This window comes from Pogoniulus pusillus, chromosome 6 (assembly GCF_015220805.1).
Source record: "Pogoniulus pusillus isolate bPogPus1 chromosome 6, bPogPus1.pri, whole genome shotgun sequence".
NCBI classification, from domain to species: domain Eukaryota; kingdom Metazoa; phylum Chordata; class Aves; order Piciformes; family Lybiidae; genus Pogoniulus; species Pogoniulus pusillus.
Genome location: NC_087269.1, coordinates 18,096,947 through 18,168,614, shown reverse-complemented (window position 1 = coordinate 18,168,614; position 71,668 = coordinate 18,096,947). Strand labels below are relative to the sequence as shown.

Here is a 71,668-nt window from a genome sequence, read left to right as displayed (position 1 = left end):
ATGTTAGGAGGAAGTTCTTCCCAGAGAGAGTGATTGGCATTGGAATGGGCTGCTCAGGGAGGTGGTGGAGGCACCATCCCTGGAGGTGCTCAAGAAAAGACTGGCTGAGGCACTTAATGCCATGGTCTAGTTGACTGGATAGGGCTGGGTGCTAGGTTGGACTGGATGATCTTGGAGGTCCCTCCCAAACTGGTTGATTCTATGATCCTATATGTGCTTTTGAACTTACAACCTGATCCTGCATATTTTGGGGAATCAGTTATCTCTGTGCTATAGAGAGGCCTGGCAGAAGATCCACACCCATCTTTTCTCCTCTCTTTGTGGAGCCTTATATAGCCATAGTGCCTAATAATCTGCTCATCTGCATTGCCCCTGTAGTGTTGTAAAGCACCTGTTTTAGCCCAGGTGTTGCAGAATCCTGATTGCTGCAGAAAACGTGGTCAAGGACCTCACATAGATCAGTGTGACCAAAGGCAATACCACAGGGACTCCAGTTGATTCAATGTGAATTATGCCAGAGACCTTTAGTGATCATTTCAGCTCTCAATAAATACCCTCAGGGCCACAAGGCACAAGCCTACCCATTAGCACAATTAGTCAAGGACAACCCACTCCATCAGCATAAACCATGCCTTGTTTTTCTCACTAGTGAGGTGTTCATTATCTATCCTTCCTGAGACAAGGTAGCCAGCAGCTGGTGGGAACCAAGGTCAGCATCTGTCTGTTATTATCCTTCTTCACTCCCTTCCCACATCCTTCTTCATTTTGCAGTCCCACACTGTACTCCCACGTGTAAGACCCCCCACTAGGGTTGGCGATAGCTGGTGACAATCTAGCACAGAAATAAGGGTCTAGGACACCAGTGGCTGCAAGAGTTTCCACAGCTTGCACTCCACCTGGCAAATTTATCATCTGAATTATTTGCTGTTTGGTGTGGTCTCAGCAAAGTTCTAACACAGAACTGGTGATAAGGGCATTGATTAGGTTTGGAGGAAAGAGTCAGACTACCACAATCCTGTTTCAATTTAATCTTAGTGTTTCTTTGCTGTCTTTATATCACTCTTTCTGATACTTTTGTTTAACAGAAAAGGGAATCTTGAAAGGAGATAGATAGGTTTTAACTCAGACTTCTAAGAAAGGAATCAAAAGAGGAAAAATCAAAAGCATCAATGCATTTGGCAATGCCAAATCGAGTAAAATGGAAAATAAGTTACTGAGAGGAGCAAGGCTTGACACACACTTTCATATTGGTTAACATGAATGGTTTCCATAACCATATAGCTGTGACACAGATAGTTTTAATGCTTTCTTGTAGGAAGAGCACAAGCAGCCTCAGTTCTGAGCTTACAGAGAAGTCGTTGCATGATCAAGACCCAGATACAGGATTAGGAGCCCTTATGTCTGCTCTTGTATGTGACTTCCCTTACTCGGCCAGAACACTCTCATTCCACTCATATCTTTCCCTACTTGGGATTCAGATGGTCTCTTCTGTTTACATTAAAACCCCAGCACTCTCATTATGGCATGCCTTCAAAATATTGTTAGCCTTAAGGAACTATTTGCAGAATGTAGCGTTTTTATGCTAAATGAATAACGAAATGTAATTCTGGAAAACTGAAACATCCATAAAAATACTCTTTATTTGCAGCTGCAAATACTGTCCAGGGTATTACACAAAACATACTCAGGAGGTAAGGAAAGACTACCCACTTGGCCTTATAAAGCACTGAGAAGACAGCATGTCACTGCTGTAAAATACTTCTAGATAAAATATGCTAAGCATTGCATTCCTTAACTCACAAACTGAGAGTTTCTTGCTCTCATGGTGACCCTTTACTGATTCATCTTGCACAACATATCACTTAACTAGTAGGCTTTTTTTTAAAGGTAGACCAGAAGTAGAAGATACCAACATACAGGGTCACTGTGCTGGCAGGGCTGTAAAGAAAGTCTGCAGACTTGCACTGTCCTGCAGAACAGTCTGCTCTGTGGCTTAGTTCAGTGACAGCTCACTCTCAGGCTCATAGCTACCCCCTAACCACACAGATTTAAAAAGAAAGTAGAGCTGGTTAGATTTGGGGAGAAATGTTTTTGATTTTAGTTTACTTTGCTAATTGCTGTAATTCATAACAACCATTAACTAATCACACAATTAGCTGCCGGTTCCTTTTATGATATTGGTATCCAGTGCTGTTTTGCTCCTCTTTTAAGAGATGCTGCAACATAACCCCGTGGTGAACTCGTTATATAAATCCATTTTTCCCCCTGTTCCATCAGTAGATTTTAATTCTGCAGTTAGACTGACATTGGTACGGCATGTCTCTGCAATACCTGATCACCCATCTGTCTCCAGCTCCTTCAGAGCAAGTAAAAAGCTAGAGACACAGGAGAACTGGCAGTGATTAAAAAGGCAGAACAACTGGAGAATAAGATTTAATTGCTAGTGCCTCAAATATGCCAGGATAATACTATGCACACTGACTCATCAGAATAAACTGATTTCTAAGTACAGGGCTGTGTTTTGTGAGAATTGAGAGAAGAAAATTTGACAGGGTAGACAAATGTGAAATTGCTCACAGCACTTAGGTGCTGTCTCTGCCCTTCCACAATGCTTTAATTTGCACTCTGCAAGTATAATAGAATAGCACATTTTAGGCTACTACAGAAAGCCTTTAGGATAACTATTTCATTATTACCTCTGATTGTGAAGCTCAGACCTCATGACTCAGGTGTGATGACTTCTAGTGTGATATTGCTAATAAAGTGTTCTGCTGAATCACCTTCTACTCCTTCACCACTGTCTTTCCTAAAGATGAAGTGTAATTACTGCAGACGCACAGTAGCACATAAAGCCTGTTCAGGACATAAGGTGAGAATAACTCTGGTGTAAGTCTTGAAATTGCCTGGGATGAATAAATGTAAAGAACCAAGAAAATGTAAGGAGGCAAGTATGATGGCAGAGTAATTGTGTTGCTTTGACCAACAAAACTGAGGGACTGAGAAAAATCTTGACTATTTGCAACCTGTTGGGAGGAGGGTAGAAAATTCAGCTGGAAATCAAAAATGGCTCTTTCTACTCCAGAAGCAGTCTTTGCTCTAAGAATGTATTTGTTCATCATGTTTGAAATATTATGTGGGCTTGGAAAAGATGAAAATGGGTGAAATGGTTTAGATCAGACAAACCTTTGTACCTGCATCCTCTACTCCAGTCTCGCTAAACAAAATTTGGGTTTTATTTGTAGCTCTAGCCTTTGCTGAATGAAAGGAGTAAACCCCCTGTGAAAATAGCAAGGGATAAAAATACATGTGTGTCTCAGTTATGTTTCCAAATTAGTGAAATTAGCTGGAGGTTCTCAGCACTCATCTCCCTATCACTGGTCCATCTGTCAAATGTAAGTGTAAAGTAGATGTTTAAGACAAAGCAGATGCTGGTGGTGCAACTATCTCAGTGTTGGCTAAGAGCGCAGTGGAATATTTCCCTCAGCAGTGCTGAGCAGCAGCCCAGCCCGCACTGACCCAGCAACCCCCTTGACCCTGTGTCTGGAGCTGGCTGGGCTCTGTTTGGCAGCCAGCGTGGGAAGCGAGGAGCTAGGAGCAAGCATTAACAACCGGATGGTGGAAAATATCCAGTGACTCCAGTCCATGTTCTGTCCTTTTTCACTTTTGTGCTGCATGCCAGTTTGAGAGGCAGTCACATCCCAAATTTATTGAAAGATGGAGACACTTAATTTGCACCATTATGTGAAGGGAAACCCAATCTGTCCTGGAAACGATGTGCGCTCCTAGCATTGAAAAGGAATGCCCTTTGGAGAACAAAAGATGCTGGAGCATAATGGGCCAAAGTCACTCCAGCAGGCACTAGTTCAAGAGGAATTGCTCTACAGACACTTCTCCCTTACCAACAATGTCAGATCAGGTCTGTCTCGCAGTGAAAAAAAACCAGCAAAATCTTAGTAACATCAAGAATTCTTTGTGAGGGGACAGAATTTAAAATCAATTGGAAAAAAAACCCCATGGTACAAACCACGATGCAGATTTGTCTCTATAAAGGCAGGCAAATAAACACTCACACAAAACACTGCAGGGGCTCCCATGCTGGGGATGTGCACACGCTTGTGACTCAGAGCAGGAAGGGAAAGAAGTTGCTCTGGCAGAAATTGAAACTATAGATTAAAATACAGCCCACCCCTGTCTCCAAATTATTTTAACCTGTGGCAAAAGTCCCCATGGCACCTAAACCACAGGTTATGTGCCTATATTTTACACTGCTCTACTTACCAGAAGAACAGTACAAAAATAAATGTAGAATACTAGGAACTTATCCCGGTCCCTAGTCATGCCAGAGTGATGACAAGCCTGAGAAGATGCTTCCAGAAATGTTTTGAGGGGCCATTTTTGTAAATCCTGCTCCAATAATTATGCCTACAGGGTTTAAAAAACCCACTCAGTAAACAAGAAAAATTGGAAAATATGTGGAACATTGTCTGGAAAATGCCTGTAGACCACTTCAGAAAGCAAATGCTAGAGCTGTTAATAATGTTCCATTAAGAGGAGAGAAAATGCATCTCCCATTCTCTTCATTGTTTTAATGAAAGATTTTTAGTTTTGTACATCAAAAATTTTTAGTTTTGTACATTTTCACCTTGTACAGTGAAAATCTGATTTTCTTACTGTCTTCTGTCCAACCACTCTAGCAGTGGTCCAATCGCAGATACCAATGAAGCTATAACCCAGTTCTTCTCCAAAGGACTACAGGCAAAAACACTCTCCTCTTGTCTCTTGAAATGACACTTCAACAGGTTTCTGTGCCAGACCCTATACTCCAGTGGGCATTTGAAAGAGCTTTTATCCACAGCTTCTCCCTCTTGTCACCCAGGTGCCGTAGCTCCAGAGGAACTTTAGCTTCCCTTCCTCTGGGCTGCCCCGTGATGGCCTCTCTTCTGACTCCTCTCTCACTGCAGCTGCATCCCTTGGGTCTTCCTGGCTTTACATTCAGGCCAAGCTCTGTTTTCCCTGTTTCTAAAAATAGAAAACAGCAAATACAGTTTATGTTTTTAATTCCATGCATCAGCAATGCCAGACATTAAGTTTCAGAACTGAAAATGCTTTGAAAAGGCTCCCAGAAGGGATAAGCAAACACCAGAGGGGCTAATATAATCTGTACAGAAAAAGAAGGGGAGCAGTATTGTGCATTTGGAATTCACTCTGCTCTGCTCTTGCTGCCCTAACATAATTAACTATAAATAATGTCACTGACTTACTGTTCCTTGTAAAAATGTTGCTGCTGTATGTTCAGCAGTGGCTGAGGAAGGTATTAGTACACCCCTGCAAACCATATGTCCTGAGTGGTAAAATCTTGGCTTCTCTAAGGAGCTTTTAGCCCAGGGAAGGTGACTGTTATAAAAGGACTGCACAGGCCTCTCTTTCCCCATCACTACCATGCTGACAGAAAGTCATTCTTTACCATATTGCCACAAGAGACAAGAAAGACTGCATCTGCCAAGGTGACTGGCTTTACAGCCACCCAGAACTTAGCTCAAGTGTATGTCCAGAGCCAACAGGAGTAAGATGTGAGCTCTAATAACTAGCTAGCAAGATCTGATCTCAGAAACAGGCTGCATCTCTCTTCTTTTCCTCTCTCTGAATAATGAATGGAGCACGAGGAGAAACTCAGCACAGCTCCACTGTCAGTTAGCTGCTTAAGGTAATAACACCTTAACCTGCACCTGTGCAGAATTTACACTTGTAGCATTTGTATGACATTTTATACCTAAGAAGTAGCATATTTTTCTTTGGATAGAAGGAAATACAATGTAATTTATGTAAGTGGTCTTGAGAGAAAGAACATAATGTCAGACACTTGCAGTCCTTTGAAAATATCCTAATACTGTATTTTCCTAACCACTAGACAGAGTGAGTATGAGAGTCAAGTTCTCCAGTATTCAGCTACTCATGGATTTTGAAATTGAGGAGCAGTGTTCACTCATACTTATCACAGACTACAATGCTCCATCGTTCCAGCTGACTAAAATACCTTTTACTCACCCTCTTACTCTAACAAGGTCCACACGGCACTTGGCACAGGCCCAGGTATTTCTTCAGCAGTGCCTTGACATTATGCTTTTACATGAGCCTGTGTAAAAAGTTGAGCAACCAGTGTCAGTATAACTAGGATGCTGAGATAGGAGCCTGTGAAACACCCCTTTGGTTTTCCTCCAGCATGGTAAAGATTTGATTTGGAGGGGAATGAATGTCATTCAGTTACTTAGCAAATAACTACCATGTGTGCCATATAATCAACATCTGCTACTCCTATTTTGTCAGCTGCTGCTAATGCAGCACTCAACACTATCCCATCACTGCTAACATTACTTCAGCAGTAACACCTATTCATAAAGCATCATTTCTGTCTCCTACTGGACATAAGAACCTCTGAGTGGTCTTCTCTCAATAGCTGGTGTCTCCTTTCCACCAACAGACTGTTCCTGTATACTGGGATTATATGCTGGCCTTCCTGAACAGAGATGATGGCAGACACTTGAAAGTGATATTGCCTAGCAATACTGTACAGACACTCAAGTCTTCTAGAAGATTATGCAAGGTAAGAAAAGGAGGATCTTACACTTTATAGAAAGAGGGGGGGGAAAAAAGAAGTTCCAGGACTTGGAAGTTAGTATTTTATTTCCTTACTTCCCAATACAGAGTATTGATTTTGCTGATGCAGCTGCTGATATGGTCGTTTCAGACACAGAGGTCATGTGCTGATCTTTACTGTGTAACTTTGAGGGCAGAAGACAGGGTGGAAGTCTTGCAATGGAATAAAAAATTAGAGCAGAAAATATCAGGAGCACACCATCCATTTGCTAGATGAAGAGTTTGAAGGGTATAAGTGTTTGATATACTTTTGTTACTTGAGCACAATATTACCTCTAACTGTACCTATCCAAGTCTGTAGCTCCTGTATGTTAATGCAGTCTATCAGTGTGTGGCCTGAGCCTTTTACAGATAGAGGAGAGGGGAATAGCAATGGCTATGGCTGCACATCTAAGTTTATGGAGGCATCTGTTTTGTTGGGGTCACTGGATGTGCTGTGGTGCTCAGAGTCAAGTGAAAAAAGACCTGTGCTGTACCATAACACATTCTATCAGACTAATCTGACAGACCTGCAGCATGTAATTAGCTGTAAATAGAGAAACAGAGCTAGGGGAGCTGGTAGTTTATTTTGGGTGGGGTTTTTTTGGTGTGTTGTGGTTTTATGTTTGAGGATTTGGGGTTTTTTAAATATAAATTCTACTTAACTGTTGAGCTGAAGTAAGGCAGCTGGAAGCTTTCAGAACCTATCCATTTTCTGCTCAGATGCTGGAGGGAGATTGTGAGTGGGAAGACAGGAGACAAAAGCAAAGCCTTGCAAGGAAAAACCTTTAAAAAACCCAAAGGACAAAACAGAAAAGCACATACACACAAACCCACCACACCCTGAGCTTTCCTGATTTCAGTTAAGGATACTTCCTGCATGCTACACATTTCTCTGTTAAAACGGTATTTTCTCAAAGGAGTATCCATAAAACACATTCTTTAAATGAACAAAAAAAACCAATAAAAAGATACTTACTTTGCACATTACAATTTTAAAGGCTTGACTTCACGGTTAACTACAGTTGTGTGTGTAATTAGAGAAACAGGGAACTCTTTAGGGTAGGAGTTGTGCTGTATGAGGTTTTTTGTTTTGTTTTACCATTTCTGCAGGAGAAAGGAGCTGCTGTATCAGTCTCCCTGCTGCCTACTCAGGTGTACAGCAGTAGCCACTTTCATGTTTTCCCTAAAAGGAGAGTGCAAGATAATGCAAATTCAAAAGCATACAGCATACTAAGATGACCTGAAGTATGAATAGATAGAAGAGGTTTTTTTCCCCAGTAACTCATTTGAAGCAAATTATCTTAATTTTATCCTTCCCCATTTACTTCTTTTACAGTATAGTAAACTGTAAACCCATTTCACCTCTTGTAGAATTTCAGTTTCTGATATGCTGTGTTTGATTGCTTTTTCAGTACTAGCTCCTTTCCAACACACTTTATCCTTTCCACCAGAATCAATTCTGATTGCCAACTTACTGTAACCATAATCTTATTGACAGACACTTCTGTCAGAAAGCTCAGATTCTAGCTGTTGGCCAGTCTTATTTTTACCTCATATTAAAAAAAAAACCCTAAAGATAGAATGCAGGCACTTGATTCAGTGTATTGCAGTGCCTAAAGCATCTCACAAAATTTTCAGCAACTGATCAGACCCACAGTGCCATGTTCACGTTTTGCTTCAGCAGACCTAACCCTGGTATTTTCTGCCTTACTGCCTGAAAGATGCACTTACCGAGATCAACAGTAGGCCACCTGCAGTGAACACTTCAAAAACAAAAGTAATTTTGCCTTTTCTGCATGAACCCTATTAAGCTTTCATCCATTTTGTCACGGATGCAGAAAAGACTTTTCTTCACTTGGAAGAAATCAAGGCTGACCAATTTAATGACTAGTCCAGAAAGGAGGTAGAAGCAGCTTGTAATACAGGGAGGAGGAGAAGGAGGAAGGTGAATCTTTTCAATGAAGAAAATGTCATCCTTGGAATCAATCATCAGTGAAGCAGTCCCTGATTCAATCTGCCTGGCTGTTACAAGCTTCACAGACAGTCTATCGACCGCTATAGAAATGACGTGTACATTCATGGGGCCTTATTGTATGAGACAGATGAAGTCAGCCAAATAATGAAAGATGGATACTGAGCTGTGTTAAGTTTTCACTGGTGAGGTTGAGGACCACACTGCAAGGCTTTTATCACAGCTAGCCAAGAGTGATATTTCTGCCTTAAGGAAAATCCAGAGGTCTAAGAGGTTCCTTCCCAAACAGGGATGAAAAGCCAAAGTATCCATTTTTAAATGTATATTACATGGCCTGGAGAAAAGATGTGGAGAGAGGAGGGAAAGCTGCTCTCAGAATTTACTGGATATAGCAAAAAAAAAAAAAAAAAAAAACCAACCCATAGCTTCCTCTCCTTGCCTATGCAGAATGAAACAAGAAATTAGGCTAATATCTCAGGGGCCTCTGTTAAGATTAAAAAAAAAAAAAAAAAGGAACAGACAAAGAACAGAATAATGAAAAACCTATGGAACTCCCATCACTGGAGGGCTGTAAGAACAGGTTAAGCAAATGCCAGATGAGAATGGCTGAAGTACAAGTGATCCTTGAAACAAGAAAAAATTCAGAGTGGCTTTACTTTCTTTTATTTTGGCCTCATTGATTACATTTCTTGATTAGATTTCACTTTAAAGCTCGGAAGTATCAGAGATGTTGTTTTATGTATATATAAATACTGTAACATCTAGCATAGTACCATTCATTTACCAGATTGGCCACATAAATTGTGGTAATTTATTTATATATGTGTGATTACAGAAAAAGACATTCACTAATTGCCTGTGAAAATTCTAATTACATTCTCCTGAAATGTGCAGATGCTGATTTTCCAAGGTGACAGATCTTTGTTAATAGGAAACACCAGTACATTTCAATTTCATTTTGCATGGTAAGACTAAGCCATACTTCACAAAAGTGAGTAGAGTTGTTAGGAACCCAACTTGAAACACATTTGCAGAATAAAATCTCTAAGTATTGTACCACCCATAACTAGACATTAGACACCTTAGACCCACAGAGCTGTAGGTATGAATCCAGCCATCCATTCTGTCACCTTAGTGGTGGAAATCTGCAAAGCAGCTGGAAAAGTGACTTCTTAAGGGCGTGGGATGATGTCACAAGTTTGCAGATGGTTTCAAGGACTGCATCTGCTTCATACTTTCAGGTTTTTTAATAGGTATTTGAATCCCCTAAGAGTTTTCCAAGAGTGACATTGGTTTTCTCTGTGGCTGATAAGTACATTTGTAAGACCTTTTTTGTTGTTGTCTTTGCAGTGAATCGTAGAACGGTTTAGGTTAAAAAGGACCTCAAAGATCATCCAGTTCCAATCCCCTGGCATAGGCAGGGACACCTCCCACTAGAACAGGTCGCTCAAGGCCTCATCTAACCTGGCCTTGAACACCTCCCTGGGCAACCTGTTCCTGTGTCTCACCACCTCCCCTGTAAAGAACCTTTTCCTAACATCTAGTTTGAATCTTGCCTCTGATGGTTTAAACCCATTACTCCTCATCCTGTCATTACAAGACCTTGTAAATAGTGCCTCCCCAGCCTTCCTGTAGACTCCCTTCAGATACTGGAAGGCTATTGTAAGGTCTCCTCAAAGTCTTCTCTTCTCCAGGCTGAAGAGCCCCAACTTGTGTAGCCTGTCCTCATATCAGAGGTGCTCCAGCCCTCTGATCATCCTTGTAGCCCTCCTCTGGACTCGCTCCAACAGTTCAATGTCCTTCCTCTGTTTAGGGCTCCTGAGCTGTACGCAGCACTCCAGGTGGGCTTTGATGAGAGCAGAGTGAAAGGGGAGAATCCCCTCCCTTGACCTGCCAGCCACATTTCTTTTAATGCAGCTCAGCACACAGTTGCTGTCTGGGCTGCCAGTGCACACTGCCAGCTCCTCTTGAGCTTTTTATCGACACAGACCCCCAGGACCTTTTCCTCAGGGCTGCTCTCCAGCCATTTGCTACTCAGCCTGTATTTGTGCTTGGGATTGCGCTGACCCAGGTGCAGGACCTTACATCTGGCCTTGTTGAATGTCATGAGGTTGGCCTGGGCCCACCTCTCCAGCCTGTCCAGGTCCCTCTGGATGGCATCCCTGCCCTCTAGCAAGTTGACTGTGCCACACAGCTTGGTGCCATCTGTAAACTTGCTGAGGGTGCACTCAATTCCTCTATCCATGTTGCTGACAAACAGCACGGATCCCAGCATTGACCCCTGAGGGATGCCACTTGTCACTGACCTCCAGGTGGACATTGTGCCATTGATCAACATTCTCTGCATGTGACACTTTCAGTGTTTGTAATGCCTTCCTTGAGGAACCTGTTACCTTTCTGATGGATAGCAGCTAAAGTGCTAAGCACAACCTCTGTTTTAAATAAGGAGTGGAACGGTGTTGTGTTGGTAAGGAGTGGATAAAGGATAAATCCTTTGCTTTCTTCACTGAAGGAGGACTTTGCAGTTGCCAAGTGACACTCCAGTACCTCGTTGCCTTAAGATCTTGCAAGGCATCTTTACAAAGAAGCTGGCTTAAATCCAAAGCTTGGTGAAGAGAACTTACTTTCTGCTATTGTAAAGCCTCAGGAGGACAGGCAAGCATTTTCAGTTGTGATGGCTGGTCACAAAACTTGGCTGGAAGATAAGAAATATTACTTTTCCCAGAAGCGTTCTGCTCCACACAGTAGCCTTGCATTTGATTTGGCAAAGCAAAGTCCCACTTCGAAGCAGAAGAGCCTTCAAAGCAGTTTAGCTGCAAATCTCTCTTCAGCTCATGTTTTCCTAGAGCAGGCAGCCAATGGTACAATATATACCATAAAAGCTCCTGTGCAATAAGACAGTGTGTAATACTTAGTACATACCGAGTTTGAAATTAACAGAGAGTGCTGGGGAAAGGAAGGCTTTGTGTCCAGTTCAAACTTGGTCATATGGAAGCTCTAAATTCCTTCCCCAGATGAAAAGCATGCTGTTAGTGCCATGTCATCTTTTGGGAATCACTGCTTTCATAATTTAAAACCTGATGTCTTGCTAGGAACCCCTTTGACTTCATATCCAATGGACTGACCTAAACTACACTTTGTCATTCAAAGGATTAAGAAATCTTACATAAAGTATCTAGTGTGCAGCTGGTTCTGGCTAGGCTGTTTTTACTCTGTAGTAGTCTAAATATCTATGTAGGAGAAGCACAGTGTACCAAAACTCTGGGCCTTTTTCACCCTAGGGAAACACTATTTTCTCCATTTCAAGTAACTGCAAGGGTAGGTTTATGCTGCAGTGCAGCAAGACATGGCTCAGAGACACTTTATTTTGCAGGGATCTGTTTGATATTGATCATATGGGTTCCTGGGTATAACAGGGGAAAACTCCACCTCCTCAAACAGCAGTATAGCTGCAGGAGGCAGTGTAACAGGTGAATGCCAGCCAGGAGATAATTAAGTGCTGCAATCTAGATGCACCCATGCACAAATTGCATGCTACAGCTCAGCAGGGAAGTCTGGCCATCAGATTGATACATGCCAGACAGACTTGCTCACAACATAGCAGGATCCCTGATGGAATCTGTCAAGCCAAAATATTCCACTTAAATCTGGTGACATACACAGTGGGGTTTTTTTTAATAACACAACTCGTAAGGCAACTGCTTTCAAGGATCTTTCAATGAATGAGAAGCTTGAACTTCATCTTCTTGCTAATGCCAGCTGCTGAGCTGAGATACCATACTATAGCAAGTATCAGCAACATCCCATAGCACAAAACAAACTGGTTGTATTGCAAGTGAAGTTGTTTAAAGAGGCTGAGAAGAGATTGAGCTGACATACTAATAACCAGATGTATCAAAATACAATTTATTCTTAAAATAGCTACTTTACACATAACAGCAAGAGCTTTGTAGGTAAAAAGTGCAGTTAGTGGAGGAGGCTGATTTTACTTCTGTATTTATCATCTTACTGCATTGCAAGCAGTTTCACATTCAGGATATCATACTTCTTAACAATGGACAAAACTTGTGATTTACATTTTGATGTTAACACAGTTTCTGTTCAGCTAAAATGCGTGCCAGTATTCACTCCTGTTGCATATGTATTGGTCAATTTCTCACACAAGTCTTACATGAAGGACAGATCACCCTTACAGTCTGACAGATCAGAAAGCTACATTGTAAGCATACAGATAAAAAATATATGTTAGTTTACTGAAGTCTTTAAAAAGGCAACTTCAGAAAATGAGGTAAAATAAAATGGAGCAGTTTTCTATTTATGTGCAAGCCTATACTCCACCTAGAAAAAACTAGTAGCAACCCTGCTCTTTTAAAGAAATTAGCTTTCACAAAGTGCAGCTAATTTACTGTCTTCAATATGAAGGACCTTTCCTATGACACACCCTTGTTAAGTCATCACTAACTTTGCAATAGGGAGCAGGATACTCAGCCATCAGATGCTGCAAAATTAGATCAGATGTTGAGTCAAACCATCTAAATGGTGCTACAGACTAAGAAGTCTACTAATTACTCTGTCTGTTCTGTCACCTAAACTTATATTATGCCATGTAAGGTGGTTTTAATTATTTAAAAGGCACATTCTTCTTTTAACACTAGAAGGTAACCATCCAGCTGCTATGTGAGTAGGATGGAGTCAAGTTTGGATTTCTTCTCAAACGCGAGACACTTACTCAAAGTCAGAGAGAACAGAGATGCCTTCCCAATGCAGCAGTTACTTCTAATGCTATGCATCATTTTCTACAGTCTTTTTATCCCATGGAACTTTCTATAGGATTTAGAAAATCAGCTTTGCAAAGAAGAAACTAGAAGCACATCCTACTTCTCTCCCTTCTCCCAATTTTCCATTGTCTCTTTCAAGTTTCTTAACCCGTACCGAAGCCACAAATCTCAGCCATTCATTTCTACCTTCTTCTGCTGTAAGCTCACAGAGGGTCATTGCCAGCCTCTGTCCTGACAGCACCACCTCATCTCTACTGCACTCCTAGAAGGTGCAGTACTAATTGTGATGTTCTATTCATGTAAAATTCCTGTGCACACACACATACTCTCACACATGCAGTTACTGCAGCTTGCTAAGAAATCATTGACTTCCATAATTCTTCAAGAGTCTCTCTTCCAGTGACTTAGGAGAGTCTACAGCAGAAGAAAAGCAGTGTATACTTAACATACAGACATCCTATTTCTATAGTAGGTGGCATAAGCATGAGGTTTATCTTGGTGTTTCTTTCTTTTCAAGGATAAGTTTTAGCTAAGAACTTCTGTAACATAGTTCAGCAAGTCCCACAGACTAGTGAATCTGGATTTGTTCAGGCAGTCAACAAAACTTGCTAGGTGGTTTCACCACATAGCATGCGAGCCAGAAAACTAACAATGTTCTGCTGCCGAACGCAAGAATGCTTCCTCGCTAGTACTGATCACCAATATGGTGAGGAATTTTCAATCTGACCCAAACTCTGCCACTGAGGAAAGAGACCACTGGACAGCCTTGGACTGCCTAGCTGATCAGGCTCTTTGTCTTGTCCTCTCCTTGAAGTCTGAAGATCTACATATTCTTTCTTGGCAGATGGTATTTGAACACCATCAGGCTTCCACTCTGCATGAAGAATCTTGTAATTCTGACCCTCGTTATTGTCCCAGAAAGTTTGTTCTCCACTCTGGTAAGAAATGCAAAACTCTATTTTCTCTTCAGAGGAAATGGCAGGAGGCAAGTCAATAGCAAATGAGAAGGTATCATTTTCAGAATCACTGTAAACATTGTTCATATAGATACAGTCAATATCTGTGTAGGTCTTCCATGTATCAAAGGTAATTCGAACCTGAACCTTTTTTTCAAACCTCACATTTTTCACTTTGACAGTGCCTGCCAGCACCTTCTCTTGCAGGGTGCAGTTCTCCAAGCAGACCAAGTTCTTCTGCAGACGGTTCCTGAAGTCCAGGTAGTCAGCTGAGGGCCGAGGAAAATCCAGAATCAAGTTTTTTTCTTCATGTAGCTTTAAGCCTGATGTTATATCTTCGAGGCCTAAGAGGTCAAACTCAAGATCCCGCCTAGGATGCTCCTGGAACTCAGAGAAAGTGTGTATTGCCGTCAGGGACAGCCCCTTTGAGTCTGCAAACACAACTCGCTTCTTGGCTCGGGCTGACGAGTGGCTCCAGTCACTCTTCTGAGCCTCAGAGTCACGTTTCACGTGAAGACACGGTCTGAGAGGTTTGAATCTGTTCACAAAGTTGTTTCTTTTACAGTCCTCGAGGGGACTGAGAAAACTCTTCAGTGGTGGAGAATGGGCTAAGCAAATTCTCATGGCCATATCCACAGGCATGATAGAGCTTGGCAAGGGTCTTGGGTCCAAGATCTGGATCATTCTGAAAGAAACAGAAAGACAGGATATTATTATTTGCTGCACTGGGTGAGAAGCTTCTTAAGAATGCATATTTGCTTCACCCACTGTCATGATTATCCCTGGCCTCATCTTTCCATGGCTTTAAAATAATGCAACCTAAATTAAAATTGACAGGTCAAGCTAAGGAATGGAGTGAGAACACTCAGTCATTTCTTGAACTCAAATGTGGTCTCGTTTGCTTTTCCCAGTAACCAGTGAAACAGAGTAAGGTACAGTAGAAGTGCTCACATAGTTTAGCTTCCTTTTAGACAGTCTGAGCCAGGTCCTAAAATTCCAGCAAGCTGGATCAGCTGCTTCATTTCTGAGCAGAGAGAGAACTGTATTTAAGCAAGTCACCTTCCCTATCAGTGCATCAAACAGGATGCTATGTACTTGATGCAGAGCCTTCACACTAGGACTCTGAACAGCCATCAGTGCATTTGTTAGGTACTCTGGTTTTGATTAATTGTGATGAATAAAAATGCTAATGCACCTGTGGAAATATCTTCTAATGAGCTATTAACCCAGATCTAAGGAATAGAGCTCTTTTGTACTGCTACCTCTTGACTGCTGAGTGAATAAGTGGGGGGAAAGGGATGAGAGACACACTATTTTAACTCATGATGCTTAAAAAGTCTCTTTACAATCTGCATAGCCTGCTGCAAGTATTCAGTAAGAATAGTGCAGCTTTATTTGTAAAGACTTATAACCCTCTCAGATGATGAAAATCACAATAATAGATAAGAATATGGCCCATTCAATGCCAGTTGGCTTGAGCATTTGTAAAACTTGATGCTTCAACTGCAGCACATCTCTTCTGAAGGCACATTCCATGCTGGAAATGTGGATTTTTGTTGAGTCACAGGAAGCCACAGCATTTGCTTTGTCACTTAAATAAATGGCTTTCTCCTTCCCAGAATACTCACTGGTATTCCAGAGCCCTGCCAAAAAAAAAAGCAGACTCTGAACTGGCCACTTAATTATTCTTTTTTTTTTTTCCAGTGTGGCAGTATTTGCCATAATAAGTAGGACAAGGAGAGCACCAGCATCAAATCAATCAAGATTTGCTTTGCTTTAATAGGAAAAGAACTCAGGCTTCAAAGATACTCTTCAGCTTTCATCATCAGCTACTGGAGCAACTGCTTCTATGCTTTTCAAGCATAAAAAAAAGAAAGGAATTGAAGAAAAAAAATCCAATCTAACAAAAACCGACCCACCGGGAGGGAAAAAAAAAAACAACCCAAATAAAAACCCCAACCCAAAACCCAACAAAACACACCGACCACCACCTAAAAAGGCCAGGATGCTCAAAGAGGTGCAAAAATGAACTGCCAGCAAAGCCGAGGTGCGTTCAGCAATATTAACAGGCACCGCGCAAGCATAAGGACTCTTTCACCAGCCCCATCACAGCGGAGGAGGGGAGGAAAGCGGTGCAGGTTTGGAGGTTTTACTCCCCCGCAGCCGGGCGGCTGGGCCAGGCACGCCTGGCAAACGGCAAGGGAAGCTCTCAGGGGGCAGGCGCGGCTGCTGCTTACCTGGTGCACTGCATAAGGAGCACAGCCGCCTCCGCTCTCAGGACTCCACCGCGCCGTCGCCGCTGCCTTTTATGGGGCCTTTCCCGCGGCGGGCCGCCAAGGGGCGGCCCCGGCCCCGGCCCTGGCCCTGGCCCCGCGGGAGGGGCCGCCCGGCTTGGCTGGGCGCGGCGGGGCTCTGCGTGCCGGCAGCCCGCGGCAGCGGGGGTGGGGGGGGTCAAGGCTGCCGAGCGTACCGGGGCGGCCGGCCCGGCTGCGGAGCTTGCGCTCTTCCGAGCAGCGGCAGCCGCGCGTCCCGATTTTTCCCCGTTTTTACTTTTCTAGTTTTATTGTTTTTCTTTTCTTTCTTTCCCCCATCCGCACCTTTTTTTTTCCCTTTTCTTTGACTTTTTTTTTTTTTTTCCCTACCCTACTCTACTGCCTCGTTATGGCCACGGGCACTTAGTCTTCCTGTTCTCAGAGGTTTTCATGTCCAACAGCAAGTGTTTCAAAGGTAGCCATGCAGACCCCTCCCCGGCAGCAGTGGATCTGCCTGACCTGGCCCGGTGGGAGCAGCGATCTGCAGCACTGCAGGAGCCTGCTCGGAAACTGCCCTTACCCCCTTTGGAAAGGCAGGCGTCAAGGCCCCAGCAAGGCAGCTGGAAGGCAGGCAGGAGTTTCAAAATGGTCTTGGACAAGCACCTGCCTTTTCAAATAGCAGGAAAGCAAAAGCAGATTTGCTACATTGAATTTCTGTGTGGAAGGGATAGTGTTCAGATATGTTAAGGTTTGACAGAAATCTGTCATCTTGGAATATAACTGCCCTTGTCCCCAGTGAAAAAGTGCTTTTGGACATTTAATTTGAATAGTGCTGGTGGCTTGTCACCTCCCATGCATGGTGATCTATGCATCATCTGAGAACTTGACAGACTGTGCTGTAGTTCCCATGCTGAACCCGTTGCCTGCTTTTAAGCAAAGGGACAAAGATCGGTGGAACACAGTCACTGCAGTGTCAGCCATAGTGGTGCTGTATTACTGCTTTCATCCTGCATCCCAGAGAGCCCCACCAAGTTGACAAGCACTTGCAGATGCTAGCGGGTAGACAGCCCACGGGTTGTACTGTGCTGTCCTCTGCAGGCTATGAGTTGCCCAAAGAAAGGCCATCTCTGAGCTATTGCTCTTCAAAGACTACGTACCAGATGCTAACTGGCTCTCTGCGTTTTCTCAGGATTAAGACTGTCACTGTCAACATCTACTCTTTCCCAAGGCCAACAGATTACTCACAGTCCCCCTATAAGATGTGATTTGCAGTCTGTGAACCGTAATTTTGTGAGTTCACAGTTTTTATCAGTAGATAAGACTGTGCACAGAGGGACAGCAGGGAGTGCCATCATCTCTGTGAAGCCTTACAGGGATAAACAAGTAATACAGAACTTCTTTGGCTCACAAAAATTATTTTTCTGTTTGTGAAGGAAAAAAAAAATATATATTAAATGCTTCACTGCTATGTGTGAGTGTTTATTAGGAGATAACATGTGACCATGACCAGTGGTGACAAAGACACTTCCATTTTGGATTCAAGCATAGAAGCAGAGATAAAAAGCAGTCATGAAAGGGCTAGAGAAGGAAGACCTCTGCTGAGTGACCGGTGGCACATGGAGCAGTATGCTGTCTCTGCATGTATAATGAGAGTATTGATAGGACAGTAGTCTTTGTTTCTTCCCTTGGATCCCTGGTGACTGAAGTTCCTGCCTTTCGTGCCAGTATGTAACACTAAGTGTCACACAGCTGAAGCCTGAAGCACTAACTGGCAGTGCAGGCAAAGTTTTGGAAAATACCACTCTGTTCCCTGACGCCAGTTATTCAAGGTGACCTTCCCTGGTCCTCTGCTTCTCCAGTCATACCCTGACACATCCTCTTCCTCTCCCTTCCTTTCTCCATCTTTCTTATCGCTTGGTGACTGCCAGCTCCCTCTCAAAGGTAGATTATATTTTTTCTTTGTTTGCTAAGAAAAGTGCTAGAAAACAGTATCTGTGCTCTGGAAACCTTGCAAGTTGCAAGAGGTTTATCTCTCCTTAAGGAAGAGTTACAAATACTTTCAGCCTCAGCCACTTGCCTCACAGAAGTAAGCAAGACCCAATATCCCTTGCAGGCATAAGGGAGGACTGGGCACATGGCTGGCACTTACCAAGTGTCTGTGTTACAAAAAATAGTTGAATAACTCTGGGGAAGTTTTATTTGCCAGCTACTTGGATCTTTGTGTATGCAGCTTCCCCCACAGCAGCACTAAGGTGGGCTGCTGCATTATTGGGGACCATATGCAGTAGCTGAGGCTACTGCATCACAATATCTTTGTGCAGGCATTAAATAAGACCTGGGAAATTATTTTGGTTTGTGCTTGAAGCCTGTGTAAAGGGAGTCACCTCAAGGCTGTGCTACATCTATTTCTGCTACTGTGTAGTATTTCGTTGCATTGTTTGGCACTGTAATAGATTTTGTTCCTGTTGTGCTATAATATCTGATGTACCCAACTTTGAAAACATTATGAAATATTATCTAAGGTGATATGCTTAGGAAAAAGCAGTAGTGAGATACAGAACCTTTTGTGGGCAGATCATTGCCCAAGTTAGTAAATATGGACTGAATACAGCAGTTTTGTGCCTACTTAGTAACTTGGAGCATGTTCATGGCCACAGATTGATGATCCAGTTTCCAGTTGCCAAGACAAGCAGTGAGTGTGGTACAGAGCCAGAGTAACTCTTTCCTCACCTGAAGAGATGTCTCTGCATGGAAGCAAACCAACAGGGTTATCCAAGGTAGCACACCAGTTTGCACTGTCAGTGATGGTTCCCTAGCTGTGCTTTTTATAGAGGGAGTCAGGTTTCCAGTTATTTTGGTTTGGCAGCTTTCCTGTCATCAGCAGCTTAAAATGTAGATCTATCTGGCTGGTTTACCTTTCAAGTAGGGCTGCTAAAATGGGACTACCAGAGGGGGGGAAAAAATCATTGTCTTACCATGCATTTGACAGCAATTTGTGGCATATCAGCTTTCTTGACATTTGTAGATACACATAGAAGCAATGGCAGAAGTATATTCCTGGGAGAGGCATGGTTGATTATGAAATCAAGCACCATTATAACTTCTGCAACAAGGAAATCCAAGACTAGTTCTTTGGTTGTTTTTTTTTCTGAAAACCTTGCACTTTAAAAGTAAGAAACTAAATGCAACAAGCTAACTATAGTGTAGTTGCCATAGTGTCAGTAAACTTTAAATTTATGAGGGTTTTTTTTACCAGTTAGCAAACTAAATAATCCAGAGGCAACAGGAAGGCACAGGCTCACTTTGCAAGGAGTTCTCTGAGGTTGCTCAGTGTCAAGTAGGCAAATGGGTTCACACTGTTCTCTTTAAGGACAAATAGCTCTCCTGTGAATGCTCTCCGCTGTCCTCCCCCACAACTCCAGGAGGGAAGAAAAGAGATGCATTGCAGCTGAGGATATAGGAAAAGTTCAATGGCCTTTAGTACTTAACTGAAATCTTTTGAAGCAAAGATAACCACGCATTTCTTCACAGTAAAGTCATGACCACACTGATATGAAAAAGAGTTCATACAGAAGGAAGTATAATTCTCTATTTAATTTATATAGTAACACATCCCTTCAAAAAATGGTTACTATTTGCAGGGTGGGAGGGCAATACTAGCTCAATGTAATTATAGTATGTAATTTGGCAGGGAAGTTTTTTATTGGATTTGAGGTTTGAGATTTAAATCAATTTCTAGACCAAAGCCAAATGCTAGCATTACTAGAAAACAGAAAAGATCCACCTTCTTTTCACTGGCATGTACTTGGTTCCTGCAGCATCACTCAACAACTGTGAATGAAGCAGAGAGGTACTGGCAGGAGAGCTAGGTCTGGTTCTTCTCAGGTCAATAGCAAAACTTCTTGCCAGTACTGAGACTCAGAACTTTGTAAAGTTGAATTCAAAGGCATTTAGCTAAGAAATTTTTTTTTTAGTGTCTTATCTCATTAAGACTGACTAATGGCAGAGATGTCAATGGTAGATGAGCAATCACGTTGGAAATGCATAGTGCAAGAGACATGCATTGCTTTCTGAAACAACTGACATAGAAGCAGCAAGAATATGTATCTCAGGTTATTCTAATGTTTTGTGTAATGTGACTGTGTTAAATTCAGGATATTTTGAGCAAGATGCCCTCAAAATACCTTTTATGCAAAATGCAGCCTTTAAAAAATACAGTGGCTTTGTTTGTATGTAGTTTGCTGCAGATGAAATTAAGATAATGCTATGTTACTTATAAATTGTTGCTACTCAGGGTAAAAAGGAAAAGAAAAACTGGAAGAAGAAAGAACATGAATGCAGCTTATTCTTGGAATAAGCTTCCAATGAAGGATTCACAAGAGTGCAGAAAACAAAACACATTTATTTGATAAGAGTATAAATCTGGCTTATGAATACAGATGTTCGAAAGGAATGCAGTGTTTCAGTAGTTTTTGAAACTACATTTCTCTCTTTTTTTTTTTATGTGTTGGGGTGTTGGGGTTTTTTTAACCACATACCCAAGAAGTTTGAACCTTGAGATTCTGTGGCCAAACATTTCATAAATATAATCATGTTTCTATGTATAAATAATCACTGTTTATTCTCTATTCTTTTTCCTGGGCCCAGGTGGAGGAATTACCTCCACTAATCAGTAGTCTTTTCCAAAGAAAACAATAACTGAAATAGTGCTTTGCAGAACTGAGTTTATCTGTAATCCTGTGTGACCAAGCAAATGTTGGTTGAGTAGACACTTGTCAGCTATGTGGGAAGTTTTGTCATTCTTTGCAGTCTTTCAAGCAAAATGTGATTTCTGTATCCACGTGTGAACAATTTCTTGCAGTCTTGCAGAAGCCACATGCTTTTTCCGTGTAATTACCACTCCCATGAGACTTATGTTGAATTAAAACCTTTGTCCCAAGTGATCATTGCTACATCTGACAGGGGCTCAACTAATATCTGCAATATTGTGATGGTTTGGGTGTTCCACACCCCCCCCACGCACACACTTTAGAAAAATCACCCAGTCTAGAATCAGCCAGCTCTGGAAATATGAATTAAGCTTATATTTACAGCTAGCACAATATGCAAGCAGATATTTACAGTATATACAGAAATATACAAGGTAAAAAGGAATACAGAAACACAACTCCCCTCCCAGAAACCTGAGTCCCCAGGAGGAGCTCTCAACCACCCCTTCGCCTTCCCCCTGACCCTCTCAACCTTACTCCAATCCCAAGGAAGAATGGAGGTTTGGCCAGAGGGGTTAGGAAGCAAAGTGGATTAGTCAAAAAAATGGAGGCTGAGGTTAGAGAGTAAGATGCAGCCCAGAGCTCTCCAGCAGCAGAAGAGAAGACTCCCTTATCTATGTTTGGATTTTTATTTTTATACATCTCAGCAAGCCTATGAGCAAAGTAGACATCAATATTGTTTTCCTTCCACAGCCTGTAATCTAATTCTTCTCACTAAAACATTCTAGTTAGCTTCAAACTATCGCAATATGTTCATCCAGAGTATTTAGAAGCCTTTGGAAGGCCTGGATAATACTCCTTTCCTAGTTCTGCCACCCATGAGACACGATCTACTCCTGTATTTTCGGTTCTCTTACAAGGTTCTTTTTATCATGTATTCACGAGCAAAAAAAGAGGGCTTAAAAATTAGCACAGTGAAATTCATTGTTGAGTTTTTCTTGGATTTGCTATGTGGGGTAAAAAAGCTCTCCTATGGCATAGGTCTAAGTGATGAAAGAACCTTTTTCTTTCAGATTTTGTATAATTTATAATCACTTCAACTGTAAAATGGGAGTATCCTAGGATTTGACCTAGTTATCTTTTTTGGATGCACAACACGTATATATGTATATTCCCCCACTTTCACAGGGGTCACATTTCATGTAGAGATTAATTTCATTTTTAGATTTACTAGAAAGAGTGAAGCTTTTATATCCAAGTCCTGTAACAGCATTAGTCTTGTTTCATCCCTCAGTGATAGAAGAAGTAGTTAGGGCTTCAGTGTAGAAGGTCTGTGGCCTAAGTAACGTATTCACAGTAAATTGGTTTCCTTGCCTTATTCTTGCATGCTGCTTCCCAGAACACAGAGATTTTACTGTCAAAATGTGCCTGTTCCATATATGAAATAATGCTTACAGTAACTTTTGCAATCTTTAAAATTTATTTTATCAGTGACAAAAATCTGTCCTACTTCTCTGGAGAAGTACAGTCATACAATAACAGAGATTGCAAGGTCTTCTAATGCAGTCTCCTCAAACCAGGACTAGCTTTAAAGCTAGATCTGACTGCTGAGGTTGCTTGTCCAGCTGAGCTTTTAATATCTCCACGGACAGAGAGCCCACATCTTCTCTAAGAACCTGTGCAAATGCTTAAGCACTCTCATAATTTTTTCCATTGAGCTATCCAGGATTTATTTGCTGCAACACATGACTATTTCCTCTTTCTTTTGCTGTATATCTCCAGAGAAAGTCTGTCTCCATATTCTCTACTCCATCTTTCAGTTGTGGGAGGCTGCATTTTGACCCACTGTTATTTAGCCTTTTCTTCTGCAAGTTAAGCAATCATAGCTCCCTGAGCCTTACCTTGTACATTCACTTCCTGCCCCATAACCACCTTGGGGACTCTTCATTGCTTCCACCCCAATTAGTCTATGAGGCTGTCTTACCAAGAGACCCAAATCAGGATGCAGTTCTCCAGATGCAACCTCAGAAGTGCTCCATGAAAGGAAATAATCACTTCCCTTGACCTTTATTTCAGGGTTTTAAACTAGATCCATGGTGTTCTTTCATACATAGAACACAGTCACAATCAGTACTTCTTTGTTGTTGCAAAGCCTCTGCCCAGGTTGGTATTTAGAAATCTGTGCAATTTCTTCAGGGCTGTTTGTTTTGAGAAACAGTGGCTACCTCGTTTGTATATTTGGCATACAGTAAGTTGCATTTTATTTGTGGGTTGAGGGATTCTTTTTTTTAATCACTCATTGTTCCAAATATGTAAGACTGGAAATCATTGTCTCTCTTGTATATGATTTCAGTCACCTATGGAAGAGATACTGCACTTTTATAAGCAGATTATTGCCATCTTTCTCTCAGACCTTAAGGACTTTCTATTTAACTACTGCTTCCAGTTCCATATGACATTTTTGTGCTTATCTGTAAAAGTGAATAGAAAGTTTTCCCCCAGATGATGATAGACAAATAATCTGTTTTGCTTGTTGTCATGGATAGGCCAACTTCAAACCTCTTTGAAGGCTTTTGCTCTAACACTCTTTCACATCTCTATTTCCATACATGTTGCTGATTCCATCATCCTATCTCTTCTAATTAATTTTGGTTTTGTGACTTCTGCTGCTGTTGATTTACATTTTCTCTTCTCACCCCTTCTGGATCCAAGTATACTAAACTGTTTTCCACACTTCCATTTTATGTCCCTTAAACTGTTACTCAAAGCTTAATGTCCTGTTAACTTAGCAAAATCCACCAACTTTTTCATTACTACTTCATCTCAGTATGCATTCAATCTCACAGCCTTTCAGTTTTCCTTTCTGAAGCCCTCTAAAAAGGCATCTAATGCAAAAAAAAAAAAAATCATAGCTGTTCTTTCATCATGTTCCTACACCACACCAACAAAAAATGTGCTTCAAAGTGCTTAAGGTTGCTCAAATGTTAATCTAATCAATACGCATCCTTCCTGGCTAGTTCTTTTTAGCCACTTCATGTTAAACAGGCAACTGGTCATCTAATTTGTGCTCTGCAGCAAAAGCACAGATCACCTCTTGGTGACAATGACATAGGTTTACTAGTCATAATGTACTATTTAATGGTATGAGGAGAAATGAAAGGACTTTTCTCAGAAGAAGAAAGCACTGAGTGTGTTAGAAAGGAAAAAGAACTCTATTTTTATTCCCAGACTAGTGAAAACAAAAAAAAAGCTTCTCTTAAACAGGGGTAGTTAGGAATTTTAATTTGATACAAAATTGGAATCATTAGAGGAATAGATGTTCATCAGAGTGCTTCTGTGAAATACAGCTGGGTTTTTACAAACAAAAGAACAATGACATTTCTCTTTGCCATTAGCAAGTAGTTCTAGCACGACAATGGTAATGAAAGAGAATCCCAGAGAATGAGATGGAATACAAAACAACACATGGCATGGGTAGCATGGCATTCATGTCCTTCACCTGGGTTAGGGAAAACCCATCCTAAAGTTCCTGGTTGCTTTTCACATATCTGGAGGTTTTTCACATACCTGGAGGTGTTCAAGAAAAGACTGGATGAGGCACTTAGTGCCATGACCTAGTTGACTGGGTAGGGCTGGGGGATAGGTTGGACTGGATGATCTTGGAGGTCTCTTCCAACCTGCTTGATTCTATGATCTGTATATTTATCTGCAGTTTTATTATATATTCCAAGCTGCATAGTTCTGACGTGAGAGGCTGAGAGAGATGGATTCCAGTAAAGGCAGTTTGCAGCCTATCAACAAGGCAGGAGGCAGGCTGTCTTCTGAGCCAGTGAGTTCCTGGCCATATCAACCAACTGTTATGGGAGAGGAAGTTGTGACTCAGTTTTTTGGTAGCAAGGGAGAGAATAAAGAGATATAACATATTTGCAAAATCATGGTAATTAATCTGCTTCCATCCAACCCAGACTGCTAAATTTTTTTGTCCTCTCCATGTCCCAAGGGAAAGCAAAGTTGCTTCATTTGTATTTCTTTTCACAGGGTAGTAATAAAGACAGTAACCATGAGAGAAAATTAATTCTAGCTCTGTATAAAAAATGGTAGCATAGAAATGTTACATCTGTTTTATTACTGCCATCATGCATTACTCATTTGGCTTCTTCAGATAATACCTTCTTACAGTTTGTATTAGAATATTCCTGAAAGAAGATATTTAAGAAGAAACTTCTCTGCTAGTCATAGCACAGCAGGACGGGGTGTTGGTCAATGGAATGCCCTTGGTTTAGAATGACACCCTGCTAGCTTCAAGATCAGGTTATAAGTGCCTTGGAGGTATAATACCAGAAAATATAAAAGAGTATACCTGGCCCTTTTATGTAACACAACATAAGTACAGAGAGAGGAAGAGAAATCATGATTCATTATCTGTTCATCTGAAAAAAACAAGATTGCTGATTCATATGCTACATCCTAAAGCTTCACAAGTCTAAGCGTGTTCTGGACTATTGTCAGTTCTCCACAGAAAGAAGCTGTGCACAGGAGTGTGCCCATGCTTTCTGTCATTGGTCTTGTCCTAAATCAAAAGGTCTAGATTGGCCTTAGACTCGTTGGTATGTAATGTCTTTTCTGTTATGCCCTATTTCTAGTATTCTTGTTATAGGCTTTACAGATAATGTAGCATCAGTTTTCTTCTCTGTGTCTCTAAATGGCATGTAGAACTTAAAAATACTCAATGCAATCTATAGCACACTATAGCTTAAATTGTATTCTAGGCTCGTGCTTGCACTGCTTTATAGCTATATACAAAAAATGAAGGCGTTCAATCTTTCTTGCAGGTAAAAGTCAATCTGCCCAAGGCAGGGAGCTTCACAGGAATCACAGGGTGTTAGGGGTTGGAAGGGACCATCAAGTCCAACCCACCTGCCAGAGCAGGACCAAACAGTCTACCTCAGGTCACACAGGAATGCAAACAGATAGGCCTTGAAAGTCTCCAGAGAAGGAGGTTCCACAGCCTCTCTGGGGAGCCTGTTCAGTGCTCTGTGACCCTTACAGTAAAGATGTTCCCCCTTGTGTTGAGGTGGAACCTCCCTTGATGCAGCTTATGTCCATTGCTCCTTGTTCTATCCCAGGGAGCAAGTGAGAAGAGCCTGTCATGTCCCCCACCCCGACACCCAGCCCTCAGATATTATCTTGTCAAAATTAGCAAAACCTTCTTTCAACCATTTTTTGTCAACTTAGGGTATCAATCTCTATTCCATTTCAAGTGTAGAAACCTATTAGAGTTGGATTCAATGCTGATTAAACCCAGCTGTGCCTAACAGAACTGCAGATTTCCTGAAAAATCATGAGACCTACCCCAGTGTAAGCACATCAGAATAGTGGGAAGCAAAGTGATGAATAACTTGTTACCATATAAATTTAGAAGGTCCCTGCCATGATTCTCTGGCTGACACTTCTAATGATAGGTTCTCACATAAGTCAACAGAGATATTCCTCTTGCATTCATGGGTCTTTGAGGTCCTCTGTTCTTAGGATCATTTCCTCTTTTTTTTTTTAATCCATAGGAATTTAAAAGAGTAATTATACTCCTGAAGAGTATAATTGCCTGAACAATACTACCACACTCAGTATGTAACTCTTACAATGCAAATAATAACAAGGGTGGAAACTCCCACTTGAAACTCCTACAACCAGTCTTTCTTGATGGGGCAAGAAGATGCTTAGAAAGCCATTCAGTGGGATGTGCTCTGAGTTTTGAGACAATTCTACTTTCACTGTGCATCATCTCCACAGCCATAACAGTTTGCACAGATTTAACGGAGCATGATGTTCCTTTGAATACGTGGGCTTCTGTACTTCAGTGCCAGGGTAATTCAGTCAGCTTGAATGGCGATAACCAACACCAATCTGTTGCAATGCTGAAAAGAAACATCATAAAAGAGCTATGATAGTTTCAAGAAGTGTTGCCTAATATTTATTTAATCTGTCTGTATTGTTTATGGAAGAAGTGGTTCCCCAGACCAGCTGAGCAAATCTGCTTCCTTCCCTGCAGATTGATACCAGTATGTTTCACAGCTGAATGACTCAAAAGACTGGTACAGCTGAAAATCTAAACCAAAATGCTAGAGCAAGACTTTGTAGCAGGAAGGAAAGGAGACTTACAAAACACTGTAATATACTGTTGCGGAGGAGTTTGTCTGGGTTTTGGGGGAATGAAATATGAGGCCGAATTTTAAAAGAGTTTAAAAGATTTAATATTATATACACTAGGAATGCCCCTCCCCAAACTTATTTACAACTACCCCACAAGTTCTTTGTATGTGGTTGCGAGATTTCCCATTGGAATGGGCTGCCCAGGGAGGTGGTGGAGGCACCGTCCCTGCGGGTCTTCAAGAAAAGACTGGATGAGGCACTTAGTGCCATGGTCTAGTTGATTGGTTAGGGCTGGGTGATAGGTTGGACTGGATGATCTTGGAGGTCTCTTTCAACCTGGTTGATTCTATGATTCTATGATTCTATATTACAGAATGTCTATGTATAACAAATTGGGAATTTAGCAAAGATTTAAAAAGATTTAGAAAGAGAGTCTGTGGCATAAAAGTGCCACTGGTAGGCTTATTGAGAGATTATTCTGGCTTAGATCGAGTTTCTCAGTTACTCACTGGCCAGAGTCAGTTTGAAAGTCCCAAATATCGTGGATTGGAACAATTCAGAGGTTATTGGGGCGCGCTGTCTGAGCTTCCACGGGTAAGGGCCAAGCTGGACGTTGGCGGTCCGGAGGCTGGCGAGGCACGGATTGGGGCACTGACGAGTCAACTCTACAGCATCAGTGCATCAGTCCGATCAGTGCGGTGCGAGTGCCCTTTTAGTAAAGTAATGCAGTGTCTTATATAGTGTTCAGAGGAGGTGTATCCAGCCAGACTGGGGCTGGCACAAGTGGACAATACAGATTGGCTCAAAGTTATGTGTAAGGCACAGATAGGTTATTCCTTATAAAAGCAACCTTTGGTTCCACCCCAGGGGGCTGGCAGGGTCAGCCCTCAGCAGATGTGCGGGGGTGCTCACAATGCCTTCTAGCTTCAAGGACCCTTTCCCATAACAAGGTCTCATGTTTACAGCTCATGCCCCGCTGTGGGAGAAATTCTCCCACAGCTGTGAACAGCGGCTGGGACGGCGGCGGGCGCCGTGGGCTTCTGACCCCGCGATTGATGGTCCTTGGGCCACAATTCTGTCCAAATGAGGGCTTGGCAACCCTCCACCACATATACATATTCCAGCAACTTGTAGAAAAACTACTGTAGAATTCTTTGAGCCACTGTTATGTCATACAATGTTTTAACTGTTGAGTCAGCATACCTTTTTCCCAGGATACCGAAACGCATTGTGCATGACTCCATTGCTGATACATAGCAGCGTATTTAAACCCAGTTTCCTTCCTTTTTAAGCCTTCTGCGTGGATGAGTTCAGTTACACAATGAGACTTCATTCTTGCAGATAATCAACTACTCATCCACCATAAACTTCTTTTTGGTAGCCTAGCTCAGGAGGCAGCTGATAGAATGGCCGATGCAAAAAGTGTATACATGGACTTACAGTGGGTAGGAGATATGAGCATACTCTCTGAAAATGCTTAGTTGGCCTTATTTTTGGGGTTTGGGTTTTTTTTTTAATCTGAAACTGAGGCACTGAGCCCTGCCAGAGGACACTTTTGAATAGGAATGTCTGGAATTATCTGTTAAACTGGGTCTAACTTGGACTAGGAGACAGAGAACAGGAGGAAATGGTGGTGGAAAAAAATGGATGCTAAGTTAGGAAATGAGTTAGAGGCTCCATATCTCAGGGGCTTTGCTCCATCTCTGAGAAGCATCCCAAAATGGGTGCTGACATAGCATTTTGCTATTGTGTCCCACACCATCCTCAAAGGGGAACAAGAAGAAAGCATTGCCAGTTCACATCGATTCTCTCCCATCACATACGTCATAATCTAAATGTAACAGGTGCCAAGAAGGAACTAAGCAAAAACCCATTTATTAAGATACATTGACTAAATATGAAGAGGAATTTTTAATTCTTCATAAATGTTGTACTTTCACTGCAGTTAAGTGTTTTGTATGCACATTTGATTTTAACCAAATACCACTACTCTGGCAGAAATTCCCACATGTTTTGTTTTGTTTGTTTGTTTTTAATATTCTTTCACTGTCCTTGAGCATTGCTAAGCACAGGAGTCCTAATAAAGAGGTGATGTTGGCCACCATCCTTCCTTTACTCCATTCCCTTCACCTAGTGCCTCAAGTGATGGAACACAAATGTTAGTAAAAGGTGACAACTAAAATGGTATGTGACATTTAAAGAGGCACATTTTCCTGCCATCCCATTCCTCCTCTTACTGCAGTTAAAGAGCTGTGCCAGTCCTATGCTTGTCTAGCTGTTGCATGCTCCAGCCTCAAGTTCACACAACAAACTCCACAGTGGAAAACTCTTTACTGAACTGAGGCAAGGCATGTTGCTGGAAGGAATATAACAGGGGACTCCAAACTCTCATTCTAGTCCTGAAGACATGACCTGCCCTTGTCTTCTCTCATCTGTAGCTAACAGAAGACAGCCAAGAATTGATTTGGTGAGTTTTTTCTAATTGATTTTGGATCATTTCAAAGAGGTTTTCTGAAGCCACATCAGGACTTCAGATGAACTTCTTTAGCTTCTTTGCCCTAAAAAATTACTGAGAGCAGTCATGTTCTCAGTTACAGCTGAAATGCAGCTTAAAATGTTCACAGCCTGTCATCTTCAAAGTGGTGCCTCACTGTAACTGTGCCATTAGACTTACCATATGCTAACATGTCAGATGTGAAAACAAGGTTTTCATGTCGGGGGTCTGCTGTGAACAAGCTCAAATTCAGCAGCCCAAATGTACAATCATGAACATATCTTTTCGAGCAAAAGGTTCAGATCAAATTCAGAAGCAATTTAAAAATAGGAGAGAGTTCATTTCATGTAGATAAACATGGGAGAGTGATTTCATAGAACCATAGAATGATCTGGGCTGGAAGAGGCCTCCAAAGGTCATCTAGACCAAGCCCCTCTGCAGTAAGTAGGGACATCCTCAGCTAGATCAAGTTGCCCAGTCACCTTGAATATCTCCAGGGATGGTGTCCCAACCACCTCCCTGGGCAACCTGTTCCAGTGTTCTACTATCTTCATAGTAAAGAATTTGTTCCTAGCATCCAATCTACATCTACTCTTCTCTAGATTGAAGCCATTGCCCCTTGTCTTATCACTACATACCTTTATAAACACTCTCTCTCCATCCTTCTTGTATCAGATACTGGAAAGTCATTATTGCATCTCCCCAGAGCCTTCTCTTCTCCAGGCTCTCCCTCAGCCTGTCATTGTAGCAGAGGTGCTCCAACTTCCTGATCATTTTCATGGGCCTCCTCTGAACCTGCTCCATCAGGTCCATATTCTTCCTGTACTGAGGGCTTCAGACCTGCATGCAGTACTCCAGCTGAGGTCTCACCAGAGCAGAGTGGCAGAGTCACCTCACTTGATCTGCTGGCCATGCATCTTTTGATGCAGCCCAGGATGCAGCTGGCCTTCCAGGCTGCAAGCTCACACTGTCTGTTCATGTCCAGCTTCTCATCCATCCACACTCCCAAGTCCTTTTCTGCAGGGCTGCTTTCTATTGCCTCATCCCCCAGGCTGTATTGATAGTGAGGATTTTTCTGGCTCAGGTGCAAAACCCTGCACTTGCTCTTGTTGAACCTCATGAGGTTCACCTCATGTGTTAGTTTGAGGCAAATTGGAATATTTTAATGAGAGGGATTAGATTATAGGCTGTGAAAAGAAAACAATGGTGATGTCTACTTCACTCGTAGGCTTGCTGAGATGCATAAAAACGAGAACACAAACATAGATAAGACAGTGTTTGTGTTTCTGTGTCTCGGAGTCTGTGTTTCTCCCTGGGCTTCTGTGTAACTAATCCTTCTGCTTCTAACCTCCCTGTCTGATCCTCCAAACTCACCTTACATGTAAGGCAAACTCTGGAATAAGGTAGAGGGGTGGAAAGGAAGTGGAAGGGTGGTTGGGAGCCCTCCTTGGGACTCTGATTTCTGGGAGGAGTATTGTGCTTCTGTATTACTTTTAACTTGTATATTTCTGTATATAGGTATATATATTGTAAATATCTGCTTGTATATTGTGCTAAGCTGTAAATATAAAGCTTCATTCCTTAACTTCTAGCTGGCTGAGTCTAGTCATAAGGCTACACTATTCATAAGTCTAGTCTTATGAATCTGGGTGATTTCATAAGAGTTGGGAGGGGGGGGGGGGGGTGTGGATAACTCCCAGACCATCACATTTCACCTCTCTAGCTTGTCCATTTCCCTCTGGATGACATCCCATACTTCTGGCATATTGGCAGCACTACTCAGCTTGGTGGTTAAGGCACATAGCAAAGGAAAAAAACATACCATTAAGTCCTCACAGGTCACCATGGCCTTGCTTTGAATTCCTGCTGAATTTAGCCTGCAATGTCAATGCCCATGTCAAGTTGCTATTTGAACATGGCACGAGACAACCTGCCAAGCTAAGCTGCAAACATAAAATGCAGTTGCTTTGTCTCTCTTATATTCTTCCCAGTTAATCATTTGATAATTGAAGGTCTCCTGATAACTGATACCAAACTTCCTAATAGAAAAATGGATAATTAATAAGCTGTTTAGAGAGAGCTCTGAATTGAAGGCGAGTGTGAAATGAACACCATCCAAGAGATCAAGAAATGGTGGAAAGTCTTTCTTTTCTCTGTGATCAGGACAAAGATGTTATTGTTTGTTTTTACAAACGTGCTTTTTCTTGTAAGAGAAGCAAAGTGATTTTTTCCTATTAAGCAGCCACAAAGTGCAGATAATTGTCACATCCTGCTGAAAATATTCCCCCATCTCTGAAATTCTGAGACCTTTATTTATATATATTCACTGGGTTTGGGAGTCTTGGTTAACAGCTATGCTAATGTTTCCATTCGTTACTTTCAAGTGCCCCAGTGTTTTACAAAAGATCAAGGTACAAAATAGCCTGTGTGCAGAATTAGCCATATTTCTAAGGCAGCTGTTATCAAAACAGAAGCACCATTTTTGCCTGAAAAAAATCACTGTCTTTCACTAGCTTAAATTTCTGGTTGGAAACTTTCTGACAAATAATACATATCATGTTCGTGTTGGTTTCTTTTCACTCAACTTCTTTTTCCCTGAACACTGGGCAGAAGGCAGGGTTTCCAAATGGCACTGTGTTCCAAGATACATCAGCATGCTTGGCATCAGAAGTAAAAAAGGCAGCAGATTTTGCCAGTACTCACAATTACCACATATCTAGTTGCTTTACACAACTCCTCCCAATATAGACACAGAGGTGCTATATCAAGCTTCTACACAATGTAAGTTTGGAAGTTCTGTCCAGGGAGTATGAAGTCACTTGAGCCTTCACATTTGTGCTGGGATCAGCTGGAGCAGAAGCAAGGGTTTAAAAGGAAACACTGGAACTTTGCCTAAGCAAAAATAACTGCCAGTAATCCTCTGTCTAAAGTATTTGGACAACTCATATCTTAGAAATTAAAGAAATAATTAACCATTCAATTTCACAATGAAAAAAAATAGAAAAAAAATCTCAGATTCCATGTTTCTTTGCAAAGAATAAAGGTATTTTTGCAGTAGTTCAGTAACTAAAAGTCACATCTGGTTCTTTAGGCTTCCCTTTCCTAAAGGATGTTTCAGTGTCGTCCTAAGCTGACTTCTGTCCATACATGCAGATCTTTACCTTGAGCAACCCTATGAACTCAGCCTGTGTAGGAGCATAGGTTGGAGTTCATGTGTTTCTGATGCTCAGACCAATAAAAAATAGCAAGATTGATTAGTCCATTCTGCTGATACAACTGCATGAGGTTCTGATATCACTTTGCAGCACATCTGCTTTTACTTAACTTCTCTGTCATATTACCTTTCTTACTGTACCCTTCTACCATCTTTACAGGTGACCTGATTCCACAAGGAAATCAAAACACCCACATATACGCTACTTTGAAAGAGTCCACATATCAGTGCATACTCTGTATCTTCTACCCACTTTGCTGCCTTGCAAGTTACTCGCAGCCTGCAACCCCAGAGGCCTCGGGTGCTGAAGTCTCAGCATCATGAGGGACCAGCTGACACCCTTTCTTAGCTCATGCTTCCAAGCTGGCATTTGCCTGACAAGATTGCTGCTTTAGAGAATGACCTCAGAGCAGCCATTAATCTATAATTTAGGTTTAACCAGTATGGTTTCCTATAGCTTTTTTCAGCAGTGAAAGTAGTATGAATACTTGTTTAATTTCTTACTGTGCCGCAGCATAATGTCTCTGATTTCATATTAGAATTAGTTCTTCTCTTCAGGGACTTATTAAATATTCCTTTTAAGAATGTTATGAGCTCAGCATCAAAGTACATTATAAATCTGCTCAGAGATAAATAAATCAGTACTGAGGAAAGTTGGCTAAAGGAATCCATAGTAAGATCTATTTATCTATTGCTTCTGCTAGTGCAGAACTTCAGGCCTCCCCCAGCAGAACTGCCTGACTCAGAAGCAAAGCCTTTGGTTTTCATCCCTGTCCCAAAATGGTGATGGTTGGTCAACTTACTTTGCAAAGCTTTTAGGTATGTTAGTGACCATCCCATGCACAGGTCTACTTATGTAAGTCATCAGGACTACTTTGCTAGGTCACTTGAGGAAAAAGTAATTGATTGAGCTCTTAGCGAAGGTGGGCCACTCCTGCAGGATTCTGAGAGGTCTACTGCAAGCAAAGCATTTCTCCCCCAGAAGCTGTTATTGCTCTGCTGTTAGATGCAAGTTACTTTGCAAGTTACTTCTTCACATTTCACTGTGACCTGCCCTAGTTCTGTGTGATCTGCCCTAGGTAATCCTGCTTTGGCAAGGGGGTTGGACTAGAATATCTCTAGAGATTGCCTCCAATGCCTAACATTCTATGATTCTCTGTAAGATGAATCCCATTTTCCATAGCTGCCCTCTCTATGTTAGTTGACCAGATGTCAAAGGAGAATAGCTCTGAAAAAGTATTATTTTATTTGGTTTGTTAAAAGCTATTTTGGCTAAACCATAGGATTCCTAAGGTGTCCTGATGTTTCCTTGCTGTGATCATTCTATCTTGGGTGAAATTCTAGTAGAATGAGGTGTATTGGTTTAAGCTGACTGGCCCCACTAGTAGGGACAAAGGACAGGGGAATGGGGCTATATGCCCTGTTCACTGACAGGTCCTGCTGTACTGTGGGTGGAAGGCTGCTGTGTGGACTCCCACAGGACTGGTTACAGAAGCTGCTGATGAAGAAGATGAATCAAGTCAGTTTGCAGAGGTGAAAGCCATCCAATTTGCTTTAGATATTACTGAATGAGCAAAATGGCCAATGCTCTACAGACTCATAGATGGTGGTAAATGCTTTGTGGGGGTGGCTACAGCAATGGAAGGGAAACAACTGGCAGTGCAGAAGTAAACCTGTCTAGGAAGCTGAATTGTGGTAAGATATTGCTGCTCAGGCAGAGAAGTTGGTGGTCAAAGCACATCATGTGGGTGCCCATGTACCCAAGAGTTGAGCCATTGAAGAACATCACAACAACCAGCAGGTAGATCAAACTGCTAAGACTGAAATGGCTCAGGTGGATCTGGACTGGCAATCTAAGAGTGAACTATTTCTAGCTTGGTGGTATGATGCTAATAAGGGGTGGATAATGCATAAGTTTAAGCTGATCAGCCCAACTAGTAGAGAAGAAGGACAGGGGTACAAGGCTACCTTTCCTCCCCCTCCTCCCTGCAGTGGCACAGAGCAAGAGAGCAACTTGGATCATATATTCTACATCATGCTAAACTCATGCCCACTTCATGACAGAAAGAGAGTTTGCCTTGTAACATATTCTATAGTTTGTAAAGTTTCCTGTTCTGTGTGTTGGGTTTGGGTTTTTTTTTTTTTTTTTTTGTTGGTTTGTTTGGGGTTTTTTTTTATTATTATTATTATTATTTCATCCCCAGTTTCCAGGCTGGAGATCTTCCCTTTTATTTTGGTTTGCATTTGCAGCTTGCAGTGAGATCCTGTCAGTTGGAACTTTTTTTCTTTCCTGTTTCATTTTGTGTAATCTAATACCCCTGCAACAGAGTAGTAAATTGTCCTTATCTTAACTAATAACTCTGCCGCTCTCAAATAACTTTGTCTCTTGGGCCCTTCCACCCTGCCCAGCTTATAAGGGTGGGTTGTGTTAACTCAAGACATGAGATCAGGCATGTATGAGTTGTTCTGATAGAGAAGCCATTGGTCACACAGTTTTTACTGCAAGTGACTGTTTTCAAAGCACTGGATCTAGCTGTATAATAGGAGTCTGGATTTCCTCATAGAATTATTAGATGCTGTTATAAAGTGTCTGAATGCTGTCCTAAGTTCTACAGTGTTCTACACAACTCTCACATATGGCTGACAATTGGGATTTTGCTGGTTGCATCAAATTAGCTCAAATGATAAAAATAGTCTGTTTGCCTGCACTTAAGGACCCTTAGTAACTAGCCTGTATTCCATTTTTTTTCCCCAAGGAATATAATAATCTTGGCAAAAATACAAATGAGGTCAACTTCTGTCCACTGCTTATCCGTTGCATAGGATTTCAGTTTACAAGCTGAAAGTGCCACACAAATGGCTGGGTGCTAAGTCCTCATGTACACTGCTAGGACGATTCTGGTGCACACTGAAGAGTTTCTGTACATGGACAGTATCAAGAAAGACAGTAGTATCTCTACTGCACAAGCTGTCCAGACAACATAGAAAGGATCACCAGACAAATTGCTTCTGAAGAATAAAAGTTACTAACCTACTGGGGAAAAAAGTTATTTCACTGTTACATGCCCATGGGACATTTATTTTGTATGCACATAAATGTGGGCAGAACATTGCAGACATCTTAAAGATATTAAGAAATTAATCATGCCTGCACCTCCACACCAATCTTATCTTCCATTCTGCTGTTCCATTTCCAGTTTTGAAATTGCTTGGGTTATGAGGCAGATCTGAAAAGTTAGAATAGGCTTCCACTGGGCAGGTACTGGTAAACTGAGGTTGGAGAGTCCTTTACCTAAGTACGTTGAGATTCCATCTTGAAGGCCAAAGTGACCGGTCAAATGAGGCAAAGCAGTGAAAAGGAAAGGGAGAAAGATGATCACTTGCTTCCCTGGAGGAACTCCAGAGTGATAGAACCTGAGATATATTTAGTTTAACCCCAAGTAACCCAGCTGTTGAAATGACATCCTGTGTAACTTCATCTAAATAGCAATAGTTATCATTTACATAACTCTGTAAAGTAAAAGAAGCCTATTTTATAGAAATGTATTTGGTTGTCTCTAAAATGCAAAAAGGATAACTTCTAAATAATTTCCCAGATAATTCAATGTCATGGGCTCTTTTTAGTTATCCTATATACCCCCAAAAATGAATTTATCAGGTGTTAGGCACTGGATGTTCTGGTCAAGTACACAGTGGGTACATGCTATGCAAAATAATCACAGTCCCAGGCAGGAATACAAACACTACTATTTACTATTTTTAAGTAGCTGGATAATGTCACTGTGTAAACATGATATTGAGAGTGACCATAAGGCAACATTTCAATCAAGGTATGTTTGATACAAAAAGAAAACCAGTAATCTTCCATAATGAATGGAAAAAATTATTTTCCATAGATGAAGAAAGACATAACTTGCAGGCTTCCTATAACCTTATAGCACTTAAAGTTTTCCCTCTTTTGATACAAAATATATAATAAATACAAATGTTTTCTGTGTCCATAAATTAATGGGACACTAATATTCTTCTCATAGAATGGTAGATAGAGGTGGGAAGGGAACTCTGCAGATCATTCAACCCATCCCCTTTGCCAAAGCAGGATCACCTGCAGATCACATAGGAACATGTCCAGCTGGGTCTTGAAAATCTCTAGAGAAGGACACTCTGCAACCTGAGCAGAATGTTCCAGTGTTCCATCACCCTTAAAATAATGAAGTATTTCTTCATACTGATCTGGGACTTCCTGTGCTTCAGTTTGTTACCATTGCCCCTTTTACATCACTTATCTGTGACAGGAAGCAACAATACTTCATTTGCTAATATTTTCCTATCCTTTAAATATACAATATTGTCAATAAACAAAGCCTACCAATATACTTCTCTTTAAGATTAAAAATTACTTTATGCATGGGTTATGTGTGTATAGTACTGTTGCCAAATAAATTACACTTTAGAAACGTTTTAATAGCTATTATTAGCAAGTAGCTGAAAGGAAAGTCCTTTCACCAAACCCTAGTCCAAAATCTAACCCTAATGGGTTAGGGTTTAGGGTCAAGATTAGGGTTAAATTTTACAGTTTAGGATTAGGATCAGATTAGGGCTAGGGATGGGGTTAGGATTAAGGTTTAGGGATAGTTTACTACTTCACAGTGAAACTATAATTACTTCTTGAACCAAGTGAATGTTTTGCTTAAGCTTAAGTCAAGTACCTAGTTCTCTTTTTCTTTTTTCTTTGTTCTCTTTTTTTACCTGCAGGCTATGGAACTCGGTGTTCCAAGAAGCCATCACTTTAATTGTCGAGAAATTGCCTCTTACAGATCTGTCCTGAAGGAACATCTTGCTAATACATGTACAAGTAGTTGAAGTAGTACAACAATACTTTTTTATAAAAACCACTACATTTTGTTACTTCTTTGCTTCCCTTCACTCTGAATACTCTGTATAGTATTTATATTATATACGATAGGAAACTAATGTAGGAATCTACATCAAATATAATGGCTTCCTACACTGCCAAAAGAAAGAGGTAAAGTATTTCACAGGCAATTAAGAGCTCCTTAGTGAGAAACCTTCCTGCTTTGTAAATTACTTAAAAGACCTGAATGCTTTTATTAAAAGATACAGTGTTTTGAAAACTAAATTGTGCACTGTTACAGCTTGTCAACAACTCACGATGTATCCCCATCTCATAGAGGAACCACTCAGCTCTGTCCTTGCTCCTCTCTCTAATGTTTAATCTCTGTTTCACTGTCTCCAAGTCTCCTTTAACTCCTTTTAAATCCCTTTATTACTCCAGAACCCTTTTTATTTATTCCACTTTGCTCCCATCTGCTGGTAAGACAAAGCTAGCACATACAATATGCCACTAACTACAGATGAGAAAATGAACGAGCTCCTGCTTGCTTCATATAAGTAGCCAAAGTACTTGATAGATGGGATGAAAAGGGGAAGGGGGTAAACAGCTTCCTTTAGGGATCCATTTGTATGTATTTACTGTTGTAAAACTTGTACTTCTTTGATTTGCAGAGAGCTCTTGCTTCTTAAATTGATCAGCCTCTCTTAATTCAGAAAAAAGTATCTTGCACTGATAGTTTCTATGTACAGTTTTTAAAAAATAGACTACTTCTGGTTCATTCTTTTATTTATAGGCATGTTTTATTATTCCCTGATATATATCGTTAGTTATTGTTGCTTGGGGTGGGTTTTTTAACAAGTCTCACCTGGAAATGCTTCAAATTGAGTAAATTATTTTAGCTTATTTTGGAATAAGCTAAGTTGCTATCATTGATGAGACATGTCAAATGTTCAGAATTGTAGCATGCTTCCAACAGGAAAGCAAAGTACTGCAGGAATCAATTAGAAAGAACCAAAAATTACTCATGAAATTAAGGTCTGACAGATTAAGATCCTAAATTTGATGGACTGCCTTGTTGATCATCCACAAGCAAACTTTAATGTCCTAAGCAAAAGGTAATGGGTTTACTTTTAAGGCTGTCTTAGCCTGTCCATACCTGTGCTAGTTTGAAGCCAGCTAGAATGTTTTGGTGAGAAGAATTAGATTACAGGCTGTGAAAGAGAAACAATGGTGATTTCTACTTCACTCATAGGCTTGCTGAGATGTATAAAAACAAGAATCAAAACATGGATAATGCAGTTCAAGCACAGCCTGAGCTCTGAGCTGCATTTCTCTCTAACCTCACCCTCTGTCTCTCTGATTAATCCACATCCTTCCTAACCCCCCTTGCTGACCCTCCATTTCTTCCTTGGGGCACAAGGCAATGTCTGGGGTAAGGTAGAGGGGTGGGAGAAGGTGGAAGGGTGGTTGGGAGCCCTTCCTGGGGACTCAGGTTTCTGAGAGGGCTGTTGTGTTTCTGTATTACCTTTTACCTTGTATATTTATGTATGTAAATGTACATACTGTAAATATCTGCTTGTATATTGTGCCACCTGTAAATATAAGCTTCATTCAAATTTCTAGAGCTGACTGAGTCTAGTCTGGGTGATTTCCCGGGGCGGGGGGGGGGGGCAGGTAACACCCTAACCACCACAATACCCAATGGTCCCTCTTTTTCTCCTCTTTTCTTTTTTTTTTTTAATGTTTTTTCCTTTTTTTTTTTTCTTTTACTTTTTCTTTCCTATTTTCTGCCCTCTAGTGACCAACCATGCATGTTTCTAAATAAACTGTTTAATTAAAATATATTTTGATGTATCTGCTATTAGGCCAGGTCATACCTCTAACATAAATGCTCTGCAACAGTAGGAAGAGGAGGCTCAGGGGTGACCTTATTGCTGTCTACAACTACCTGAAGGGTGGTTGTGGCCAGGGGGAGGTTGCTCTCTTCTCTCAGGTGGCCAGCGCCAGAACGAGAGGACACAGCCTCAGGCTGCACCAGGGGAAATTTAGGCTGGAGGTGAGGAGAAAGTTCTTCCCTGAGAGAGTCATTGGACACTGGAATGGGCTGCCCGGGGAGGTGGTGGAGTCGCCGTCCCTGGGGCAGTTCAAGGCAAGGTTGGACGTGGCACTTGGTGCCATGGTCTAGCCTTGGGCTCTGTGGTAAAGGGTTGGACTTGATGATCTGTGAGGTCTCTTCCAGCCTTGGTGATACTGTGATACTGTGATACTGTGAGTAGAGGCTATTGGTATATCACAAATTGCACACACACACACACACACAAAATGCAGTTAAAATGTTTTGGAGCTATTCATGGCTGAGCCTCTCAGGTGGCTCTAATAACAGATGGGTTAACCCATCTGTTACTCTAGAAAAATCCCTACCATATATATTGGATGAGTTTGGCATATATTTCAGCTATGGGTTTCTAACCATATTATTGTACAGAAGACTGAAGAAAACCACTGAATTTTAAAGATTATTTCCTCATAAAATAAATACATAGATAAAACCAAAATAAAAATCGTTTTACATGATGTGAATCTCAAAAGTTAGTGTGAAGACTGCTAATACTCAAATTTAAAATATGCTCAGAGTCTTTGAATTGTGGAATTCAAGCCTAATTGAATCTTGCTTTTACAGCATCACAGCATTAAGAATTATTTTCTATTCACAGAGACTTGCCATAGTTTTACCTTCAAGCTACCAGGAAGATGAAGTCGTGCTATAGGTACTTTAGAATAATTGTATCTTTTTGGCATAACCATGTAGCTAGAATGGGGAGTTTGTTTACTCTAGCTCCTGCTGTAGCTCAGTACTTACACAGATATTTACACTTCCATAAAGTCCTTTCTTCAGTTTTGGAACAGAAGCAAGCAAGTTAATGCAATTACTGCTTCTGCTGAAGAGGAGTTTATGAACGCAAAAGCTTATATACTTTTTCCAGCTGTGTCAATGGCAGCATTGCAAGTCTTTATTCTTAGTCTGTGGACACTGTGCGTAGAAAGGGCAGTTTTCATCATGCACATTTTGGAGAAGTTTGGAAGCTCTGAGTTGGCTGTAGGCCTATGACCCACATTTGATGACAGTTTTATGCTGCAACATTGTGGCCACATGAAAAGCAGTGGATGTATTACATATGTGTGATAAAGGTGATAGAGGGACTCTGATTGTAGTGTGACTTTGATACCTGCTTGAGATCAGCTTGTAATTTCAGTGTCAATGGGGAGAAAAACCAGTGGGGTGACAGAAAATACCCATGACCAAGGCAACATATGTTTTTCAAAGCACATGGTTTTTATCCCTGTGCTAGCTGCATTCTTCTGTCTTGCTTCTGCTATGTCCATGTGTGAAAATTAGTCAACTAAACAGTGTCAGAACATACACACAGGCATTGAACCTTGACTTAACAGTTGTAGTATGTTTTTGGCCTGAGATAGCTAGTAATTAAAAAAAAAAAAAAAAACACAAACATACACACACACAAAAAACCAACCAAAAAAAAAAAAACCTGGGCAGAGTTTAAACATTAGCATGGGTGTAGGATAGGCAATGTGGATGTAACTACTTTATTCCAGAGACAGAGATGTTTAACAGAATGGAAGTGATTAAACTGTGGCAATTAACAGCTGCACCACTTTCCTTGCTGTTAAGCCGTTTAACTTACTAGTGCAACAACAGTCTTCAAGTTCAGCTGGGTTTGCAGGCACCTGCCTTGCCTGCCACTGGAACAGCAAACTACTGACCTGCTGAACAAACTTTTCCCAAGTGTTTTATTATGCTACAAGGGGAAAAACAAATTTAAAAATTACCAAATGAATCCTCTAGCCTAGTCCCTTCTAAGCACAAGGTTCCACATCAAGCTTCTTAGGCTTTCAAGAGAGAAAGATGCTTTCTTATTACTGTCTACAACTACCTGAAGGGGCATTGTAGCCAGGTGGGGGGTGGCCTCTTCTCCCAGGCAACCAGCAATAGAACAAGGGGACACAGTCTCAAGTTGTGCCAGGGTAGGTATAGGCTGGATATTAGGAAGAAGTTCTTCCCAGAGAGAGTGATTTCCCATTGGAATGGGCTGCCCAGGGAGGTGGTGGAGGCACCGTCCCTGGGGGTCTTCAAGAAAAGCCTGGATGAGGCACTTAGTGCCATGGTCTAGTTGATTGGTTAGGGCTGGGTGATAGGTTGGACTGGATGATCTTGGAGGTCTCTTCCAACCTGGTTGATTCTATGATTCTCTTCCTAAACCTTGAACGGGTGAAGTTCACCAACAGTACTTCCCAGCACGTCTTCTGAGGTTAAGAAGGAAAACTAATTTATATCGTATCATTCCCGTTGCATGCTTATTATGTACTTAACTATTCTGATCAGGATGTTTTGCTATGTAAATAACTACATAGAGATTGTAGGTGACGAGCACCAAAACGCAGTGCTGCACGTTTACAGAACTGTCATCTCTTAAGCGACGTTACTGTAACCAGCAAAGGGGCATTTCTATTATTCTGGGGAAAACTGCTAGCTCGACATTTGATTTTTACGTGTTGTAAATCTTCTCCTTAAAAAGGAGTCGGCAGCAGACTAAAGGCGGCATACGTGAGCAGTATGTTTTGCCTCGCTTCCTCCCCGGCTTTGAAATGTGTGTTGAAAAACTATTTCGCATTAACGGGCATCCAGTTTGAGACTTTGTTCGCAGCAGTAAAGGCAGTCGAGGACGAAAGGAGAGACAAAACCGGGTAAGAAGAATGCCCTGAAGTTTAAATGGCCGGCAGACTAGGCGCTCGGCGGCTCCCGGCCTCAGCGATGAACGCCCGTCCTAGCAGCGCCCTCCAGAGCGCACAACACAGCAACCCAGCGGTACCGCGCGGCGCGCACCTCCCCAGCCCCCAGCCTGGCCTACAACCTCCCAGAGCTCCCGGCGGGCCTCCAATAGCACTGGCAGTAGACAAGCCCGCCCCTACCAGGAGGCGCCCGCGCAGTGGGACACGCAGCGGTGCTGCTGCCGCCGCCGTCGCTCCTCCCGCACCCCTCTGCTGCCATGCGCCGGGGCCAGCGCCGCGCCCAACGCCCCGCCCAGCGCCGCGTGCGGGGGCTGACGTCGCGGGGAGCCGCGGCCTGTGAGCAGGGCGGCGGGGGCTGCTCGGCCGCCTCCGGCGGGCCCGGCTCGGGATGGCGGGGAGGCGGTGTGCAGGCGGAGCGGCCGCGTTGGCGGAGGTGCCTGGCTGCGGCGTGGCAGTGGAGCCGGCTCGGGAGCTCTTCGAGGCGTGCAGGAACGGTGACGTGGAGCGGGTCAAGCGGCTTGTGAGGCCCGAGAACGTGAACAGCCGGGACACGGCGGGCAGGAAGTCCAGCCCGCTGCACTTCGCCGCAGGTACCGGCCTGAGGGGCCGCCTTTACGGTCTCTGTGGGGAACGGGGAGTTCGGGAGTTGTCTCGCCGGACGTCAGGCTCGCTGCTGGGCCGTGTACCTTCTCCTCTTTCTCGACGCTGGTGGGGGCAGGGCCAGGCTGGGCCGCGGAGGAGCACGGGTGCTTGGCCTTCCCTCCAGCCCCCATCCGTAGGCTGAGGAGTTTGGGCGCTGCGTGGCTGTCGGAGGGTTTCCCCGACCCCCGTGTGCCCGTCCCGTGGCGGTGGCCGTGATTCGGTGCTACCCACGCGGTGGTGGTTGCTGAATGGTACATAGGTGGCGGCTTGTTTCTGTCTTTTGTTTGTTTGTCTGTAAAAATAAGCCTCAGCTGGTATTGAGGACATCTGAACAGGGTTTGAGGCTATTCCATGTGAGCTTTGACAGGTGATATGTGCCCCAGGTATTGCTTCCATTGATTTCAGCAGGCCTGCTCATTTCTAGAATTTTGGTCATGAAAAATGTCTGTTAGACAACACAGTTCTGAACTTTCTGCGTTCTTATCTTTAACAAATAGACTTTGTTAATTCGGGATTTAAATATGCAAACAGATGACATCACAGAACAACTGCTTTCGCTGGCAGCAGGCCGGAAGATTGTATCCCACCTTCTCAGACAAAGACCTGATTGTGACTGTTGTTTTCGTGTTGTTTGTTTTGATTTGATTACGGCTTTGGGTGTAAGACCCCAAGGCTGTCAGGCTGCAGAAGACATCAGCTTCTTTTAGCTAAACTATGGATTTAAAATAAGCATGTTTGTTTCTTGGCTCAATTGTTTTGGAAATGGCTTTTGCTGAAGGTGTCCTTTTTTCCCTATTCAGTAGACTTAACAGGTCTAAGTTCTTGAAAGCCTTTTCAGGACAGCTGCATTTCACATATTTAAGAAACTTGATCAACAAGAGACCCCAGGAGACAACTTTAAATATCCTGTTAGAAAACAATTTTACAAGGATCTTTTTATATTCAGCAGTCCTGCCTATTCACTAACTCTGAACTTCTAAACAAATTAGTTTATTTTACAGCATTTTGGAGAAGTGAGAGGTTTTCTGTTTATTTAATTTTTTTGTGCGGTGTAGTGACCTAGTTGATCCTGGACAGTAGTCTGTCTTGACTTCAAGAATCAGAACTGATCTACAGAAAGCTTTTTCTCTTAAAAAAATGGATTCACCTAAGTTCATGTTAGACTTCTAATGTTAAACTGATTGCTGTGTAAATGGAAGAAGCCATTACCATGCTTGTGTCTACTTCAGATTTGATAAAGAGAAATGCCAAAAGTTTCTAGTTAAAATGTGACATGAAATACTCGTGCCATTTCTTGATTTAATACTCTAGCACTGCTTCAGGTAGGACTCTGATTGTCAGCCTACCTGCAATCGACCTAGTGTGAAATGTGGACATAAGTAACTCCTGGATTTAGGGGTTCCTGGTTTCATTGAGTTTTGTTTTGTTTTTTCTCTGTTACTCACAGTTGAGTAATACTAGTTTCTTTTGGTTTTTGCCTTGAAAGGAATTACATTCCAGGAAGTAAAAGCAAAAGTCTGTTGTATTCTGCTTTGTTTAGCCTGGGTGGCTAGGTGTTCTTGGAGAGTACATTACAAAACTTCGCTGACTGGTTTCATTCAATTTCCAGACTTTCTTCTATGGAATAGGTGGAGCTAAAATATGAAGATAGGTTTAATATTGTCCTTTTCTTAGAGACAGTCTGGAATGTGAACTTGGATTCCATTTTTTAAGTCTTTTCCCAGATCTTTTGTCGCAATTTAAGAAATAAAGCAAATTCCCCTTTTTTCCCGTGTATTATTTTGTAAAGGTGGATTTTAAAATATATTAAAATATATTTTAAGAAATACAGCAAGCTCTCCCTGGGCATGTGTTATTGTTAGAAGTAATACAAATTGGAATCTTGGTGGAGATTTCTCTTTGGATTTTGTAGTACCCAGTCGTGTGTGTGGTAGGTGAGTTTTACTGAAACTTAAGAGCCCACTGCCCTTTGCAAAACAGTAGGCTCAGACATCTCTCACTGTAAACTGCAGTTGTTTTCATCGTGGCGTATGTAAAACTTGAAAGTATCATAAGGTTTTAGGGGCTTGCCGTGCACCAGAATATGCTTCCTGCAGACTAAGATTCATTGAAAAAATTAATGCCTGGAGCAGGGGAGGATAAATCGAAGCTCAGTTGTTTTCTAGGTTTTTGACACATCAAAATTTAGGTGACTGTACTTTTTTATATATATATTTCTACTTGGATTAGTCACCTAGAAGTTGGTTACTTCTTGGAGAACAGCTGCTCAACTGTTACAGGTGGTAGAAGAATGTCAGCTGGAGGCCCAGAGTAGCTGGTTTACTTTGCAGTAAGAAATAAAATGTTCATGGTGATGAAACTGTTAACTTGCATAGTTGCAAGATAACCATCTGTGTTACCATTTTGTTGGTCTTTTGAAAAAAGCTCAAGAGCCAAAAAGAAACCAACCCACTCCTTAAAAATTACAGTGTTGGGTTTTTTTTTGTTAAATGTTGAAATTGTTTTCATGGACTAATGGCAAAGAGGAGCCATTACAGTAGGTAGTGATCCTCTTTCTGCTCTCAGTGAAAATGAGAGGGGAGAGAGAGACCATTGTACAGTTTGACCACCTCCTCTTTAATATCCTTTAGAAAATAATGAGAAAATACTTCTCTTTCCATATATAGTGACCTCTTCTACAGATGCTTCCAGGAGGAAGCAAGGAATCCATGCTGTGCCCTCAGTGCTGAAGAGAAATTGCAGAAACTGTCATGACATGAAATACCTCATCTTAGCATTAAAATAGAGGCAAATAGTTTAGAGGCATTGCTATACTTAGAGTATTTTCTGAATGGATGCAGGCTTTGTTGCAAGCTATGTTGCTTATGAATTCGTTATATCTGTGTTACCAAATGGAGGGTAACCAGGTGAATTCTCTGTGCCTGTAATGAGGTTTGCTGCAGCTGACAGTCAGTTATGGTACTGATTTCTGCTAAAGCTGGCATTTTATGTTCAAAAATGTGGCCATACATCAAAGCTCTGAGGGATAGGAATGCTTTCTGTACAAGAATAAGTGATGTTTAGCTACCAGACCTGTAAATTCTGGATGGTGAATTTGTTAGAGGCTTTTCCTAGTGCTACCAAAACAGTTCTGGAAAAGTAGCTTAGGAAGTACAAAGCATTTTGTCATCAAGTACCAACCTTGATGTGTTCACAGGACTTCTGACATCTGAGTATGTTCTTGAACAACTTAGCAAATTTTGAATACACATTCAAACTATAAACAGATTTTTTGGAAGTTTTGAAGGTGTAAGCAGGACACGCTGAAGAAAATTATAATATTTTATTATTAAATATAAGAATACATATCACTTTCTGTGTGGACAAAACAAGTGCATGAATATATGCTATATAGGTACTGATCTTTTTTTGGCAGCAGAAACATTCATGCATGTTCAGTGAATATAGCTTACTGTGCCTGTGCAGATGAATTGTTTTTGCATGGGCCATACACCCGATCTAGCTTTCATCTCAAGTCCCAATCTCTTCGGACAGGCAGGGTGCATTCTGTTTTAGTTATAAGATGGGTAACTCTAATATCAAGACTCAAAAGTGAGTTTTCTACAGTATGGCGTTTTATTGAAGTCAAGGTACTGGCAAGCTAAGATTTGTTTTAGTGTATTTTGAAGAGTTGAAGCACAGCACCAGTATAGTCCTGTGACTGTTAACTTGAAAGACCTCATGTTCATTCTGGGATTAAAAAGTTTCACATAAAATTGTTCAAGTAATAATCAGAAATCAATAGGGAATGTACCAGACTTTGAGAGAAGAGGAGGAAAGATAGAATTTAACAATGGCTTTTCTGAATACCTTTCCTGATCTCTCTATCTTTGGCATGGGCAGCTCATATACAGCAAATAGGATCCAGCAATTGTGTAATAACAGCAGTGTTTGGATTTTGAGGATTTCAGCTGTGGCTATGTGGGAAAAGGTTTTACTAAAAGTAACGAATGTACTATGGAAAAGTTCAGGTGCAGTTCAATCTGAGGAGGTCATTTGCAACTAAAATGCTGACACTTTTATGCTTTTGTGACTTTGTCATTCAAATGTTGTGTAGTTATCACAAATAAGCATAATTTCTAAGTTACAGTTGCAGGGACTTAAACCTGCCTACTGATGTTCCCTGGATTTGTAACAAAATTTACTTTGCTACAGTCTTGAGTGTCACTAGTTTTGACACCTGTGTGATGATTCATTCTGAGGAAAAAGCTCAAGACTTCATCCCTAACTAGTATTTGATCTCTTCAGGAGAATGATTTGTAACTCAGATATTTAAAGCAAGGAGGGCCAACTCCTGCACACAGAAGTTGTTTCCCAGAAGGTAATTGGCACAAGTGTGATAGATTCCAAAATATGGCTTTTCACTGCTCTGATAACTCTCTCCTAAAGAAACCTTCAGGAAACATTTGAGGGATTTCTCTATGCAGTGGCCTTTGTAACATAACCAGATGGGCATAATGCAACAAGCTAAAGTCTTAAGTCTTTCTGGCCTCTTGTGCAGATACTAGTGAAAACATAGATACATTTTCCATGTCCTGGTCTATTTGCTGTTATGTAAATGTGCAAGGCACAGCTGACATTAAGCAACAGTAGATACGGAATTGACATATAAGAGCAATTACCTTATTCATCATGTTTTTCTAAACAAGCGGGCATTTTTTACTATCTACTGACTTGAATGACAGGTTTGTAAAAATAGAAGGGCCTAAGAATATGTGAGTGCATTTTTGCGCTTCAGTCCTGACCAAATAATTTTGAGGCATCACTGAAAATAGACATGAATATCTTTCAGTTATGGTTGTGCATACTCTCATAATAAATTTCTTCAGAAAAGGATGATCTTGGGTCAATTTCCTATGTCCCTATGTGTGTTCTTACATGATCATTCAAAGATGGAAACTGCTCACGTTAATTATTCTTTAGAAAGCCAGTAGCATGCATCTAGTTTTAACCTGATGGTGATGCTGATTACTTGCTTTTTTTAAAAAAATGGGCAACATTTTTCTGTAAAATACATCTCATGTTCTAGGAGTATCTTTTTAAAATCCTAGAATCTGAGTTATGCATGCATTGGCTGGTAGCCAGTCTCATCATAACTGTTCCCAGGGCTCATCTATTGGTGCATCCACAAACTGACTGCGGTTGGCAGAGTGTTGTAGAAAATATTGTGCAGTTTAATACCCCTATAAAATAACTGAAGAAGAGGGTTTTGTTGTCAGTGTTTGGTTCTTTTTTGTTTTCAGGAAGCTGTTGACTCATGGGACACCTAGCAAAATATTAATTCTTTCAGTATTCTTGAATATTATTTTTCTATTGATTTAATGTAATGTTTAGAGGTTTAAAACATACCATTTGCCTGTAAATCTCCTTAGATGTGACTTTTATATAGAGTGGTTACTGTTATTTAAGTTTGTTGTTTTAATCTGTGTATGTTGGACACAGAATTCTCTTAATCCCAGCCTTACCCATTTTCTCCTTTCATCTCTTCCAGGTTTTGGTCGAAAGGATGTAGTTGAATATTTACTTCAAAGTGGTGCCAATGTCCACGCACGAGATGATGGAGGCCTTATTCCTCTTCACAACGCTTGCTCTTTTGGTCACGCTGAAGTTGTCAACCTTCTCTTGCGGCATGGTGCAGATCCTAATGCTCGGGATAATTGGAATTACACTCCCCTTCATGAAGCTGCCATTAAGGGCAAGACAGATGTCTGCATTGGTAATTTCCTCCTGCTTTTCCTGTGACTGGTCATTTCTTTCCACTGTGAAAAATGGAGTCTTTTTTAAGACTGATTTGACTCTATGAAGTATAAGGATTAAAACTAAAAATCCTTCATAGACTCATATGCCAGTTTTCTAAGAAGTGAGATTTCAGAATTGCATTTTTTTATAATTGCCTGAGTATGAAAGCTTACATTGGCATCATGGAGAAGAAGCTTTGGTGTGACATGACAGAGCTCTTCTTTTTCATCCTAAACTCTTACACTGCCTTTTACTGCTACTCACAGTGCAGTGGAAAGAACAGAACTGGGTTTAATTAATTTAGTCTGTCTCTATTTGCAGCCATGTTAGTTAAGCATAGGAGCTAAATTTTTGTTATGTTGACTTGTTTTGCCTACGCTGTTCTTAAGAGCTAGGAAAAGGTAGGTGGTTTGATATGTGGTGGAAAAAAATTGTTATGTATGTTATGTAAAATTATCATTAATAAAGAGCACATCTGTAGAGTCATGTAAAACATTGTGTGCCCCCAGTATGAGTGCAAGATGCATGGCCTACTACTGCTATATACAGTAGGGTGTAGTCATTTAGGGATTTGAGGCAGCTTGCTCTGGACCTGATGGGAAGTAGCTGCTGTTTTTTGTGGTGTTCCATTTCAGCTCTGCTTTTTTCTTGCGAAATATGTCCAGGCATGTTTCACTAGTTAAACAGATGACATTGAGGAATTCTGACACTAAAAATTTGAGATGGGAAATTAGTACCAGTAACTGGATGTTTTGTTGCTTGAGGCTTATAGTAATGATAGGTCTCATAAACCCTATCTTAGAGAATTTTCTCATGGAAAACTTTGATGTTTTGTAGTACTGCTGCAGCATGGTGCTGAACCAACCATTCGGAACACAGATGGAAGAACAGCTTTGGACTTAGCGGACCCATCTGCAAAAGCAGTACTGACTGGTACGTGATAATCTTTAATTTGACTGCTACCAGTCACAACATAATCTAATGTGATACAGTATTTCAGGTTTTGTCTTTCTGATATCAGTTTAACTTCTCTCTGTTTTATAATTCTAAATAGAAATACCCATATGGCCTTCATCATCTCAATTGTAAGATGTCTTCTGATTAAATAGTTTATTTTGTTAGTTCAGTAATGGATTGTCACATTTTTAGCAGTTTATGTCCTCAAAACCTTTGTAAAAGAGAGTAGTGAACTTCACGTGTGTAGATCTTTATTTAACAACTAACGAAACCTCCTTTTGTCTTACAGGTGAATATAAGAAAGATGAACTCTTAGAAAGTGCCAGGTATGCATGTTTGGAAGACCTGGAGTTCAGTGTTATTTTCAGCATCGTATGTAATGAATATATACATGTATATAGCCTTTAGAGCTGGCACTCTGATGTAGATGCTCAGCTTCGGCTGTTATCTATAAATAAAGCTACAAAAATAGTTACTTTTTAATTTAATTTTATTTTATTGATGACAGTAGAGGAGTGAATGTATTACTTCTGAACAAATATGAACATTATAGCAAGGAAAATGTAAGAGCATAATCAGCCACTGAAAACTGGAATAAAATATTTCAGCCTCTTCAATCTCTTTTTTTTTTTTTTTTACAGGAGTGGAAATGAAGAAAAAATGATGTCTCTACTTACACCATTAAATGTTAACTGTCATGCAAGTGATGGCAGAAAGGTATTTCAGTTTAAAATGTGATTTTAAATTAGTTTCCTCTTATGTGTTCCTCAGTGTTTGACTGGATTTTGAGACTGTTAAACAGAATCTATTTTACATAACATGTACGGGGAAATAAGACTGATAGGAGCCAGCTGATTTTTTTGTTTCATTTTTAGCCTTAAAAGAACTATGTGGGTATTACTATCTAGGAGCAATAACAAGCACATTTTTAATTGGAACTTCTGGTTGGCCAGTCTTGTCATAGACTCTTGTCACTATCACAGAGATACACTTAGGCTTCTCATTTGCCATGCAGTCTAGGAAAATTGCTGTTGCTGTTTTGGAAACAATCTGATCGTCACTATAAGTCCTGGTAAAAAAATATGTGAAAATGTTCAAAATCTGCAGTCTAGAAAATCCTAGTAATCTCCTGGGTTTATCCCCTAGCCTATCAAATGTTCAGATTATTTGGTATCAATTTGAAGTATTGTTTTAACTGTTCAAGGCCTTGTGGTGAGATAAGTGGATCTCCAAAACACACGCGCATCTCCTTTTTTTTCACTCGCCATGGGAACCGTACAAACCCATTTCAGTTGATAAGTTAGGCAAGTGAAGAGGGTAGCATTTCTCTTCCCTAGTTTAATCTATTGATGGCCCCTCATTGCTTCTAATCATCTTTCACAAGAGGCATAGTTTGTCCTAATAAAGTGTTTATTGTTATGGTAGGCTAAAGACAAAAATGGACTGCAGGACTCAAAAGAACTTTAAGAGGACTCTTGTTGTCAGAATATATGAGTGATTTAGTACATTTAGCATTTGTGTTCATGATTGATGGCTGTGGAATAGTCAGTAAACAACATAATTATCAAATGCCTGATTCAAGTACTCTGGTTTTTTTTTTAATATTGCAAGTATTTTAAGGGCTTCAGTAATTAGTGCCAAGTTTGGGGAAAAAAATAATCCATCTTGATTTTGTGTTACTGATAACTTCTACATTCTGTCATTTCAGTCTACTCCTTTACATTTAGCAGCTGGATATAACCGTGTAAAAATAGTGCAGCTCTTACTGCAACATGGAGCTGACGTACATGCTAAGGATAAAGGGTAGGTTCTTGGGTTTTTTTTGTACAGAGTGAACAGATTTTGTTAAAAGTTGAGATGAAGTAAAGAGCAGTAATACTGTTTTATCTATGAGGAATTTGTAACTTGAGACTGATCTGCTATCTTTAACCTTTCCTTTACCAAAAAAAAATAATGCAAGGTGTACAGACTTAAAACATGAATCAGTAGATTTCAAATTGAGTTGACCATGGAAATTGATGCCTGTTGGTATCAAGAGCTAAATTATTGTGTTCTTTAATAAAATTCACTCATACATCGCTGTGAAGTCAGCAAATAATTCAGTGATTGTATCTGTCTTGATTTTCTTTCTATATTTAAGCTTCTGCACTTCTTTTTGCAAAGAATGTGATAAAAATTGACAGCTTGTTTCCTAGAGATTTTAGACTCCGTTTTCAAGCATTTGCTTGTTATATAAGGAAATGTAGTGAAATACAGACATGCGAAGTTTACACGTTACATAAAATGAAAAACTGGTTTTTAAAATGTGTTTAGTGCATCAAAGATTATAAAATATTATCCCTCCTTTTCCATAGGATCACTTTATAGCTCTGTAAGTAGCTACCTGATGCGACGCGTTTAACTGTTTCCTCGGGATTGGAATTAATTTTTGTTGTTTCTCCTTTACTACCCCACAGTGAAAGAATTCGCTTTGATCAGTTCCTCACTCCTAAGATTGTGTTTGAGAGAGTACAAGGCTGGCTTTAAAACCTCTGTTGCTCTCTGTTACTTCAGAATACAGTTACCCAATATATGTTTTTTAGTTTTAAAGAGAGGTGATAACCTTACAGCATTTTTCTTGTGAGAAAGGAAAAAAAATTACTGTTGCCTCTAAAAACTGCCTGCAGAGTTCTTTCTGCATGGGGTTCTGAGTCTAAGTGGAACCATTTCATTTGCTGTAAGATGGTGCGATTAATTTCTCATCTTGTGGTTATTTTACATTCCTACTGTTCTGAAAAATGCTGATGTGTTTTTCTGTGTTCTTCTTCATTCTTCTCCAACTTAGTTCTCCTTAATGTCATTTGAACAGGTGATATTTTTTTGTAAATCTTCAGGGTGCAGTGTAGTACAACTTGCAGTGTTATAGATGCATTTTGTATTGAAATATGTGAACTAAGATAATCATCCTTCACCTTTCTCTCCTACATAGAGATTTGGTGCCACTTCACAATGCCTGCTCCTATGGTCATTATGAAGTAACAGAGCTTCTAGTAAAGGTTGGTATTTGAAGAGATTAAAATGCATGTTGTTTAATAAGAACAGTTTATAATATACTAATGCAAACTGCATTTATTTATGTTGTACTTAGCTTTATAAAACATAAAATATAATAGATTTATTTGGCTCTACATGTTAATTAGTGGAGCTACAGAATCTTCTGCTTGCAAGGAGGCTTTGTCTTTATAAGTGTGCTTATTATTATCTGCTCTGGAGTTGAATGTTTTTGTACCACCAAGTATTTATTACCTCGACCTTCCCACTCTCAAAAATATCACCAAAAAAATCTCCCAAAAAACTGAGTAATATTGTGAGCTTGGACAGTACAAAAATAATTCAGAAAACAGAGAATTGATGTTTTTGAAAAGGAAACTGGTAAATATTGTAAATGTTATATAATTAAAGCATAATCAGTCTCGTGAGAGAATGAACTTTGCAACATCAGTTCTAGCCCTGAATTGTAGCCTTTACCCAAAAAAAACCCCAACGTGTCAGTTTTCCTAATGTAAATGAGCTGTCAGAGACAGTTGCAGCTGTTCTCCCTAGACTTCGCTGTTGCAGACAAGAAATGGGAGCTTATTCAAAGATGATTTGGAGTGTATGAATTAGGCTGTTTTTCTAAGTTGACCTATAGCAGAGCTGCTGTCCTTTTAGAGATGCTGAAGAAAGCCTGAAGATAAGAACCTGCTTATGGCTTGTTTTAGTGTGCCTGTAAGGCACTAGAAGTTTAAAAACTGCAATATGCTGAAATTTCGTGCTATGTTGAAAATGGAAGACTGGAGATTGTCTTGGATACAGTTTGCATAGAAGCATTGATTTTTGTATATAAGTCTACTATACTGAACTAATGACAAATCTTTTTCTAATGATCTGGTTTTGATACTGCATCTTTTGTTACTGCTTTCCCTTTCAAGCATGGAGCATGTGTGAATGCAATGGATCTGTGGCAATTCACCCCTCTGCATGAAGCAGCTTCTAAGAACAGAGTGGAAGTGTGTTCGCTTTTGTTAAGTTATGGTGCTGACCCAACACTGTTGAACTGTCACAACAAAAGCACCATTGATTTGGCTCCAACACCACAATTAAAAGAACGGTTAGCATGTGAGTATAAAGGGAGTTCAGCTCTACAGTTATAGATTGCAGTATGTACTTAGGTTTGCTAGACAGTGACCTGCCAGAAATGAGATTTTGGAAATGCTTTTACTTTGCAAGCAATTGTGCCATGTTGGACAGTGCATTTCACAGTTTACCATTTAGGATTGATAGATTTTTGGAACGCAGACATTTAACACAATTTTATTGTCAGTTTTATAGTCTTATGGTTGTGATGGTTTTCATACCTTTTCTTCCCTGGATATATGCCTTCCCTCACAACCTTGCCAGTATACTTTATTTTGTATATGTGCTCCTGTCATGGTATCAAGACTTTTGAAATAGTTGTTTTCATTGCACTGCCTTTTGTTCAGAATACTAAATATGAGTATGCTACACTCAATGAAAGTACAATAAAACTGATGCAAGTCGTTGATTTTTGTCCTGCAGACTTCAGAAGTTGGGAAAACAAATTGCCTTAAATTCTGTCCTTAAGCAACCAAGCCATAACTTTCTGGGATGTGTACAAAATTATCATTAAATATTGTTGGACTTCATGTTATCTAGGAATAGCTTAGCAAAGGCAGGTCAGAAGTAGAGGTTTATATACACTTGAATTGGTACATATGCAGAAAGTGGAACTCGGGACAATGCTGAATGAAATAGATCTTACTCAGCCAGTTTCGATGTCTCTGGTTTTGGTTTAGAAACAAAATGCATACCTGTAGTGTTTCTGATTTAGCTAACAAGTTCTGTCAAGCAATGTAGAAGCTTAAGTCCAAGATGGAAATGTCTGCACTGTGGTCTGCTGAAAAAAAATTACTTAAGTGAAACAGTCTTTGTGGTGTTAAGGAGTGTAACCTGGTATGTATTTAATTCTTTCTAAAGATGAATTCAAAGGTCACTCGCTGCTACAGGCTGCAAGAGAATCAGATGTAGCTCGTATAAAGAAACACCTTTCTTTGGAGACAGTAAACTTCAAGCATCCTCAAACACATGAGACTGCATTGGTAATATCTTAGAATTTACTAATTATTTTGCCTATATTGTAGCTGACATAGGCATGCAAAGTAACAGTTTAGAATTAAAACTTCTAGTGAATTCAGACCAACTTAGAACATGCAGTGTCTAGTTAAATAACGTTGATTAATATTTTGCTCTCAGGGTTTAATGTTAAGACTAATCTAAATTGCTTAATTAATTCAGGTTGTCTGAATTACCATTTCTCTGTAGAATAGATTTAAGTAGCAGCAAGGTAATAGCAAGCTGTGTATCTTAGGTTTGTTTCGTAAAGCATGAAGGTTTCCAGCAATTATTGAAGTAGGAGCTCTGGAAATACCAGAGTAAATCCAAAAGTCCATGAATTAATAAGCCTCTACATGGTTTTGTTTTGTTGTTGTTTTTTTTTGTTGGGTGTGGGTTTTTTTTCTGTTGACCTTGCATGCAACTAGCTAATAGCTGCCATCTGATTGGCAAGCTGTAAAACCTGTATATTGTCAGCTAGCTAATGCTACAATTTTAAATGTTCTTAGCACTGTGCTGCTGCGTCTCCCTATCCTAAGAGAAAACAAGTATGTGAATTGTTGCTGAGGAAAGGAGCCAACATCAATGAAAAAACAAAAGAGTGAGTGGTTACAAAGAATATTTCTGTCTTTTAGAGTACTTTTGCAAAATATATTCTTAATTTTAATTTTTTTTTTTAAGCTTCTTGACTCCTCTGCATGTGGCATCAGAAAAGGCTCATAATGATGTTGTCGAAGTAGTCGTGAAACATGAAGCTAAGGTATGGGTTAATGATTGTACTTTTTTTTGTCAGGATTTTCCTACCACAGAGCTTTTCATATCATGAGAATGGTCACCTGAGTAGGCAGACTTTTCTAAAATAATTAATTTTGGAAGTCTTTAGATTTAAATACTTTAAGACAAAGGCCATCAATCCTATATATGCGGAAGGAACATCATGTAGTTCTCACTGTTATCTAAAAGTGTGTAGAGTGTTTTATTTGATTGTTTGTTGTCCAGCACTAATAATGAAACACTATGGGATATATCGAAACAAGAGGCTAGACTGAACTGCATAACAGATAGCCATTATGTGATGTTGTGTGTGGTAACAATTTCATTGAAGGCAAAATGTTAAATCAGCAGCATTTAGTTCAAATCTCTGCAAAAAGTGGGAGGAGGATATTCTCTGTAATGCTTGAATCCTCCTAAACACAGAAATTTGTCTGGAGTCTGACTGCTGTGAGATTTCCAAAGCAGTGATCAAAACCAGAGGAACAGTGGAGAATTAAGTAACCTTTAGGTGCAGAATTTTAAATTGTTAAATACACCTTGACTGAAATGCATAGGAAGTCCTCAATCTGAAAACACAAAACAAACAAGAAAAAAAAAAACACAATAAGCCAGTGTGGTCTTTTTAATCTTGTGAACTTGTGAAGCTCTTTCAGTTAGCACAGAAAACAGCTTTAATGTTAAGTTTTGATGGTGGTATTTCCTGTCTGTGTTATTTTTAGGTTAATGCATTAGATAATCTTGGTCAGACCTCTCTTCATAGAGCAGCACATTGTGGTCATCTTCAAACATGCAGGTTGCTGTTGAGTTCTGGATGTGATCCTTCCATTGTGTCTCTGCAGGGCTTTACAGCCTTACAGATGGGAACTGAAAACGTGCAACAGCTACTACAAGGTACAAGTGATTTATTCAAGGTCCACATCTGAAGTAATGTGGTGCTTCATTTCACTTGCCATTTCAAGAGCTGTCAAAAAAAGAAATACTTTATACTAAAGACAGTACTGGCTTGTGCAGTGCCTGCCTGCTCTAGTTAACACTGTCATGCACCCTCTATTCAGCTACACAGACTATCATAGATGCTCAGAATGTTTCACTGTACAGCCACTTTGGGAAAATCTTGACATAGGGAGGGGAGGAATTTTGTAAATAGAAAATGAGTTTTAGAAGCAAAAAATGGCTACTTGGCATCTGTAAGCAGAGACAACAAGGTTCATGGATTTTCAAGAGTAAGGTTTAGACATACACATAGGTAAGCTTCTTGATCCAGTCTAATTCTGAAACTAATAATGTTTAGTTGTACAGTACTTCAGAATGGATAGGAAGCAAGTTGCTAAGGCAGCATTGCAAACACTGTTTGAGCTGGTAGCTGCAGTTGTAGATGGTAAGAAAAGGCAAAACTTATCCACAATTGGTTAACCTTTTTTTAGGGGAATCATTAAAGTACTCAAATTATTTTCTGCCTTAAGAAATTTCTTCAACTAACATGTCATACATCTTCATTTGTTTTTTCAGAAGGTATTCCATTAGGTAATTCTGATGCAGATCGACAGTTGCTGGAAGCTGCAAAGGCTGGAGATGTGGATACTGTAAAAGTAAGCATAACTGCATCCTAAATATATCCCAAACTACAGTTTCTCAGAACAAGCAATCAAACAGCCCTGCACTGACTGCTTTGAAGTCGTGATCCCTGTCCGAAAACCGTCACATTGCACAAATGTTGCAAATGACACTTCTAGAAGTTTGTCTTATTTTAAGAAGTGTAAATAGGAAGTCCTGGGTGTGAATTTGGGAAGAAGGACTGGTTAGTTTTCTTTTGCCTGGGACGCAATGTATGGAAAGTAAAGAGTTTATGTGAAAATAAATTAAGATTATTTTTTTTTTAAATGAAAAAATTTTCCAAAATTAGATCTGTAGAACATTCACTGACTAAATTAGAGGGTGTGGCAGCATTATTAATAGTGATGTATGTGTTGTTTTGGGAATTTCACAGAAACTGTGCACAGTTCAAAGTGTGAACTGCAGAGATATTGAAGGACGTCAGTCTACACCGCTTCATTTTGCAGCTGGATATAACAGGGTATCTGTTGTTGAGTATCTTCTTCAGCATGGAGCTGATGTGCATGCAAAAGATAAGGGGTAAATACTCAAAATGTGTATATTCTTGGCAATTGGTGATATCTGTCGGCTCTTGAATATTGCTAGCTGATAAGCATCCCTTTTTCAAGCAGTAATTAGTTTTTTTTGTTTGCTTTTGGGTTTGTTTTTTTAAGTACTGATAGAGTTAATGCTCAGGATATCAACAAAAGCATTTTGCTGTACTTGAAACTGGAGTTTCAAGAACTTCTTATCTTGTGGTTTTACTTCTTTTCAGTGCCACTGCTGATTGTATTTTTACTGCGTGAGCAGTAGATATTCCTACAATATTAGACTATTGTGGAAAATATAAAAGTGTATTTGTTGTGATGTGATTGTGGAAGGTGCATTGTGTTTTAAGTTTATATCACCTTGTGAAAAAAAAACCCAACTTTCAAAGAATTTATTCTTTTTTCAATTGTTTCCAGAGGACTTGTCCCTTTACATAATGCTTGCTCGTATGGTCACTATGAAGTTGCAGAACTTCTGGTTAAACATGGTGCAGTTGTCAATGTAGCTGACTTGTGGAAATTCACTCCCTTGCATGAAGCTGCAGCAAAAGGAAAATATGAGATCTGCAAACTTCTCTTACAGGTATTATATATGATCAAGAAAGGTTCCTTTCTTTACTTTCTTGATCAGTCCGAAATATGATTTGACTTCTTTGACGACTTCATTTTTGCAGTTTCTGAATGACTGTAGTTAAACCCAAGTTTTCAGCAAAAGGTATACTATTAGTAATAGTAGTGGTAGTAGAAAGTAGTGTCTTTTCCCACAGAGTAACTGGAAGGCTGTCAGTGAAGCATTTGAATGTGTATCAGAATAATTTGCTCAATAAAGTGTAAGGTGCCCAAGATCCAACATGTTTATTCTACTTACATATTTGCCATTTCTTTTTGATGTGCACAGCATGGAGCTGACCCTACAAAGAAAAACAGAGATGGAAACACTCCACTAGACCTTGTTAAAGATGGTGATACTGATATTCAAGACCTGCTCAGAGGAGATGCAGCTCTACTAGATGCTGCAAAGAAAGGTTGTTTGGCCCGAGTGAAAAAGCTGTGTTCACCTGACAATGTCAACTGTCGAGACACTCAAGGGCGGCATTCAACACCACTACACTTAGCTGGTCAGTGTTTTAATTTTGTCAGTTTACTAGTTACTGTAGCTGAACTTTCTATGTCAAAGCAAGTTTAAAGTATAGCCTCAAGCTAGTGGATTCTATTTTTTCTTTTTTAAAGTTAGTATTTTATGCATATTAATGCATTTTCCTCTTCTAAACCATTCAGCTACGATGACTATAATTTCCTATGCTCTGTTTGCTGGCACAGATGGTTTTTAAACCAAGTACTCTTAAATAGGGTGAAGCAATCCTCATTAATAAGGTGGCAATTCCAGTGGAGACAGCATAACTTTCAATCAATTTAAGTGAATTGCTACTTCTCCAGAGCCTGTTGAGGATGTTTTTAAAATATTTTCTGATTTTGTCTTTTCATAACCTTTAGCTGGTTACAACAATTTGGAGGTTGCAGAATACCTGTTACAGCACGGAGCAGATGTGAATGCACAGGATAAAGGAGGTTTGATTCCTCTGCATAATGCAGCATCATACGGGGTAAATATCTCAAACTTCTGAGCCTTCGTTTCATGTTAGTGAGTTACATTTCATTGACAACATTGTGAGCCAATATTCTCTGTAAGCATTTGCCATGAAGTTGTAGTGTAATCTTATTTGTAAAACACAAAAAAGAAATTTGATCATGGTCAGCTCATTTTAAAGGCGCAGGCTCTCGATTTTGTAAAATAATGGTTGGGGACTACAAGAATTGAGTTTTCTGAACATGAACACTTAGAACACCGTCAGCCTGAAAGGCCATAAAATGTATTTTCTTGTCTGTGCCAGTCAAATTTTATCAGTAAGATCTCATTTTCATGTCCTTGGCTGGTGTCAAGACACTAGTTGTTTTTGTGGATTTTGTGAATCTTTGAGCTTGAATAAAGTCTTTAATCAGAATAGTTGGATTAGTTTCCAAACTAAAAATTCAAATTCAGGAATTTTTCCTTCAGACTCTCCTGGATTTGGGGTTCTGTTGCATTCTATGCTTTTCTCTTAAAAGAAGGATTCTTAACTTTTTACTATCATGTTAATGGTGGTAAAGAAGAAAACACTTTGTTCTTTTTTTTTTTTTTAACTGTAATTAGGAAGTAAATGCATTCTAAGGAAATAAGAGTGAAGGTTAAAGGGCTGTATCAGTGATGGTTTAATATGCTGCAATATCTTGGAACTTAAAGTGTGTTTTTACTTCTAGCATGTCGATGTAGCAGCTTTACTTATAAAGTATAATGCGTGTGTGAATGCTACGGATAAATGGGCTTTCACACCTCTGCACGAAGCAGCCCAGAAAGGAAGGACACAGCTTTGTGCCTTGTTACTGGCACATGGGGCTGATCCTACTCTGAAAAACCAAGAAGGACAAACACCATTGGACCTGGTTACTGTAAGTGATGGAGCTCTTGGGAAATCTGTACCTACTTGCTATTGGTGACAACTTGTCTTAAAACTGTCTTTAAAGATAAAAGCAGCTTCTATAAATTTTAAAATACTCTGGTTCCTCTCATGTTTATATATGGCTGGTAATGAAAGTCAGTAGAGCCTTTATATAAACTTTCTTTACATATATCCTTGTCCAAGACTTGTTATTTCAAGGCTGAGTGGAAAAAAAAGCATCAACAATCAAAACAACAAAAGGAATTAATAGTGATACTTTGATGCTTTTAATTTGATGCTTAGAGTTTGATTAATACAAAGAGTGTGGCTATAAAATGTAAACAAACTTTGTAGCAACATAAATGTAGTAAACTGACTAGCCGCCAAGGTTGTGGGTGGGGTTTTGTTCTAAGTATTATAGTACTATGAGCATAGTTTTGAATTGTAACTTTCTGGTTGCCAATGGAAGTTCTCATTTTTTTTTCTAGAAAATTAATTCTGTACAACTGTCCCTGAAGTTTTTAGAAATACTGAGATTTTTCCTTTTAATCTTACTGCAGTTTTTACTTAGAAACATTTTACAGTTATGTATGTTGCTGGCAAGAAAGGGTATTTGTAAGCTGCATTGTAAAAGGCAGAGTTTTCCAGTGTGCTTTTTATTTATTTGGGGGTATCTTTAAGAAGTCTAAAATAATGATAATGCATCCTAGGAAAAAATGTGTAAGTCTTCCTCTGTCTTAAGTTGTTTTCTACTCTTTAGGCAGATGATGTCAGCGCGTTATTGACAGCAGCAATGCCTCCTTCTGCCTTACCGACTTGCTACAAACCTCAGGTTATAAGCATGTCTCAGACTACAGGATCTACAACTGATTCCCTATCTTCTGTTCCATCCAGTCCATCCAGTCTGTCTGCTGCAAGTAGTCTTGACAACTTGTCTGGTAGTTTTTCTGAACTTCCTTCTGTTGTTGGTACAAACAGTGCAGAGGGAGCTACTGTTCTGGAGAAAAAAGAAGGTGAGGCTTCCTCAGTTAGGAAAGAGTAGCATTTTCTACTATATCATGAAAAGAGTAACAGAAATGTGAAGTTTCTCATGTGTGCACACAGTTACTGTGGTATATGCAGCATCCATATCCCTTACAATGTCATTAATGAGGAGCAAAAGTCTCAAAGCCACATAGTATAAGGTTTTAGTACTTTCCCCTTACCAAAATGGTGAATTGTGCTTAAAAAGAGAAGTCTAATGAAATTTGGTTCCGTACTGAGCAGTATTGTAATACAAACTTCAGCTAATTTCTATGAGTTTAGCTAGTTTCTTAGGTATCTTGAAAAAGTTACATCTATAACATTTCAGTTTTCAAGATATATTTGAACATGTATTTCTGGTAACCAGGTAGTTGTTTATCTCATGGAAGCACAAAGACTGCTTTTGAGAGGGTTAGAAAACTTAAAATAATCTACCAGAGTAAGTAATAATTGCCACTGACTAGCGATACAAATATTTATTCTTTATCTTCAGAAGATAAAGAGGATTTATTGTCACAAATAATGTGAGGTGTGTGCACTTAGTTTTACAGTACATCTATGAATGCTCATTGTCAGTTTTTCTTCTTGCCCAGTTTCAGGTGTAGATTTTAGCATAAATCAGTTTGTGCGGAACCTTGGCCTTGAGCATCTAATTGACATATTTGAAAGAGAACAGGTAAGTAGTTATGTTTACTTCTAGATACTCAACTACAAAGCAAGGGAGTAAATATTGCTTAGAATAACATAATGAGAGAGATTTAAAAAGAGTGAGTGTCAAAAGGAGTGGAATGAAAGGGTGTAAATGGATTTTTTTAATTATTGGTACGTATATTTTTAAATACCTATAAAAAAACTTGGGGCTATAGTGTCTATATCACTGTAAGAGTGCAGACTTTTTCTTTCAGCAAAGTGGGTGGTGAGGTAAATAAGTAGTGAGTGGTGATTAGTAATTTCTGAATTTGTTTGTGTTGGCTTTATATGTAGAAAATCATATTTCTGAATTAGAAATGTGGTCCTTGCAAGCAGTATGAGTTACAGGATTACAATTTGTGACATTTGAAGACTTTTGGGGACAACAGTTGGGTAAACTATGAGAAAGTACAGTAAAGTCTCCGCTGTTCGTGTTCTTTTCATACTTGCTTTTTATCTTAACTATTATGAGATATTTTCATTGTTAGTAGCAGCTGTTACAGTGTGTTCATGCTGTTGTACAAAAAAATGTTTGCTCTCATTATAGATAACACTGGATGTATTGGTTGAAATGGGCCACAAAGAACTGAAGGAAATTGGAATTAACGCTTATGGCCATAGACATAAAATCATTAAAGGAGTTGAAAGACTCATTTCTGGACAGCAAGGTATATACTTGTTTCAGATTTAGTGTACTGAGCTGAGCACAGACAGATGGGTTAGTGTATCTGTTTATTCTTGCTGAGAGAACTGATCGGTATCCACAGATCAGTGAAAAAGGTTGCTGTTGATTTGTGTCCCAATAGCAGCTGCTCTGCTTCTTGTCGTTAATAGTGTATGTACAGTAAGGTGTGGGTAAAGGTTATAAACACAGATGCTGAAAAGGTTTGATTTGAAACTAAGAAAATTATTTGAGGGACTGCACTTTGGCATCTGCAAAAATGTCTGGCTGACAGAAGGAAATTGAAGTAGTTGGTAATCTCTACCTTTCTTAGCAGCTAACTTGGTCATCTCATAAATGGAGTTTTGAAAAAATGGTCCCTTTTAAAAGGAAAAGCCTTTTATTGGTTATCATCCCAAATCAGCCTGAAAGTGGCTTCTGAAATTGTTTTGTTGTATTCACAGGACTTAACCCATACCTCACTTTAAATACTTCTGGAAGTGGAACTATTCTCATAGATCTTTCCACTGAAGATAAGGAATTTCAGTCAGTAGAAGAGGAGGTATGTCTTTCTTTGTAGTCTCTCAGCATGTGTCGTATTTCTGCTAAAGAAGCAGATGAAAAATTACAGCTAGACTTTTTAAGAGGACAATAAACATCTCCACACCTAAGAAAAACTTACATAAGTATACTTCAGATTTCTAACTTTGCACCACTTAAAATCTGCACTCATGACATCCATACTTACTTTCTCAGGTTAATACTGCTTGTAGTATTTTTAAACTCTGCTGTAACATGGGCATTCTACACTACCGACTGCCTGTGACACAGACATTTAAGTCACTTCCTTCCAAAGTGTCATAAGCACACAGGACAACATTTTGAAGAAACAATACTGTAAATACATGAGTGATAATCTTGAAAACTAGACCACAGACTATTCAGTATATGGTTTGGGTTATGTGCATCCATGAAACCTAACATTATTTAACATAGTCCTTGACTAAAAATTTCTTGTATTTTTTTTTTAAAGACAGAATTAGCTCTTTTGATTATTTGACTGTGTGAAGGGTGTGTTTTGAAAGTGTTCTGAACAAAATGATCTACCTTAAAATTCTCAATCTTCAGATGCAGAGTACTGTGCGAGAGCATAGAGATGGAGGACATGCTGGTGGAGTCTTCAATAGATACAACATCTTAAAGGTAGCATCTTGTTGATGGTTACATCTTTAGAGTTTTGGCTGAAAATAACATGTCTATAAACATACATTTGTTGTTGCAGAATGTGATAAGATGTGCTGTGCTGAGACATGCTCAGGAAAAAAATCTTGAAATTCAGAGAATAAGATGATATGGGAAAATTGGTTAGCAGTTAACAGTCGCTGAGGAATTTTGAGAAATCAACATAAAAGAAACTCACAGAAAATCCTTGAAGAAAAAGGCAGAAGGTTTTACAGGAAACAGAAGGTTTCTGTTGAGGGAATAGCAGGGTTAAAACCAGCAAGAAGTGAAAGCAAAACTCTTGAAGCATGGAAGTAAAGATACCTATTTTGGCTTGATTTAACACGAAAGAAGCTTAAAAATCATATGAAGCTTTCTTAACAGTTTCAGTTAGAGTTTCCCCAGTAGAATTGACATGCTTTTTCTACACACTTAACACTCTGCAGATTAGATCTGTGCTCATCTATGCACCTCTGCAGAGAGTACATAATTTACTTCCTTTCATAAGAGTTCACAGTATCACCAAGGTTGGAAGAGACCTCATAGATCATCAAGTCCAACCCTTTACCACAGAGCTCAAGGCTAGACCGTGGCACCAAGTGGCACATCCAATCTTGCCTTGAACAGCCCCAGTGACGGCAACTCCACCACCTCCCTGGGCAGCCCATTCCAGTATCCAATGACTCTCTCAGTGAAGAACTTTTCTCTTCACCTCGAGCCTAAATTTCCTCTGACGTAGCTTGAGGCGAAATATAGGGTTCTATAAGTTCTATTTAGAGTTCTGTAAGTTTTAGTGGAAGACACTCCTTCATTTGCTAGGTAATCTCTTTACTAGTGTTTTGACATCAAGCTGTTTGGAGTGGATTCTGCTCAAGTAGAAGTGTGACTGCATCTGCTGAATTTAACCAAAGTATTGCTTAGCAGCAGTTTAAAATAAATTGGTTGTTAATTAAGCATATGATTATTATTTACTTGTTCCGATATAACAATCAGCTTCTGCAGGATAAATTAAAGAATTTGTGTTTCATTCAGTTCTAACATGAGCGTTCTTATTTAACTGACGGTGGAAGTGTACTGCACTACAGGTCAAGTAAAGCAAAACAGTTTTTGGTTTCATCACAGAACTTGCATTTTGACTGTTTCAGATTCAGAAAGTATGCAACAAAAAACTGTGGGAAAGATACACTCACAGAAGGAAAGAAGTCTCTGAAGAGAATCATAACCATGCCAATGAAAGGATGCTGTTTCATGGTGAGATACTGAAATCACTTTTTTAACTCAGTTGACCATCAACACTCTTTACTGGAGAGTTTCTACAGTCTCAAGTGAAGTACATTTTCTCAGTGGGAATAAGTTCAAGGCCTTGCATGACTTTTATATGCAAAGTGTTTGTGTCAGTGGTGCCACATAATGCATTAAGTCTTCTGAAATTTGCATCTTGGAAGGAGATGTCTGAGTTCTAAGCGAAAACATTTTAGCAGCTATTAATGGAGATTAATCAGTGTGCCTCCCCTCCTTGGTTAAGTTAATTTTCTTGCCTGTGTGACAAAAATGATAAAGGGTAAAACTCTATTCTGCTATGGGTTGTTCGGGGGATTCATTGTGGGATTTTTTTGTTTTCTTGCTTTTATAATTTGTTAAGTTCTTGTTCATCATTACAGAAAAGATAGCTTATCATTAACAAATCGGTGCAAATTGGTTGTACGCAAATACCTCGTTTGTCCTGATTAAGCAAGTGCACCGTACATCCCCAAAATGAAAGCTATGTAGATCCCATACTTTACTGTTGGAAGCAGCACTAACACAGTAATTCGTTGTTTGCCCAAGCTCGTAGATATCTAAATCCTGTTTTGATTGTGGTCCATACACCTGGAAGAAGAAGCTACCTCTAATGGAATGACCGTTAGTGTTTGAAGGAGTCTTTTGAATTAGTTAGATAATAACAAAATTATCCCTGCTACAAAGCAGCTAATACTTATGAGCATTTCTCTTATTCTCATCTGGAATGTTCTCCTTTATATACAGTTTGGTCATCTTTACCTTTGCAGTTAAGGCTTTGGATTATTTTTACTGTAATTCCCAGTATAACTCTGAAATGCCATGTTCTCTTAGAGCTTTTCTCTTAACAGTGCTTTCATGTTTATATATATTGTGACAAAAATCCTTACCAAAAAAATGGCAGGTTTTCTGAAAATTAGTGGCTACCAGTTGCCTCAAGATGAAAAATCTAACCATTTTGAACAGATTATTTCTTAGATTTTGTGCTCATTGCAAGTAATTAAATACTGGTTTATGTTTATTCCTTTTTGAATACAATCTACTTAGCATTAGGTGGAAGGTGGGATTTGTGTAGCAGTGCATTAAATTGGTTAAGATGAAGCTTTGCCAAAGGGAGAGCAGACTTACAGAGTCTTCTAGCAGCAAGAGCTCTTTCAGATGTTATCCTTTGTAAATGTATGTTTAAAATGTACACTTAGTCATTTGTATAATACATCTAGCAAATTTGCTGTGTAAAATCTGAGGCCAGAGTTTCTGGAGATTTGATTTCCTTGTATATGTAGAAAAACTATACCCAAAAAAGCTGGAGTGGATGCTAGAATTGTGACACATACAAAAATCTGCATGCTGTGTTTTTCAGTATTTTCCTTCTTTTCTTGTAGGCTCCCCATTTGTGAACGCGATCATTCACAAAGGATTTGATGAGAGACACGCCTATATAGGTGGCATGTTTGGAGCTGGCATTTATTTTGCAGAAAATTCTTCCAAAAGCAATCAGTATGTGTATGGAATTGGAGGTGGCACTGGATGTCCAATTCACAAAGACAGATCTTGTTATGTTTGCCACAGGTAAGTCCTTCAGAAGAATGTGATTTTGCTTTTGTATAAATGTGTTGCAGACCGAGTTGGTAGAGTATGCTGAGCCTAATAGAGACGTTCAGAAAACTTGGGTGTTTAAGAATTAAAGCACCCTTTAACCAATTTCAGTACATTTAGCCAAATATTTTGCCCTTACTGAAAAAATCAGATTTGGATAGTGAAAAGGATCTGCTAAATGCTTGTGTAAAATGCAGAAATATGAGGGGTTAGTCCAGAACCTATTACAGAGGAAGGAGATTTCTTCTTTCTCAGTGATACTCAAATGCTTTATTTCTTTGAGAAGGTGCTTTATAAAAGCCCCCATGGCACTGCTGATTCGCACACTGAAATAGAGATTTTCATTCTTCCAGTTTCCTTCCTTGAGCCTTCATTGCTTTTCATATTGTTTACTCTTTTCTGGCACTCTCAAGTAAAGAGAATAATCTCTAGACTTATGATGTCAGTCCTCTCATGCTTTCTAAAGTTTTAAACAGAGGTTGTTGGGGTTTTGTTGTTTGTGGGTGTGTTTTTTTTGTTTGTTTGTTTTGGGTTTTTTTTTGTTTGGTTGGTTTTTTTTTTGGGGGGAGGAGGTTATTTGTCTTGATTGAGGAGTTAGGAAAGCATAAATTTTGGGTGCAAAAGATCTACAAAAGGAATGAGATTCCATTGCCATTGTGAAGAAATCTATGCCTTTTTTCAGGTAAGATACTGACAAATGCTAGTATGAGGTATATCATATTAACATAGAGTTTACACCTGGTTTTAATGTTAATTTGGGTGCTAGGTAGAAATCACTCAGAACACAGGGGAGTTATGTTGCTAGAATGAATAATGGGGAACATCCTCAGACGACTGTTTCAAACCCTATGAAAAGGTTGTGGCAGTCTTTGAGTACATTAAGTAAACTCTTTCCAATGATTAACATTTCTAAAGGGAGCATAACTTTTGGCTTCAAAACAACTCCAGAATGCTGTGAACTATTGCCGGTGGAGCGCTTGGGTAGAATGACTCTTTGTTCACCAGTATGGTTAGATGGTCATAATCCGCTTTATTTCCGTGATGCAGAGACTTATATGCATTCTTGCAAGAGGCGTGCATAGCTAAGATTGGTTACATTTAGAGGGTACAGGGTGACATGTGAGGCATGGATAGGGTAATATACCATAACAATCTGAGGGTCAGCCTCTGGGGCTGGCTAACTCTGCCCACATGCAGCTGGCACGCCACCCCCTGCAGCTGCATGTGGGGGGTGCTACCCAGCGCCTGGTATCTTAACTCCCAAGATGGGTCCAAGGATGCTTCCAAGGACGAGTTGTTCATGTTTATCATTTCGTGTCCTGTTAGCAAGAAATTCTCTAACAAACTATAAAGAGGGACTAAAATGGCTCCTCAAGTAGAAGTTTAAAATTACAAGATTGTTTTTCTGGAGCTTCTTCACAAGTGTTTTATGTTCATCATCCCTTTTCCCTTTTAACACAGGCAACTGCTATTTTGTCGCGTGACGCTGGGCAAGTCTTTCCTGCAGTTTAGTGCTATGAAAATGGCTCATTCTCCCCCAGGACATCACTCAGTTACTGGACGACCCAGTGTAAATGGATTGGCTTTGGCTGAATATGTGATTTACAGAGGGGAACAGGTACAAAGCTTTTTCATTCAGTTTTTCAGTCCTTTAAAAGCATGTAATGAGGTCTCTTCCAACCTTGGTGATACTATGATACTGTAATATGCCGAGCGTTTTTCTTATTTCTGAAGTTGCACATGAAGGGTTCCATATTTCTGAATGCTCCAGGCATTTTGACTGTTATTTTTTCTTTTGGCATAAATCCTTTTTCTTCTCTCCAGAAAACGTTCAGAATTTATCCAGAAAATGACTAATAAAGAATGTGTGTGTCACTCTTTCAGGCTTACCCAGAATACTTGATTACCTACCAGATTATGAAACCTGAAGCTACCACTGAAGCTTAAGACAAGTTACTTCTGAGAAACCATCAAGACTTTGAATCTGAAGATACCAGTGGCTGCCAGCATGTTAATTAAAACAAGTTGTGAAAACCTTTCATCTGCAAGGTGGTGTGGTAGCAAATGTGAACAAAACATACATCTTTGACTTGATAAAGCTTTAATAATGTACAGTAAGTTTTTCTAAAATTTCAGAAATGTCCTCTTTTTCAGCACTTTAACAGATACCATTCCAGGCATAAACTGGGGTTTAGCTGTACTAAATTATAAACAACAGTTCACTTGAGACAATGGTTTTATACAACACTGCAGTGAAATTGTGATACTCTCTACAGGAACTCATTTTACTGATAATGTGTTCTTCGAAACACTGCATTTACACTGAAAACAATTTCATTTGTAAAACTGTAAATAAGAGCTTTTGTACTGGCCTGGTATTTATTTACATTGCTTTGTAATATAAGTGTTTTAGATCTGCAACCTTGTACAAAATGTTTTCTCCAGGTGTTGGTTTGTTCATCTGTGTTTTCTCATGCACAAAAAAATTGAAAAGCCAATTTTTTTCAGGGTTTATCACTTATTTGTGAGGGAGAAAGCAAATTTTATCTGAGGAAGTTTAGAAATATCCAACTTTGGCTTGAATACACAAATTATTATTCTGTATTTTTATTTATGAAATATACATTCCTGAGAATGATGGGCTATGAGTAGAATGTTCCAGCTGCATACTAGAGTGGTTTTCTGCCTGCTTCATAGAGTTGCATATTTTATTCCTGTAAAATGTTTCCTGATATTTTTTTTTAACTTAACTATAGGTATAGTTAACCTGTATCCATACTTCAAGGCTAGTAGACCTTGCAAGTTACGGTTTCAGTAAATTATTTTCTTTGGATGTAGTTGGAAAATTAACCTCAAGGAGGTCTTCCTGGAGTTCCTCTTGCTTACATTTAAGCTGGGAAGTTAAAATAGTCTATTCCTAATATGAAGGCAAGCAACCTGGCCTTTTTTGTATGCTGTTGATGCCCCATGGCAGAAATCTTAAAAACCATCCTGTCATCTCCTGTGTTTCTTCCATGTTAATGTTCAAGCTGTAGTTAAAGCAGATGCGTGGAAGTGTGTTTATCTGCAGTATTCCTGGCTGAGTGGAACCGGTTGAGGTGCAGGGTTCTGCTCCCTGCGTTCAGCTGTTGGGGCAGGGAGTGTTAAGTGGAATGAGCAGCTCAGCTCCTCCACAGCAACAGGTGCCTTCAGCAGCCCTGATAAGACTGCAGGGGTGTAGGAAGAGTACAGAAGGTACAGCCTCCTCCTATTCGAGTCTCATTCAGGGTTACTGAATGCACTGGTCAGTTCACTTAGCCTTATAGTAGCTATTTCGTGTATTCTGCTTCTCTTCCATCTGCATTTTTTACCTACCTATTTAAAAAAATGTGTATATAAAAATTACAGTTCATTTGGGGTTGAAGTGGTTAGGAACATTATTTTAGTTGTTTTTCCTATTTCTACATTCAGAACGATATCCAATAAGATGGTTCGTTTCCAGAGCATGTTATCATACCATGGTTTTAAATGTAGTGACTGGTCAAGATAATGAAATTGTCTTCTGATGTGGTGGTTATGTGATTATGCTCTATGTAAAAAATATATTGAACCTTACCCAGTTATGTGAGGAATCCGAGTAATAAGATTGCATAACTCTTGCAGAAAGTAATATTGGCTATGAATAAAAAAGGCTTTGATTTTTTTTAGATACTTTTCCCAGCATGCCACCTGTTCCTTAGGTATAGTAATGCTGGAATTGGTGTCCATGCAAAATCTATTGGGTATGTTTTGGACTTTTTTGTTATTGCTGAAATACTCCATTCTCTATGAACGATCACTAAATGTCTTGTAAAATGTTGTGGTATGATGGCATTTTAAGTGGTACCACAATGTTGGTTTTGTATGTTTGGGGATTTTTTGAGCTGTTGTTTTTGCATGACATACCTTGCACTTTGAAGATGGAAGCTGTAATGATTTGATAATACTGACTATTGAGGTGAACCTTTAATCTCTTGTGCAATTAGTTCTGCTTTACTCATCTTGAAGTGTCTTTACATGTATTGTATAACATTCCATATCCATTTTAACACTAAATAAATTTAAATCACTGTTTTTTCTGGTAGCATGGAAGTCATTGCAGTCCTGGTATGTCAACCCATTTGTTCTAGATGTAAGCATGTACATTACCATGACAAACTACATGGTTAGAGGGGAGATTAATTGCATTAAATAGAAAAGCTTTTAACGTGATTAAAAACTGTAAATGCTGCGGGAACCTTAGTTTGGTATACAGCTAGCAGCTTTAGCTACCAGCAAAAACGTTTTAATACTGAGTCTAGAAGTAATCTTCAATTTGTGCATTTAAAACTTTGTTATATGGTCCAATATTGAAAAAGAAAACTGTCTTGTATTTGTAACCTGAAAATTCTTAGCCTTGAAAGATAACTGGGTAGGTAACGATGTGATACATACAT

The 71,668-nt window shown here is 39.9% G+C and overlaps 2 protein-coding genes and 2 long non-coding RNA genes across 5 annotated transcripts; 2 read left to right on the top strand and 2 right to left on the bottom strand.

The window, feature by feature from the left end:
• Positions 1–4,684: 4,684 nt before the first annotated feature.
• On the bottom strand, positions 4,685–6,244 carry LOC135176087 (uncharacterized). Its single transcript, XR_010302557.1, has 2 exons — positions 6,046–6,244; positions 4,685–5,019 (listed from the first exon to the last, which is right to left on the bottom strand). It is a non-coding gene; the product is annotated as an uncharacterized LOC135176087 (long non-coding RNA).
• A 97-nt stretch (positions 6,245–6,341) lies between these two features.
• On the top strand, positions 6,342–16,218 carry LOC135176086 (uncharacterized). The gene is made up of 2 exons (XR_010302556.1): positions 6,342–6,601; positions 16,047–16,218. It is a non-coding gene; the product is annotated as an uncharacterized LOC135176086 (long non-coding RNA).
• Positions 12,499–16,668, bottom strand: PPP1R3C (protein phosphatase 1 regulatory subunit 3C). The gene is made up of 2 exons (XM_064144723.1): positions 16,580–16,668; positions 12,499–15,027 (listed from the first exon to the last, which is right to left on the bottom strand). Exons 1-2 carry the CDS (start codon positions 16,591–16,593, stop codon positions 14,082–14,084), a joined length of 960 nt encoding a protein of 319 aa, XP_064000793.1. The 5' UTR covers positions 16,594–16,668; the 3' UTR covers positions 12,499–14,081.
• Positions 16,669–43,118: 26,450 nt separating this feature from the next.
• Positions 43,119–71,306, top strand: TNKS2 (tankyrase 2). Of its 2 annotated transcripts, none has more exons than XM_064144721.1 (27): positions 43,119–43,415; positions 48,998–49,222; positions 50,083–50,178; positions 50,492–50,528; positions 50,844–50,919; positions 51,911–52,005; positions 53,171–53,237; positions 54,153–54,339; positions 55,219–55,340; positions 55,863–55,954; positions 56,035–56,113; positions 56,847–57,018; positions 57,637–57,716; positions 58,115–58,260; positions 58,686–58,851; positions 59,167–59,386; positions 59,763–59,872; positions 60,567–60,755; positions 61,506–61,758; positions 62,362–62,444; positions 63,006–63,126; positions 63,584–63,681; positions 64,248–64,322; positions 65,486–65,591; positions 67,001–67,187; positions 68,676–68,832; positions 69,099–71,306. In XM_064144721.1, exons 1-27 carry the CDS (start codon positions 43,214–43,216, stop codon positions 69,159–69,161), a joined length of 3,504 nt encoding a protein of 1,167 aa, XP_064000791.1. In that variant the 5' UTR covers positions 43,119–43,213; the 3' UTR covers positions 69,162–71,306. The 2 variants fall into 2 exon arrangements, with proteins under 2 accessions (XP_064000791.1, XP_064000792.1); XM_064144722.1 differs by having other exon boundaries at positions 43,120–43,415; positions 56,967–57,018.
• The last annotated feature ends 362 nt before the right edge of the window (positions 71,307–71,668 follow it).

Bases quoted from the DNA above. Each gene is read 5' to 3' on its own strand.
- TNKS2 (XM_064144721.1), top strand. From the start codon at position 43,214: ATGGCGGGGAGGCGGTGTGCAGGCGGAGCGGCCGCGTTGGCGGAGGTG. The intron at 50,920-51,910 runs GTATTTCAGTTT...CTGTCATTTCAG, and splicing joins ATGCAAGTGATGGCAGAAAG to TCTACTCCTTTACATTTAGC. The intron at 58,852-59,166 runs GTATTATATATG...TGATGTGCACAG, and splicing joins TCTGCAAACTTCTCTTACAG to CATGGAGCTGACCCTACAAA.